Source organism: Corythoichthys intestinalis, unplaced genomic scaffold, assembly GCF_030265065.1.
Source record: "Corythoichthys intestinalis isolate RoL2023-P3 unplaced genomic scaffold, ASM3026506v1 HiC_scaffold_51, whole genome shotgun sequence".
NCBI lineage: Eukaryota > Metazoa > Chordata > Actinopteri > Syngnathiformes > Syngnathidae > Corythoichthys > Corythoichthys intestinalis.
This window is the reverse complement of record NW_026651620.1, coordinates 45001-101391: the sequence shown is the minus strand read 5'-3', so window position 1 is coordinate 101391 and position 56391 is coordinate 45001. Positions and strand designations below refer to the sequence as shown.

Sequence of the window (56391 nt, the reverse complement as noted above, 5' to 3'; positions counted from 1 at the left end):
ATATGAAAATGTCTTGTAAACAGTAAGAATTCAAGTGTGAACATTTATAACAGCTAGTATGACTTGAACAACATTATACAAATCAATACGACGACTGTGCAAACATGTCATTGTAACACAAATGACATACGACTTGAACAGTACACTTCAAACAGACAACTTATTGTTCATGGCTGATGTGACATTATTACTTTTTGCTTTTTACTTCAATGTTTCTGTTTTTTGTTTTTTTTTTCTTCTTTTTTTCAGAGCATTTTTTTAAATACATGCACGCACATATGCACCCCCACCACAGAGACACACACGCTAAAGCTATATTGCTCTTATGCCAATGAAGCGTTTAAGATTTTATGATGGCCGTAATGACAGAGAATAAAGCAAGCACATACAGAAAAATAGCGGTGGCCATTAAATGGTGATATTATAAGCCCCACTGTTGGATTATAATTTATGGTGAATGCTTTACCATCATAAAAGCTGTCAAAGAAATCACACACACACACACAGATACAAAATAACGCGACATACTAATTGCTAGATGCAGTCGGTGCCCAATCCACTCATTAAGTTCAGCCGTTTTGACAAGGTTAGAGCCGCTATCAGACTCCATCACGTTCATTTGTAGCGTTAGCCGCTAGCGTCAGCCAGTAGAAAGCAATAGAAGCACCCTCTCATGAAATCGTGAGGAAAGCGGGTGAAAGCCTGCCTGGAGGCCGCCAAGAGTCTACTTAATGTCGGGTGAAAGTTTGGCTAAGCTCCCTTAAGCCCGACTCCATCACGTTTGCTTGTAGCATTAGCCGCTAGCGTTAGCCTACTGGGCTGCTGTTTGCTTGATTTCCTGATAACCACGTGACTTCACATGTAAACACACTGACTGCTTTCTTAAAGGGGAACGAACGTAGCCGAACAACACAGCGTCAAAGCGGGATGAAAAGACTATATTCACTTGTTTTATTAAATGACCAAATTTACCGACATGGTCAAAATTACGTCGGTCATCGTGAAGAATTTTGGTAACGGTCAATTTTTGGTAAACCGCCTGGCTCTGCGGAAAACTCATTTGGGTACAATGCAACAGGTATCTGGATCTGTCAGGACATCTGGTATTGAATGAAAGAGCTACTATTCGTCTATGTACTGCCCAAAAATTATTTATTTTCTTTATGGTACAACAGACGTTATGGCCAACACATATCAAGGGGACGCCGCGTCCCCGATTTTACTACGCAGAGTGTAAAGAGTTCATTCTTGGATAATTGTGAAAAAGTGATCATCCGGGATGGAGGATCGAGCCGCTACTCCTCCGCATTGTGAGGAGCCAGCTGAGGGGGTTCGGCCATCTGGTTTGGATGCCTCCTGAACGCTTGTCCAAAAAGAATATACAAAGAATATTTTATTTAAGGCCAAAATTGAGTTTTTAAATATTCTATTGTATTTTTCTTGGTCTAAGCTCTTTTTTTTATTATTATTATTATTTTTTTTTTTTATAAGATTGAAATGAAAACTGTTTGTGGTCTTGCGCCTGTCCTTCACCACAAAAACCGGCGTTACTTTGGAAGGGCATAGGTTTGGTCTCAACATTCGTAGGGACGATATAACAGCATAACTTGCATGTAGGTACACTTTTTGCTGGGGACGGGACATCAATTAGACCAAACAGATTGGATGAAGGGGGCAAAGGGCCACATTTCTCATGTATATGAACCTAATTAATTAATAGGCAAAATGATCAATGCAAAATAAATCCTTATCTTCTGATAATAACTTTTACGTGCATTGGTTCAGATGATACACTGTTCGATTCAAACCTTTGTTTTCAAAAAATACTAAAGAAACATTTTGAAAACTTCCTGAATAAATGTCTGGTTTTTATTAGCAAACATAAACATAATGAAAATGATTCACTTAATAATGGTAGGGTCAATTCTATCCTTACAACATATGGAACTATTGAAAGATCTAAATTCTCTATATAACTGAACATTATATCATGCAAAAAAGGTAAGGCTAATTAAAAGTTTGTGGGGACAATTTTAGCATCCTGAAAAGTTGGTAGTGTTATGTACCTACCGTCCCTATGCAAACCTACGCCCTTTTTGTAAAAGTCCTCCTTATTTTCCTTTACTTTAAAAAAAAATCTCTCCGCCTCAATGGAGAGGATTGCTTCAATTAGATCGTTCTGTGTTCTGTTTGACATGCCAGAAAACACAGTGGACGTGTCCAAATGTCTAGCTAACCTTTCATCTTTCTCAGCAAAACCATGTAATCGTTCTACATATATGCCACGTTTAGAAGAGCTTACACGCTTTCACCACGAAATGTTAACTCCTGTTTAGCTAGGATGCAGGTTGCATTAATGAGGTCTTTCAAACTCTTTCGGTTTTCTTTTACCTTAGCCTTGAGGATGCTACCGTTGAGCTTCCGCTGTTCTTCAAAGCCAAATCGATCCTTGAGCTTCCAAAAGTTTTTAAAGCAATCAGGCTTTGAATGTGAGTGGTCGAGCTCTCATGTTTGCTGAGGCTTCGTGGTAGTTTTTTAATGTCACAATATCTCGTGTTAGTCCAGACATTGGCACAAGTTGAGAAGAAAAGGCAGGGAAAGCAGCAAAGGCGATTTTTCGAAGGACAGCCACATAGCCAGTCTTTTCCGGTGTACCAGTCCGTTTGAAAAGCGCGAGTTATCTTCTGTCCCGTAGTTTGAAGCAAACCTTTTAGCTCCGGTGTTGTGTTAACCGCGTCCACTTTTAACGGAAAGTCTAGTTTCACGTACGCCCCTTTGCAGTGCGGCAGAGTACTATCTGCCGCAGCCTGTGCCTTTTCACTGCGGTTTTATTTCCCATCAGCAAAACTAAATATGTCGCTAACAAACATTAAACTTTAAGGGATAAAGACATTAGCCAGACTGTGGAAAATCAGGTCAAATAAACGTATGTGGAAACATTATAATGGCGACATGCAGATGTACGGCAACCAGCACGCTCCAATTCCATGTATCAACCCGGTTTGTTATGGATTGCGCAATCAGAGGTGAGGCTTTACTCGTTGCTGCCGCACCTCTCGTTTCATTTCTTTATTTGAACAGGAAATAGGCAAATTCAGCGATTTTGACTATAAAAATGTTTGAAATGAGTCATACATAAAGAGCAATGGACAAATATGAATAAAAAATCAATGCTATAATTACTTTTTTGTCATGATGACAGGTGAGGCAGAGCCTCCCCTGACCGCACGTCACTGAATTATGCAAAATACGCATAAGACTTTGGTGAAACTGTATTTAAACATTTTAGCAACTCGTTTAGCTCAACAAATACACTGGATGGCAATATTTAGTCACAATATACAAACTATGTCAGGAGTCTTGTATGTTGTGAAGACAACGTACAAATGAACGTAAGGCACAAATGGACCCGCACGAAAAAGGAAACTACGGCGTCCGTCGAGGGACAAATGTAGTCATTGGCTTGATAATTTAATACTCGCCATTGACACCTTGTGGTGTATTTAAATCACTACCTAACATAGTTAAAGAGTGACACTGTGGAAGTACAGCAGTGTACTCATGTGACATCGCCGCCCTGCGACATCAACAACAATGGCGAGCTACTAGTTACTTTTTTGATTTAAAATTTTGCAACTTGTATTAAAACGAAAACATTAAGAGGGGTTTTAAGATCAAATGATTATAACTCGTACTAGAATTTATCGTTTAAGAACTACATGTCTTTCTATTCGTGGTACCCTTTAAAGTGGCAGCAGGGCACTCAGAATAGGAATGTATCTATCTGCCTGCCTGTCTTTTGGCCTGCCTGCCCATCTATCTGCTTGCCTGCAGCCCTGCCCATCCTAATAACTGTTGTTCCAATTATCTGCTCAATTGCTTACCCCCAACAAAACAGTTAAAAAAAAAAAAAAAAAAAAAAAAAACAGCATATATGAATGTATATGTAATATAAATAAAGTTTTTTTTTTCTGTTTTAAAGCCATTTGGGAACTTTCAATACCACAGTATGTAGTTTTGTTATACATACACTACCGTTCAAAAGTTTGGGGTCGCTTTGACCCCAGACTTTTGAACCGAATTGTACATAATGAAAAATCCCATATGATACACTATGATAGACAACTTTGAGTGTAGGCTAAAACATGATGTTCTTAGTTTTTTATCAACTTCAGCTTTGGTGACAAAGCATTACATTTTATTATTATTATTTTAACTTTACTTTCTGCCCAACGGCACTCACAGGGGGAATAAACAATACGCTTAGTCCCGTGTTTGGGTTGTATTTAGAAAAGAAACCAGCAATCTGGTTAAAATACATGAACAAAACCAAAAACTGCGAGCACGACGCAATTCAGACATTGTTATAATTATAAAGTACGTTGTTTCCATCTCGTGGTCAAATATCAAAAGCGCAACCAACGTTTTATTTCAGGTGCGATCGTAACGTTGTTCATCTCCCGTTGTCCTATGGCTCAAAAATTACGCACCCTACGAAATTAAAATGTTAAATCCAAATCTGTTTTTTTAATGATTTGTTTTTTAAATGATGAAACAACATGTTATTTATCAATCGAACCCTTTTTTATTTAACCATGTATCCACACATGACAAAAAGTCATTCACCAATGAAAATGACTCTTTATTTAATATCAACGTTATTATGATTATTATACCACATTAGATATGTGCAAGATAATATAAATTTAACATCACAAACAATAAAATATTGTCGAAATGATAATAACAAAAAAAGTGTAGAACATTCTACTTGTGACGATTTGGCTCAGACGTGCTGATCACTACAGCGGCTCTGGTTAGAGAGCACAGGAAGATGAAAACAAATTATTTTGTGGGGCTCATGTGCAGGTGTGCATACATGTACACACATTTAGTATCTGGTAAATAACGTAGACTACAGAAATATAGTCAACATTCACTGACCTCTTAATGTGTTAGTTTATTAAACATTAAACAACATCATTTTAACTATAAACCAACTTCAGTGAACATTTGCACGCCATCTCCCTTCAAACCACTACATTCACTGTTGACACATTCATTTGTTTTGATATGATGCTAACAGTAGGGAGACCATATATTGATTCCCCCAAAAAGAGAACACTTGGCCCGGCCTTGAGTCACTTGAATTTTACTCGATGTTCACTCAAAGATGCCTATATAACGTTAATATATGGCGGAAAACACAGACAAGACTGAAAAAGCAGTTTCTGCTCTTGCACCCTTCTTTAAAATAAACTGTAGCATTTTGAGCCAAAAGAACCGATGTGTTTGATAGAACAATATGTCTATATGCTGCCATAGCAGATTCATGGTGCATTAAGCCCCCGAACTATTTTTAGTTGGTCCGTTTTACCCTGGAAACCCCCGTTTACAGACGTCGCGCAACCGTTTTTGTTTCTGCCAAGCCATAAAAAGAAAGTAATTACCTGGGTCTTTCCTATGGAAAGTCCAGGTAGTGCTGTTCTGCAACTTTATTCGTCTTATTATTACCTGGGTCTTTCCTATGGAAAGTCCAGGTAGTGCTGTTCTGCAACTTTATTCGTCTTATTACCTTGGTCTTTCCAAGGGAAAGAACAAGGTTATGTTGTTGTACAACTTTATTGTACTTCTTTATTACCTGGGTCTTTCCTTTGGAAAGGCCAAGGTAATGCTGTTCTGCAACTTTATTATGCTTATTTATTACCTTGGTCTTTCCAAGGGAAAGAACAAGGTTATGTTGTTGTACAACTTTATTGTACTTTTTATTATTATTACCTGGGTCTTTCCTATGGAAAGTCCAGGTAGTGCTGTTCTGCAACTTTATTCGTCTTCTTATTATTATTATTATTTATTACCTGGGTCTTTCCTATGGAAAGTCCAGGTAGTGCTGTTCTGCAACTTTATTCGTCTTATTATTATTACCTTGGTCTTTCTGAAAGAAAGAACAAGGTATTGTTATTGTGCAACTTTATTATTATTATTATTCAATAATTCTCCGCGTTTTTTTGAGCCAACGCACAGCCCAAACCGTAGCACCGATCGGCACCGTTGAAGTATCGGCACGACCGGATTTTTCGCGTGACGATGGGAATTTTTCAAACCGCCACGAAAAATTTTCCGTTCGCCCGTAAACGGCAATTTTCCGAAAAATAAAAAAAGTTTCAAAATGTATCTAGTCCTACAATTTTTGACCAAATCACATAATTTGGGCATCAAAAATTCCGGGACGGTGAGGGGCATAAAAGTTGTATACAGAATTTGGCAAAAATTTACGGTTCCCCGGAAATTTGCCAAAAACTTTCCTATTCATTTTGAATGGAAAAAAAACGCGCGCTTCACAGCCCGAACCGTTAGACCGATCGGCACCGTTCAAGTATCGGCACGACCGGAATTTTCGCGTGACACAGGAAACTTTACAAATGGCCCCGAAAATTTTTCCGTTCGTCCGTAAACGGCAATTTTCCGTGAAAAAAAAAAAAGTTTCAAAATGTATCTAGTCCTACAATTTTTGACCAAATCACATAATTTGGGCATCAAAAATTCCGGGACGGTGAGGGGCATAAAAGTTGTATACAGAATTTGGAAAAAAATTACGCTTCCTCGGAAATTTGCCAAAAACTATCCCTTTCATTTCGAATGGGAAAAGTCCCATTCACTTCCAATGGGATTTCCAATGGAATTTACATTGCATTGATGCCATTGACGGCCATGCATGTCGAATCTACTGATGCCAATGTACTTGGATTCAATTGATTATATGGATGTCGATGCCATTGACTGCCATGGACGTCCAAAATTTTTCCCATTCATTTTCAATGGGGAAAAAACAAAATTACCCCAAATCAACAGAAAATGACCAGATATCAATAGGACGTGTCCCCCAAACTTCCCCAATTCCATTGACGCTTATGAAGGGTGCCGCCATTGACGTCCATGGACGTCCAAAATTTTTCCCATTCATTTTCAATGGGAAATTTTTTTTTTTCCCCAAATCAACAGAAAATGACTAGATATCAATAGGACCTGTCCCCCAAATGTCCCCGATTGCATTGCCTCTTATGGAGGGTGATGCCATTGATGTCCAGGGACGTCCAAACTTCCCATTTATTCCAATGGCATTTCTTCATGTTTGTTCATTCTATTGATGCCAATGTACTTAGATTCCATTGACGCTTATGTAAGTTGAAACCATTGACGTCCATAGACGTCCAAAATTTTTCCCATTCATTTTCAATGGGAAATTTTTTTTTTTCCCCAAATCAACAGAAAATGACTAGATATCATTAGGACGTGTCCCCCAAATGTCCCCGATTGCATTGCCGCTTATGGAGGGTGATGCCATTGACGTTCATGGACGTCCAAACTTCCCATTCATTCCAATGGCATTTCTTCATGTTTGTTCATTCTATTGATGCCAATGTACTTGGATTCCATTGACACTTATGTAAGTTGATACCATTGACGTCCATGGACGTCCAAAATTTTTCCCATTCATTTTCAATGGGGAAAAAACTACATTTCTCCAAATCAACAGAAAATGACCAGATATCAATAGGACGTATACCCCAAACGTCCCCAACTCCATTGACGCTTATGGGGGGTGCTGCCATTGACGTCCATGGACGTCCAAAATTTTACCCATTCATTTTCAATGGGAATTTTTTTTTTTTTCCCCAAATCAACAGAAAATGACTAGATATCAATAGGACCTGTCCCCCAAATGTCCCCGATTGCATTGCTGCTTATGGAGGGTGATGCCATTGACGTCCAGGGACGTCCAAACTTCCCATTCATTTCCAATGGCATTTCTTCATGTTTGTTCATTCTTTTGATGCCAATGTACTTGGATTCCATTGACGCTTATGTAAGTTGATACCATTGACGTCCATGGACGTCCAAAATTTTTCCCATTCATTTTCAATGGGAATTTTTTTTTTTTCCCCAAATCAACAGAAAATGACTAGATATCAATAGGACGTTTCCCCCAAATGTGCCCGATTGCATTGCTGCTTATGGAGGGTGATGCCATTGACGTCCACGGACGTCCAAAATTTCCATTCATTTCCAATGGAATTTCTTCATGTTTGTTCATTCTATTGATGCCAATGTACTTGGATTCCATTGACGCTTATGTAAGTTGATACCATTGACGTCCATGGACGTCCAAAATTTTTCCCATTCATTTTCAATGGGAAATTTTTTTTTTCCCCAAATCAACAGAAAAAGACTAGATATCATTAGGACGTGTCCCCCAAATGTCCCCGATTGCATTGCTGCTTATGGAGGGTGATGCCATTGTGTCCAGGGACGTCCAAACTTCCCATTCATTTCCAATGGCATTTCTTCATGTTTGTTCAGTCTTTTGATGCCAATGTACTTGGATTCCATTGACGGTTATGTAAGTTGATACCATTGACGTCCATGGACGTCCAAAATTTTTCCCATTCATTTTCAATGGGAAAATTTTTTTTTTCCACAAATCAACAGAAAATGACTAGATATCATTAGGACATGTCCCCCAAATGTCCCCGATTGCATTGCCCCTTATGGAGGGTGATGCCATTGACGTCCATGGACGTCCAAACTTCCCATTCATTTCCAATGGCATTTCTTCATGTTTGTTCATTTTATTGATGCCAATGTACTTGGATTCCATTGACGCTTATGTAAGTTGATACCATTGACGTCCATGGACGTCCAAAATTTTTCCCATTCATTTTCAATGGGAATTTTTTTTTTTTTCCCAAATCAACAGAAAATGACTAGATATCATTAGGACGTGTCCCCCAAACTTCCCCGATTCCATTAACAATTATGAAAGGTGCCGCCATTGACGTCCATGGACGTCCAATTCTCCCATTCATTTCTAACGGCTTTTACTTTGTTTTTTGCCAATGACTGGCATTATGATCCATTCTATTGATAGACCTGAGTGGGGCTAAGATCTGTATCTCCACAGAGGAAAGACCAAGGTGTGTAATTTCTCCCGAAATTGCAGTTTCTAGTTATTATTATTATTCAATAATTCTCCGCGTTTTTTTGAGCCAACGCACAGCCCAAACCGTAGCACCGATCGGCACCGTTGAAGTATCGGCACGACCGGATTTTTCGCGTGACGATGGGAATTTTTCAAACCGCCACGAAAAATTTTCCGTTCGCCCGTAAACGGCAATTTTCCGAAAAATAAAAAAAGTTTCAAAATGTATCTAGTCCTACAATTTTTGACCAAATCACATAATTTGGGGATCAAAAATTCCGGGACGGTGAGGGGCATAAAAGTTATATACAGAATTTGGCAAAAATTTACGGTTCCCCGGAAATTTGCCAAAAACTTTCCTATTCATTTTGAATGGAAAAAAAACGCGCGCTTCACAGCCCGAACCGTTAGACCGATCGGCACCGTTCAAGTATCGGCACGACCGGAATTTTCGCGTGACACAGGAAACTTTACAAATGGCCCCGAAAATTTTTCCGTTCGTCCGTAAACGGCAATTTTCCGTGAAAAAAAAAAAAGTTTCAAAATGTATCTAGTCCTACAATTTTTGACCAAATCACATAATTTGGGCATCAAAATTTCCGGGACGGCGAGGGGCATAAAAGTTGTATACAGAATTTGGAAAAAAATTACGCTTCCTCGGAAATTTGCCAAAAACTATCCCATTCATTTCGAATGGGAAAAGTTCCCATTCACTTCCAATGGGATTTCCAATGGAATTTACATTGCATTGATGCCATTGTCGGCCATGCATGTCGAATCTACTGATGCCAATGTACTTGGATTCAATTGACTATATGGATGTCGATGCCATTGACGGCCATGGACGTCCAAAATTTTTCCCATTCATTTTCAATGGGGAAAAAACAAAATTTCCCAAATCAACAGAAAATGACCAGATATCAATAGGACGTGTCCCCCAAACTTCCCCAATTCCATTGACGCTTATGAAGGGTGCCGCCATTGACTTCCATGGACGTCCAAAATTTTTCCCATTCATTTTTAATGGGGAAAAAACTAAATTTCTCCAAATCAACAGAAAATGACCAGATATCAATAGGATGTATACCCCAAACGTCCCCAACTCTATTGACGCTTATGAGGGGTGCCGCCATTGACTTACATGGACGTCCAAAATTTTTCCCATTCATTTTCAATGGGGAAAAAACTAAATTTCCCCAAATCAACAGAAAATGACCAGATATCAATAGGACGTGTCCCCCAAACTTCCCCAATTCCATTGACGCTTATGAAGGGTGCCGCCATTGACTTCCATGGACGTCCAAAATTTTTCCCAATCATTTTCAATGGGGAAAAAACTAAATTTCTCCAAATCAACAGAAAATGACCAGATATCAATAGGATGTATACCCCAAACGTCTCCAACTCCATTGACGCTTATGGGGGGTGCTGCCATTGACGTCCATGGACGTCCAAAATTTTTCCCATTCATTTTCAATGGGAAAATTTTTTTTTCCCCCCAAATCAACAGAAAATGACTAGATATCAATAGGACGTGGCCCCCAAATGTCCCCGATTGCATTGCTGCTTATGGAGGGTGATGCCATTGACGTCCAGGGACGTCCAAACTTCCCATTCATTTCCAATGGCATTTCTTCATGTTTGTTCATTCTATTGATGCCAATGTACTTGGATTCCATTGACGCTTATGTAAGTTGATACCATTGACGTCCATAGACGTCCAAAATTTTTCCCATTCATTTTCAATGGGAATTTTTTTTTTGTTCCCAAATCAACAGAAAATGACTAGATATCATTAGGACGTGTCCCCCAAATGTCCCCGATTGCATTGCCGCTTATGGAGGGTGATGCCATTGACGTTCATGGACGTCCAAACTTCCCATTAAATCCCAATGGCATTTCTTCATGTTTGTTCATTCTATTGATGCCAATGTACTTGGATTCCATTGACGCTTATGTAAGTTGATACCATTGACGTCCATGGACGTCCAAAATTTTTCCCATTCATTTTCAATGGGAATTTTTTTTTTTTCCCCAAATCAACAGAAAATGACTAGATATCATTAGGACTTGTCCCCCAAATGTCCCCGATTGCATTGCCGCTTATGGGGGGTGATGCCATTGACGTCCATGGACGTCCAAACTTCCCAATCATTTCCAAAGCCATTTCTTCATGTTTGTTCATTCTATTGATGCCAAAGTACTTGGATTCCATTGACGCTTATGTAAGTTGATACCATTGACGTCCATGGACGTCCAAAATTTTTCCCATTCATTTTCAATGGGATTTTTTTTTTTTTCCCCAAATCAACAGAAAATGACTAGATATCATTAGGACGTGTCCCCCAAATGTCCCCGATTGCATTGCCGCTTATGGAGGGTGATGCCATTGACGTTCATGGACGTCCAAACTTCCCATTCATTTCCAATGGCATTTCTTCATGTTTGTTCATTTTATTGATGCCAATGTACTTGGATTCCATTGACGCTTATGTAAGTTGATACCACTGACGTCCATGGACGTCCAAAATTTTTCCCATTCATTTTCAATGGGAATTTTTTTTTTTTTCCCAAATCAACAGAAAATGACTAGATATCATTAGGACGTGTCCCCCAAACTTCCCCGATTCCATTAACAATTATGAAAGGTGCCGCCATTGACGTCCATCGACGTCCAATTCTCCCATTCATTTCTAACGGCTTTTACTTTGTTTTTTGCCAATGACTGGCATTATGATCCATTCTATTGATAGACCTGAGTGGGGCTAAGATCTGTATCTCCACAGAGGAAAGACCAAGGTGTGTAATTTCTCCCGAAATTGCAGTTTCTAGTTATTATTATTATTATTTATTATATCATCATCTTATTCTCCGCGTTTTTTCGGCGCGCCGCGCAGCCCGAACCATAGCACCGATCGGCACCGTTCAAGTATTGACACGACCGGATTTTTCGCGCGACGATGGGAATTTTTCAAAATCCCCCGAAAAATTTTCCGTTCGCCCGTAAACGGCAATTTTCCGGAAAAAAAAAAAAGTTTAAAAATGTATCTAGTCCTACAGTTTTTGACCAAATCACATAATTTGGGCATCAAAAATTCCGGGACGTTGAGGGGCATAAAAGTTGTATACAGAATTTGGCAAAAAATTACGGTTCCCCGGAAATTGGCCAAAAACTCTCCCATTCATTTGTAATGGGAAAAGTTCCCATTCACTTCCAATGGGATTTCCTATGGACTTTACATTGCATTGATGCCATTGACGGCCATGCATGTCGAATTTACTGATGCCAATGTACTTGGATTCTATTGACTATATGGATGTCGATGCCATTGACGGCCATGGACGTCCAAAATTTTTCCCATTCATTTTCTATGGGGAAAAAACAAAATGTCTCCAAATCAGTAGGAAATCACCAGATATCAATAGGACCTTTAGCCCAAATGTCCCCAACTGCATTGACGCTTATTGAGGGCTCCGCCATTGACGGCCATGGACGTCCAAATTTCCCATTCATTTCTAATGGCATCTAATTATGTTTTTTCATTCTATTGATGCCAATGTACTTGGATTCCATTGACGCCTATGTAAGTTGATACCATTGACGTCCATGGACGTCCAAAATTTTTCCCATTCATTTTCAATGGGAATTTTTTTTTTTTCCCCAAATCAACAAAAAAAGACCAGATATCAATAGGACGTGTCCCCCAAACTTCTCCAATTCCATTGACGCTTATGAAGGGCGCCGCCATTGACGGCCATGGACGTCCAAATTTCCCATTCATTTCTAATGGCATTTAATTATGTTTTTTCATTCTATTGATGCCAATGTACTTGGATTCCATTGACGCCTATGTAAGTTGATACCATTGACGTCCATGGACGTCCAAAATTTTTCCCATTCATTTTCAATGGGAATTTTTTTTTTTTTCCCAAATCTTCAAAAAAATGACCTGATATCAATAGGACGTCTCCCCCAAACGTCCCCAATTCCATTGACGCTTATGAAGGGTGCCGCTATTGACGGCCATGGACGTCCAATTCTCCCAATCATTTCTAATGGCATTAATTTGTTTAATGCAAATGACTGGTATTATTGTCCATTCTATTGCTACACCTGAGTGGGGCTAAGATCTGTATCTCCACTGAGGAAAGACCCAGGTGTAATTTCTCCCGAAATTGCAGTTTCTAGTTATATTTATTATCCAAAATGTCTGCCATTTTGAGTTTAGAATCATTAAACTGTGTCTAATATTTCGTTTAAGAAAAACGACTTAAAAAATATATTTTTAATTTTTTATTATTTTAATATTATTATTGAATATATTTATTTTAATTTTGAATCATTTTTAAACATGACATATTTTAAACTTTTAATTACATTACGTCACAATGAAAACAATTGGCGTCTGTAAATAAGTCACAGATATCTACCTCATAACTATCGCTTAACTGTATTTGTTTGTTACTGTCGCATTTTCCCCGTTATGTTAGATGATTCATAATCGATCCAAACAAAGAAAATTAGGGGGGGGGGGGGGGACGTTTAAAAGGGTAAATATATGAAAAAGAAAATCTCGACTACTCCTTGATGTCCGTGATTTCTGCGTGGCGATTCTTGTTATATTACCATGTTTTACCCATAAAATCCGCCAAAAAAACAGCTGTGGCCATTCACAGCTCTGTCTTGACACTTGGTGATACATGCTACATGGAGTTTTCGGATCGATAAATGAAAGTACACGATAAGATCTCGTTAAAGTCATGGCGTCTGTAATTCTGCTGTCGCGTTCTCTCACCTCCAGATAGGCTTCCGCTGTTTAAAAAAAAAAAAAAATTTTTTTTTTTTTTAAAATGGCCACCTGTTCAAATTTTTTCTTCCCCCAGAAAATTGAGATTTTAAGCTTTCCAATGATGTATCACACATGCATATAGGTCAATTTTGAAATTTGGCCAAATTGGGGGTCTCGGAGCAGAACTTCAAGTCATCTGAGTGTTTTGCGCCATATTTATAATGTGCCTCCTCCGTTTGGATAGAAAAAAAAATAGTTTTATTAAAATATATTTTAAATATATAATATACTGTATATATATCTACTGTACAGTATATGTTATACAACCAAAGAAAATTTCAAATTCTCAGAGGTTACTCGAGAGGCTTCATTCTTCCTAAAGAAAGAAAGAAGAAAAAAAAAAAAAAGCAGACAATAAATATGCAAAAAAGAAAAAAAAAAAGAATGAATAATGATGAAAGAAAAATATATATATATATAATGCAGATCCATGGACCCGGTTTTCTGACGGGCCGCCTCGTCCTGCTCGGCGTAGCTCTTGGGGCAGTAGGAAGCCATGCGTTCCAGGTTGGTGGCAGCTACTGCCATCTGGAATTTGTCGTAGATGTAGATCAGAGGCAGCGAGTCCACGTCCTGCCACTGGTGGTTGTCGGTGTTGTGGCGGGTGGTGACAGTCTTTAGCCTGTCGTCTTTGCCCATCTCCAGGGGCGTTCGCGCTGTCACACAGACGTAGCGGTCCTCAGAGCTTGCCGCGTAGACGTTGCACACGATCTTTGGCGCCGACTCCAGGTTGTGTCACTTGTCTATTTTCATTATTTTGGTAGACCTCTGACTCCATGAGAGTCAAATGCGTTGTCATCTATTGATGGAGCTGGTTTATGGTCATCTGGAGTTCTATCAAACACTGAACATCCAAGAGTATCGGTGCTCGGTTAAGCATGCTCGTTCTCCTTGCTTGCTTGTGATGTTAAACCACGATGTTTCTGCATACCGCTGTAGTCTTCTTTGACGTTGATAGTATTTGGACACTGATGAAGAAGAGATGTGCGTCCGTTTGATAGTATATTTGCCTTGTATACATTTACATCCGAAGGCTTGTGGACTGTTCCTAGGCACACATCTCCAACGATGACCCACCCCAGGTCCAGCCGTTGTGCATAAGGAGCATTATTTGGTCCGTTGATCTGTTCTCTTACTTTGTGCACTCTTAAGATGTCTCTTCCTAAAAGCAGAAGAATGGGAGCGTCGTGATCGACAGGATACAGTTTGTTGGCAATTGGCTGTAAGTGAGCGTGGTGGAGTGCAATATTTGGAGATGGAATTTCAGTCCTGTCGTCTGGTACCATCTCACACTCGATTAAAGTGGGCAAAGGAAGTTGTGATTTCCCATCCATAGCCTCCAGTATGAAATTCGATGCTCGTCGACCTGCTGTCTCTTGTATACCTGAGCATGTTTTCAGTGTGTATGGCATCATCTGAGAGTTTACACTGAAAATTTCAAAGAATTCAGTCTTAGCAAGAGACTTGTTGCTCTGTTCGTCCAACACAGCATACACTTTAACAGCTTTCTCTCGTTGACCAGCTTCACTAAGCAGATCTTGGAACATGAACGTGAGCCATTTTCGCTTCCACAAATCTTCGTACACATGGAGTTGACTGAGGATGATGAGCTTTCACTTTGCTCCCCGCTGTCGTCTTTGTTGGTTGTAGTCTGGTGTGTAGCTTCAGCCGGTGGACCAGGGTGCAGAGCTGATATGTGTCTTTCACTATTACACTCAATATGTTAGGGTGCGCTGGGAAGTGGACCCCAAAGCAGACAAGGGTGGCTGTGGTGATTTTCAAAAGTTTATTTGAGCACAAGTCGCAGCACCGCACGTGCACTTGGCGTGTAGCTGGCAGGTGTTGACAGGAGCTCAATCAGGCGTCGGTACAATTCAGGGAGCAGGCACGGGGAATCCTGGGACGGAACAAGAGGTCTGATTAGCCGGGTAAGAATTAATGTGGTAAATACCTGAATGCTGGACTTCACTGACGGGATTACTGAAAGTTTGGTCTGGCGACGAGCGGCAACGACGAGCTGGCTTATAAAGGCGGCTGATTTCGATGGCTTGCAGCTGTCGGCGTCTTCGCCCGTCTGGTCTCCAGCCTGCAATCAAGGAGCCCTAACAGTCCCCCCCCCCCCCCCCCCACGGGCGACACAAGGCGCCCGAGGCACGCGATCGGGATGGGCGCGATGGAAGTCGCGTATCAGGGACCTGCACAACACCTGCCTGGCTGGGATCCAACTTCGCTCCTCAGGCCCATAGCCCTCCCAGTCGACGAGGTACTGTACCCCACGGCCACGACGGCGGACGTCCAAGAGACGTCTCACTTTGAAGGCTGGGTGCCCGTCAATTAACAATGGAGGAGGGGGAGTCTGCACCGGAGGGGACAACGGGCATGACGAGACCGGCTTTACCTGGGAAACATGGAAGGTGGGATGGACACGCAGAGACCTGGGGAGCTTGAGGCGGACTGAGCAGGGATTCACTACCTTCTCTACTTCAAAGGGGCCGACAAAACGTGGGGCCAGTTTCCTGGAATTAACTCTTAGTGGCAAGTGTTTTGAGGAGAGCCATACCTTCTGCCCCACAGAGTAGACAGGGGCTGGTGTACGGCGACGGTTGGACTGGGCCTGGGAACTTTCGGACGAGCGGATTAGCGCAGCGCGTGCTCTCCTCCAAACCTTGGTGCACCGGTTGATGTGCCTTTGCACCGAGGGAACCGCTATGTCCTGCTCTTGGGATGGGAACAAGGGGGGCTGTTAGCCCAGTGAGCACAGGAAGGGGGACATGCCTGAGGAGGCGTTCGGCAGGGTATTATGGGCATATTCGACCCAGGAGAGGTGGTCGCTCCAGGAATTGGGACAGGACTGTGCGACACAGCAGAGTGCTGCTTCCAGCTGTTGGTTTGTGCGTTCACACTGGCCGTTGGTTTGAGGATGGTAACCTGAGGAGAGACTCACACCAACGTCCAGAGCTGCGCAGAAAGCCCTCCACACCTGCGAGGTGAATTGGGGACCCCTATCAGACACAATATCAGACGGGATGCCATGCAGGCGGAAGACATGCTGGACCAGCAGTTCTCCGGTCTCCTTCGCCGATGGGAGTTTGCGAAGCGGGATGAAATGGGCCCCCTTGGAAAATCTGTCAACCACAGTGAGTATTACGGTGTTACCTCGGGAAGGGGGGAGACCGGAGACAAAGTCCAGGGCGATATGGGACCACGGGCGGCTAGGGATGGGAAGAGGGCGAAGCAGGCCAGAGCTGGGTTTGGTCGAGGTCTTGTTGCGGGCGCAAACGTGGCAAGCAGTGACAAAAGCCCGTGTGTCCTCAGGCATTGTGGCCCACCAGAACCATTGGCGCAACACAGCGAGGCTCCTGCGGATACCCGGGTGGCAGAACAGGCGAGACGACTTGGCCCACTCCAGCACCTGTTGCCGGACTGATGCGGGAACAAACAAATTAGCCTGAGACCCCTGCCGGGGGTCCGGGTGCTCCCCAAGGGCTTCCTTAACCTTGGACTCCACCTCCCATTCCACTGCAGCAAGAAAACAGGTGGAAGGGAGAATGGGGGCCGGGTCCACCCTGGTCTCACTAGGCAGGAACTGGCGGGATAGGGCATCTGGCTTGATATTACGTGCCCCTGGGATATAGGAGAGAGAGAAATTAAAACGTTCCAAAAACATAGATCCTCCGGGCAGCCTTGAGGTACTCCAGGTTTTTGTGATCAGTCAAAACGATGAAAGGCTGGCGAGCTCCCTCCAGCAGGTGCCGCCACTCCTCCAGGGCAAGTTTAACAGCCAGCAACTCGCGGTCCCCAATGCTATAGTTTTGCTCGGCGGGGGTTAGTCTGCGGGAGAAAAATGCACTGGGGTGCACCTTGCCATCGCCAGTCTGTCGTTGGGACAAGACTGCTCCCACGCCCATTTCAGAGGCATCCACCTCCACAATGAACTGTAAGGCAAGGTCAGGATGTGCCAGCACGGGGGCTGAAGTAAAGCGTTGCTTAAGGTACCTGAAGGCAGCGTCAGCAGAGTCAGACCAGCGAAACGGTGAAACGGTCGATGTGAGGGCCGTTAGCGGTGCTGCGACCCTGCTGTAATTCCTGATGAACCCCCGATAAAAGTTTGCGAACCCGAGGAAACGTTGGAGTTGTTTCCGATCGGTGGGCCGTGGCCACTCTACCACTGCGGTTAGCTTACCAGGGTCCATGCGGAGTTCACCCTTGGCAATGACGTAGCCCAGGAATTTGGTCTCTGGGACGTGGAACTCGCACTTTTCTGCCTTCACAAACAGACGGTTTTCCAGGAGTCTTTGGAGCACCTGGCGTACGTGCTGCTCGTGCTCTGTGAGGTTAGGAGAGAAAATCAGGATGTCATCAAGATAAACAAAAACAAACCTGTTGATCATGTCTCTCAGCACGTCATTGACCAGGTTCTGGAAAACCGCCGGGGCATTAGTGAGTCCAAAAGGCATGACGAGATACTCAAAATGGCCCAGGGGAGTGTTAAACGCGGTCTTCCACTCATCTCCCTCTCTGACACGGACCAGATGATAAGCGCTGCGTAGGTCGAGCTTGGTGAATATACGCGCGCCATGGAGGGGTGTGAACGCCGAGTCCATCAGGGGGAGTGGGTACGTGTTCTTAATGGTGATTTTGTTGAGGCCACGGAAATCAATGATGGGCCTCAATGTGCCATCCTTTTTCCCCACAAAGAAGAGGCCGGCGCCGACCGGGGATGAGGACGGACGAATTATACCTGTGGCCAAGGACTCTGATATAGGACTGCAGCACCTCCCTCTCAGCTTCCGAGATCTTATAAATGCGCTCCTTTGGCAGGGCGGCGCCAGGAAGTAGGTCTATGGCACAGTCATAAGGGCGGTGGGGGGGCAGGGCCACTGCTCGGTCTTTACTGAAGACTAGGCTCAGGTCATGGTAGCACTCAGGGACTGATGAGAGGTCTAGCTGGTCTGGGTTCTGGACAGGATAGGCCGGAGCTAGGGCAGATTTTAAACAATTTTTATGGCAAAAGGCACTCCATGCAGTGAGCTTGGGATGGGTCCAATCCTCCGCTGGGCTGTGAGTCTTGAGCCAGGGTAGGCCAAGAACCAGCGGCGTGTGAGGGCAATCGATTACTAATAGACTGAGTACCTCTTGGTGGTTACCCGATAGAAGAAGGTGGACAGGGTCGGTTTGCTCCCCCACACTAAACAGCACCTGTCCATTGAGTGCGATGGTCTTTAACGGGACAGGTAACGAGCGCGTTCCGACGCCCAGCTGTTTCACCAACCTGCGATCAATAAAACTTTGATCAGCACCACAATCAACAAAAGCCTTCACTCTGCAGGACTGGTCTTTCCAAGTAAGTGTGGCGGGGAGCTGGAGCCGAGCTGAGGAATTGTTAAACGCATGACTCACCAGTATTTCCTCACCTACTGGTGAGCCTGCCCGTTTCCCGGACGCACCGGACAATGGCGGAGGAAATGCCCTGCTTGGCCACAGTAGATGCATAGCTGGGCAGCGAGCCTACGTGTGCGTTCCTCCTCAGTGAGCCTGGCTCTCCCTAGCTGCATGGGCTCGGGGCTCTCAGCAGAGGGCAGTGTAGAGGCGACGATGTGTGGGGAATACCCGGAAGTAGGGGCCATACTCTGGGCAGCGGGACAGTGAAACTTGAAAGGCGGCGGCTCGCTGCGTTGACGTCGTCTTTCGCGAAGTCGATTGTCGATTCGAATCGAACGATCGATGAGCTGATCGAGATTCCCTGGCTCGTCCCTGGAAGCCAACTCGTCCTTGAGCGATTCGCTGAGTGCGCCGGTGAAGACCTCTTGAAGCGCGGCGTCGTTGAATTGGCTCTCAGCTGCAAGCGTGCGGAACTCCACGGAGAACTCTGCGACGCTGCGCCCCCCCTGACGGATGGACATTAGGCGTTTGGCGGCTTCCTTACCACGGACCGGGTGGTCGAAAACTTTGCGCATCTCGGCTGTGAAGCAGTCATATGAGGCGCACGCCGCCGAGCCCTTGTCCCACTCAGCTGTGGCCCAGGCTAAAGCTGGACCGCGAAGGCACCCGATCAGGTAAGCGATCTTGGCCCGCTCGCTGCCGTATGTTTGTGGCTGTTGATCGAACACGAGACCGCACTGCACTAAAAAGGCACGACAAGAGCCCAAGTCGCCATCGTAGGGGGCAGGGGGTGGCACGTGCGGCTCGCGAGGCGTTGGGGAGATGAAGTCTCGGCGGGGTGGTGACGTCGGATGCAGGGGAAGCGGCGTGAACTGCGCCTGGAGAGACTGTAGTGCCTCAGAAATTTCTCCTACCTTTTGGTAAAGATATTCGAGGGCTTGAGCGTGTCGATCAACGGCGGGGGGTGACGGGGAAGCATAACTCGGATCCATGTCCGCGGGGTCCGTGATGGCCAGACCAAGCTGTTAGGGTGCGCTGGGAAGTGGACCCCAAAGCAGACAAGGGTGGCTGTGGTGATTTTCAAAAGTTTATTTGAGCACAAGTCGCAGCACCGCACGTGCACTTGGCGTGTAGCTGGCAGGTGTTGACAGGAGCTCAATCAGGCGTCGGTACAATTCAGGGAGCAGGCACGGGGAATCCTGGGACGGAACAAGAGGTCTGATTAGCCGGGTAAGAATTAATGTGGTAAATACCTGAATGCTGGACTTCACTGACGGGATTACTGAAAGTTTGGTCTGGCGACGAGCGGCAACGACGAGCTGGCTTATAAAGGCGGCTGATTTCGATGGCTTGCAGCTGTCGGCGTCTACGCCCGTCTGGTCTCCCAGCCTGCAATCAAGGAGCCCTAACACAATACACTTTACAACCACCTTACAGTCTTTTGGGGCCTCCTCCCACGTGAAGTGCAATCGAACTCTGGCGACACCTGCATGCAACGTTGACGCCCTGGGTCAAACATTAGGGTCAAGGGTCAAAGGTCAGGAGCGATGCGGCCTCTGTCTTCAAATTGCAAAAAGTTGACTGATTTGTAGCATTCTGCCCTACTGTTAAAGACGCTCTCTCTGATTGGTCATCAGTCCAGAGTGTGGGGTGGTACCCCAACCCTGCTCTGATTGGCCAGTTCTTCCGGTCTGCAATCTGTGACCGAACCCACTCGGATTGAACATCCCCTCCAGGGTGGCAGCTATGAGTTTTTTGTAAAACAGTTTATGAATGAGTTGAAAGTGTATTTAAACAATGAGCACTAATTCCAGTTACTTACTGCACTTTAGGCCCACATAGTCTAGTCAAATCATTTTCTCCATCTTGTTTTGCGCGTTAAAGACTAACAGATGAATGTGAGATTATCCCACTTACTTACTTCAGTAAATATTGCCATTTGTTCTTATTAAGCACATACATCTAAACGTTGGTCATTTTTTACCTAAATCAAGAAAAATCTGCTTTCAAATAATGTTTTGAACCATATTTATTCTGGAATTAAGAATATTTATAACATTTCAAAGCTTTTTAAATTTATTTTAAGGAGGTGTGTTTTTGGCCAATGTAAAAGAATCCTAAATGCCTTTGTTAGGTGAATTTTCCCCCGCAGAATATATAAAATACGTATACACAGATGAGCTCATTCATTCATATTTTAGGTCCATTTGTGTGTTGTCTTTTCTGTGGTAGTTGCAGGCGGTTGAATACGGCTGTTTGAATGTTAGAATAGAATAGGCTCTGTCATTCAAATAGTACAATGACATTAAAAATAGCAACACCCTATTAGTGCATCACACAATAAATTAATGTCAATAGTACATAGATAAATAATATACACTAGTACTACCTAAAAATAAATTTAAGTGTACGAAGGAGGTAGTGTTGATGTTAAAATAAATAAAATGATAGCCGACTCCTGAACTAGGCCAATAGCAAACTGCAATATGCAAGTGTTAATCAGATATACAAGTGTTAAGAAACTAGTATTCCATTAGAAGTAAGTTACTAGGTTTTAAATTTTCATTCACGATGTCATTCTGCCCAACAGGTAACAAGTTAACTCTGGGTGGCCTTGGCATCTTTCCATTCTGCAGGGTGGTTGAGCATCTGTTCAGAGGCTGCGGGAGGGCGGGACCAAAGTTCGACGTTGTTTCCTTCAAGTGGCGTCGTGGTCCGAAGCGCAGCATTATAGATTTCTTCATTACTGTTTTAGCTGTTGTGTTGTCTTGGCCTATTTTTTCCCCACTTTCAATTATGGGCATTTGGACTTTTCCCAATTTCTGTATGCCTTTGTATGTATGTATTTGTTATTACACTCAAATTCCAGTTTTTTTTTTCTTGTATTTAAATAAAGGAGATATAGTACACAGTAAAAGTTAAGCAGCCTGTATTGAGTCTTAAATAAGTTTAATGATAAGCAAGTGTTTTGCAGATATTGACGTGTTGAGAAATAAGGACTAGGTTTTTAATTTTCTGTGAGCACTCATTGGGAAAGTGCACAATATACAGGACTATATGCTATGCCGAGCAATATGGTTATTTGTGTGTGTAAAAAGAAGTAGCTGAGACATGAAGTACATCTCAATATGTTTTATTTTACAAGGTCATTGACCGCCTCCTTAAAATTTACAAAGTTTTCAAAAGACCTGCCAGAAAGTCCTTTGGACGTGGACGCCTTGACCATGTAGGTCTTTTTTTTTTTTTTTTTTTATCAATATTTTTTGTGACCCTGTGCAGATTGGGCAAAAAGCGCACAGGCGCGTAGTATTTTACATTGCCAGTCTTCATCATCACCTTGTGGTGGTGGTGCTTGTTGTTGTGCTGCTGCTACTGCTGCTGAAGATGGTGTATTTGCTACAGCAGGTCATGTTGATAATGCTGCTAATGCTGATGCACAAGCTGACGTGAGGGGCGTAGCTGGTGCAACTTTGCCTTTAGCTTGCTACAGAACAAAAAATAAATATCACGGGTAAGCCCTGAAATGCATTAAAACACTGGCAAAGGAAATTATGTTATTTTTTTATCGACCTACTGACCTCCTCCTCCTTTGTGAGGATGTACAGTCGAAATCGCTTAACGTGACATTGATGTCCTACTCTGTCATCAGTAGCCACTGACGCACGAAGCAGAAGGCTTCCTGGACCATCTTCCATTCTTCTGCGCTTTTGGCGAGATCGTTACGGAAGAACTTGGAGAGGTCATAAAACTGCCACATCTCCTCGAACGTGAAGGACCGGAAGCTGCCATGCCCGCAGATGGCCCGGTCGATGTTCTGCTCCAAGTGGCATGACACCGGAGGGAACATATCCACGTAGCGTAGAAGCTGCTCCTTCAGCCACCACTCCCCAGTTTTGGTGTCGCACCTTCCCATCTGTCGTCGCCTCTCCTTCACGTGGCTATCGAGGAGACTTTTTAAGAGAGCATGCAGTAGTTGTTTTAAACTGATTTTTTTATTTTCTTTTGGGTAACAAAGACACACATCAATTTCTTATTTATACTCACTACTTGACATAGCAGACATCTTCCTCCATAAGCCACAGAAGGTCTTGCCTTTGTATTTCCCAAAGGTCACCGTGAGCTGGCCAAGGATCTGCTGGTCTGTTGGAGCTGCGGTGACGGCATGGCAGTTTTTCCTAGCTGTCAGGTGTAAAAAAACATCAGACAAGAAGAAATAATGTAGTTCAATTCATTTTTTAAATGAAGGAGATGTTGTTGTTTTTTTAAAAGGCATCCAGAACAATACCTTGTTTGTACATGTACTTCTCAGGCGCAGTTTAGGCAGCAAAGCATGGTGGCCGGTCATCGCTTCTGATGTACACTGAGAAACACAAAGGCAAGTGTCAACACAAAAAAGCAGGACATGACACGGAGGAAAAATTCTAGATGATAGTAATAATAAAATTGCATTTTTGTTGGTTGTGAAGACGATGCCTCCATTCCTAGCTGGCAATTAGAAAAACAAAAATGACGATGTTCAGAGATGCTAAAATGTTGAGAGGGGTGTCTTGAGTTCATCTAATTCCCAAATTCCAAATAAAAACGAACTTATTGGGGAAAGTGCAAAATTGGCCCACTTACAAAATGATGACGTCTATGTAGTACAGTATGTAGAAAGTGACCTTATCCAACATTGGGGCTTCTTCCCCTTCACATGGAAGAATCATGTTTATGGGTATGGTTCCCTTTTAAGATCTTATACTTCTGACAAACATTTCCGATGACCCTTTCAACATGGATTCTCAAATGTGCTGACAGCGGCCTTTTGTAAATGCTGGGAGTTTGACATCTGAACACTACATGCCCACACATTCTTGTATGTCAAAACCTCTGTCAGCCAAGACATTGTCCCCAGGTAACAAATATTTAAAAAACAAAAAAATCACTGTTCAGGGTTATATGTTTGTCACTTGTACGCCCTCCCCAGCCTTTTGATAAGAAACAAATGGCTCCCTTGGGTGTAATACATATTAAATACTTCATAGTGTGGTGGTGCTTGTAGCTGGAAAACATTTGGGCACGTGCTTTCAGATTTGATGAGTTTTCTGTGAAAATTTCAAAACGGTCAATAATCACAGTCTGTGTCACATCCTGATTGGTGTTGTGCGTCTCATCCTCCGTGATTAGCTGATCACCTTTTTCTCCAGCTTCATGTGTCCCCTCTTCAGTCTGTAGCTGACCACTTTCTTCTCCAGCGTCAGGTGTCCCTTCCTCATTCTGTTGGTGACTGTTTATTTCACCAGGCTCAGATGGTCCCTCCTTGGTCTGCAGCTCTTCAATGTTTGCATCCTGCTGGACCCCCATCTCTGGTGCTTGCAGTGTCTCTTTCCGTAGCTGCTCACGTTCGTCTTGCAGAGCGTGCAGTGTTTGTCGGTGTAACAGATGTGTGTCCCAGATGTAGGGGTGGTGCCCAGTCTGGGTCAGTCTCCCTCATTTCATAAGCTGGTTCACCTGCAATCACAGGTTTTATTTAGAAAGCTAGGCAAGATTGGATATTTCCATGGCATTTCACTTTCGTAAACACTTAATCAGACATGCTACCATCCCATCAGATCATCAGAATTTATAAATCAAGCCGGATGCAACGGACAGGACGTGAAAAGTGGACATGTCCGGGCAAAGAGGACGTTTGGTCATCCAAGCAAACAGTCATGGCCGATAAAAACTAGATCACGATTGTGTACGATCGGGGAAAAAAACGGACCCAAGAAGACATCATCACAACTGTTTCTCCACCAAGCATTGTGAGGAATGTTCACAGTCTATGTGCAGCGACATTAATTCACTTTACAACGCATACTCACATCATCAATGAAGGAGCCGACGTACACTGCTGGCCAAAAGTATTGGCACCCATGCAATTCTGTCAGTTAATGCTCAATTTCTCCCAGAAAATGATTGCAATTACAAATGCTTTGTTAGTACTGCTTTGTCATGTACGTGTACAATCATTTAGTTTATTTTTTTTTTGTCTGTGAATTTCAATCTGTTTGTCACTAGTAAACATACACTCCATTTGAACAAGGAGGGGGACAGCGAATACGTTCGTTCGCTTCCAGCCCTTCCAGTTCAAATGGAGTGGAGGTTTAAGTGCTGTCAATGGCAACACTTGGTCACTTTTCAGTTTTAGTCGATTTCAGCGACGCCGTTGGACAAAAGCGGTGGTGTTTTGCCTTAAGGCAGACACACACCCAAATAGTGCTGTAAAATCACGATGGTCGCCTGCAGATGGATAAAACATTTGTTTCCAGCGGCTGTGTGAAGGATTAAAAGTAACAAGGTAATGAATCCAGTTGTGGCTAAACAATAGGATAGGATCAAGGCCGGCCCAGCCTATACGCAGACTATGCAGCTGCTTAGGGCCCCTGACCACTCGGGGGCGGGGCCCCAATCTGGAAACCTCATTTTATAGGTTGTTAATAGGGCATCGTGAATAATGTGGGGCGCATTGCCGTTGATCTATGCAAACATCCATTTTCTTGTCATTACAATCTGGCAACCTGGGGAGTGACGTTAAACCTGCTTTGCGATGATTGGTGCTCAAACTTGCTTGGAAAATAGATGCACGGATATGTGGAAGAGAATTTATCCCTCTGGAGCAGAGAAAGGAAAGAAGAAAATCGTAGAAGAAAAGAAACAACAGTATAGTGCTGCAACGATTAATCGATGAACTCGAGTATTCGATTAGAAAAAACATTCGAATTAAATGTTGTTGCTTTGAGTATTTGTTTAATGAAAGTGGCATTGTAATGGTTTATTTTGAAATTGTTTGCATTTACTTTTATTGATTAGGGTGGATGCACTGCCCTCTGGTCTGCCTCTTTTTACATGGCTGAATCCAACTGCTCCCTGTTAAGACCAACGTGAGCTAAGTTTTTGTTTGAGCTAATGTTTTTTTAATGTATTCATAATTTAGTTTATAGGTATATTTAGCCGTTTTTTGTGGGAATATGTGTCTGAATCATTTGTTAAGAGCATTGTGAAAAAAACTTCAGCATTTTATAGCATTTAAGCTAGCTGACTTTTTCTATGCAAGTTAGCCAATTGTTCTTTTGTTGTACATAGATCCTCATTAAAAAAAAATAATAATAATTATACTCTTTGAGGCTGAGCTCAGGTATTTTAATTTTTCATGTTTCTAATCCGATTACTCGAATATTCCAACTGACTGGTCCATCAATTAATCGATTACTAAAATATTCTATAGCTGCAGCCCTACAACAGTATCGCGGTAATTGAGCATGTTGTTTATGTTGTTGTTGTTGTTGTTGTTGTTGTGCAAGACACTCCGACTTGAACGCTGTTGTCAGCTGAGCTTGTCAATATGTCGTACTGGTAATTGCCATTAGCTGCAGGGCAAAAGCCTGGAGCGAATCAAGTAAAGCGGAGCAAGCTGTCACCTGTCGGCAACGGCAAATGTACGGCTTCCGCTGATTGTAGTAAAACGAAATATTGGCATAATATGCATTTGGACTGGAGAGCGTAGATATAGTCATTTCATTTATATCGGACATTATTATCAAGTAGTATACCAATCAGAAAAAGGTTTGGCGCCATCTACTGTAAGTACTGACAATCATTTGGGGTGAGAAGTTTGAAGTATGCAGTGCAACAAAATCTGATTAATATACAAAATGTGGACGTATGGGTTGGATTGCATGTATGGGTTTCACAGTACTCTGTGACGAAATGGTGGGCCAAAAATATGGGCCCCTTGGCATTTTGCTTAGGGCCCCCAAGTGGCCTGGGCCGGCCCTGCGTGCAAGTGCATCCAATCCACGGGGGACAGACGAGATGGCAGCCCAGACTCAGCAACCTCACCTGCACCTGGCCGAGCTCACAGCCGCCCAGTTCATCGACATCTGGAAACACTTTGACGTGGATGGTCAGTGACTTTTGCTCTTTTTTTTTTCCCTTCCATCAGAAGTTCATTTCTTAAAAAGAGAAAATGTGTTAACTATTAAACATTCATTTTCTTGACTTGGAGTGAAAGATTTTGCAATTTTAATCCTATATAGGGCACTCATTTTTACACAACGTTTGGTTGCCATTGACGGCACCAGACGTCCATATCCATTTTGGCTAGGAGAGGCTAGCAGCGAATGACTACTGCCAACCCTTCCAGTCAAAATGAATTGGATGTCTAGTGTCGCCACTGACACTGAAAGATGAGCATTCACAACCATTCTTTCCAGTTTAAACGAGTTGGATGTCTACAGCTGTCAATAGCAGGCAATGAGTAAAATACTAAGAAGAACAAAAAGATCGACTTTGGAGTCTTATTGGAGATCATAACACATCCATCCATCCATCCATTATCTTCCGCTTGTTCCAGGGTCGGGTCGCGGGGGCAGCAGCTTTAACAGGGAAGCCCAGACTTCCCTCTCCCCAGCCACTTCAACCAGCTCCTCCGGCGGGATCCCAAGGCGTTCCCAGGCCAGCCGAGAGACATAGTCTCTCCAGCATGTCCTGGGTCGTCCCCGGGGCCTCCCGCCGGTGGGACATACCCGGAACACCTCTCCAGGGAGGCGTCCGGGAGGCATCCGGACCAGATGCCCGAGCCACCTCAGCTGGCTCCTCTCTACGCGGAGGAGTAGCAGCTCGACGCCGAGTCCCTCCCGGATGACCGAGCTTCTCACCCTACCTCTAAGGGAGAGCCCGGACACCCTGCGGAGGAAACTCATTTCGGCCGCTTGTATCCGGGATCTTGTTCTTTCGGTCACGACCCAAAGCTCGTGACCATAGGTGAGGGTAGGAACGTAGATCGACTGGTAAATCGAGAGCTTTGCCTTTCGGCTCAGCTCCTTCTTCACCACTACGGACCGGTGCAGAGTCCGCATTACTGCAGACGCCGCACCGATTCGCCTGTCGATCTCCCGCTCCCTCCTACCGTCACTCGTGAACAAGACCCCAAGATACTTGAACTCCTCCACTTGGGGCAGTATCTCATCCCCGACCCGGAGAGGGCACTCCACCCTTTTCCGACTGAGGACCTTGGTCTCGGATTTGGAGGTGCTGATCTTCATCCCAACTGCTTCACACTCAGCTGCGAACCGCTCCAGTGAGAGTTGGAGGTCACGGCTTGATGAAGCCAACAGCACTAAATCATCTGCAAAAAGCAGAGATTCAATGCTGAGGTCACCAAACCGGACCCCCTCAACGCTTCGGCTGCGCCTAGAAATTCTGTCCATAAAAATTATGAACAAAATCGGTGACAAAGGGCAGCCTTGGCGGAGTCCAACCCTCACTGGGAACGAATTCGACTTACTGCCGACAATGCGGACCAAACTCTGACACCGGTCGTACAGGGACCGAACAGCCCTTACCAAGGGGCTCGGTACCCCGTACTCCCGGAGCACCCCCCACAGGACTCCCCGAGGCACACGGTCGAACGCCTTCTCCAGATCCACAAAACACATGTAGACTGATCGGGCGAACTCCCATGCACCCTCGAGGACCCTGCCGAGGGTGTAGAGCTGGTCCACTGTTCCACGGCCGGGACGAAAACCACACTGCTCCTCCTGAATCCGAGATTCGGCTTCTCGGCAGACTCTCCTCTCCAGCACCCCTGAATAGACTTTACCAGGGAGGCTGAGGAGTGTGATCCCTCTATGATTGGAACACACCCTCCGGTCCCCCTTCTTAAAAAGGGGGACCACCACCCCGGTCTGCCAATCCAAAGGCACTGTCCCCGATGTCCACGCGATGTTGTAGAGACGTGTCAGCCACGACACCCCTACAACATCCAGAGCCTTCAGGAACTCCGGGCGGATCTCATCTACCCCCGGAGCCTTGCCACCGAGGAGCTTTCCAACCGCCTCAGTGACTTCAACCCCAGAGATCGAAGAGCCCACTACGGAGTCCCCAGACTCTGCTTCCTCAAAGGAAGGTGTGTCGGTGGAATTGAGGAGGGCCTCGAAGTATTCTCCCCACCGGCTCACGACGTCCCGAGTGGAGGTCAGCAGTACACCATCTTCACTATACACAGTGTTAATGGTGCACTGCTTTCCCCTCCTCAGGCGCCGGATGGTGGACCAGAATTTCCTCGAAGCCGTCCGGAAGTCGTTTTCCATGGCCTCGCCGAACTCCTCCCATGTCCGGGTTTTTGCCTCGGCGACCGCCGAAGCCGCAGTCCGCTTGGCCAGCCGGTACCTGTCAGCTGCCTCCGGAGTCCCACAGGCCAAAAAGGCCCGATAGGCCTCCTTCTTCAGCTTGACGGCATCCCTTACCGCTGGTGTCCACCAGCGGGTTCGGGGATTGCCGCCACGACAGGCACCAACCACCTTACGGCCACAGCTCTGATCAGCCGCCTCAACAATGGAGGTGCGGAACATGGCCCACTCGGACTCAATGTTCCCCACCTCCCCCGGGACAAGGGAGAAGTTCTGCTGGAGGTGGGTGTTGAAACTCTTTCTGACAGGGGATTCTGCCAGACGTTCCCAGCAGACCCTCACAATACGTTTGGGCCTGCCAGGTCTGGCCAGCATCTTCCCCCGCCATCGGAGCCAACACACCACCAGGTGGTGATCAGTTGACAGCTCCGCCCCTCTCTTCACCCGAGTGTCCAAAACATGCGGCCGCAAGTCCGATGACACGATTACGAAGTCGATCATCGAACTGCGGCCTAGGGTGTCCTGGTGCCAAGTGCACATATGGACACCCCTATGTTTGAACATGGTGTTCGTTATAGACAAACCGTGACGAGCACAGAAGTCCAATATCAGAACACCACTTGGGTTCTGATCGGGGGGGCCGTTCCTCCCAATCACGCCCCTGCAGGTCTCACTGTCATTGCCCACGTGAGCGTTGAAGTCCCCCAGTAGAATGAGGGAGTCCCCAGAGGGGGCGCTCTCTAGCACACCCTCCAAGGACTCCAAAAAGGGTGGGTATTCTGAACTGCTGTTCGGTGCATAAGCGCAAACAACAGTAAGAACCCGTCCCCCCACACGAAGGCGGAGGGAGGCTACCCTCTCGTCTACCGGGGTAAACTCCAACGTACAGGCGCCAAGCCGGGGGGCAATAAGTATGCCCACACCTGCCCTGCGCCTCTCACCATGGGCAACTCCAGAGTGGAAGAGAGTCCAACCCCTCTCGAGAGGATTGGTACCAGAACCCAAGCTGTGTGTGGAGGAGAGTCCGACTATATCTAGTCGGAACTAGTCGGAGAGGTGACATTCCATGTCCCAAGAGTTAGCTTCAGCAGCTGGGGGTCGGACCGCCAAGGCCCCCGCCTTTGGCTGCCGCCCAACTCCCTACGCACCCGACCCCTTTGGCCCCTCCCACAGGTGGTGAGCCCATGGGAAGGGGAACCCACGTTGCCTTTTCGGGCTGAGCACGGCCGGGCCCCATGGGGACAGCCCCGGCCACCAGACGCTTGCCTTCGAGCCCCACCTCCAGGCCTGGCTCCAGAGGGGGGGCCCGGTAACCCGCGTCCGGGCGAGGGAAACTGGGGTTCATTAATGTTGCTCATCATAAGGGGTCTTTTTGAGCCATACTTTGTCTGGCCTCTCACCTAGGACCTGTTTGCCATTGGTGACCCAACCAGGGGCTTAAAGCCCCAGACAACATAGCTACTAGGATCATTGAGACACGCAAACCCCTCCACCACGATAAGGTGATGACTCACGGGGGGGGGGGAGATCATAACCACAGTGTGTAAATAAATGACATTTTTGATCTATAAAATTAGTTGATTTCATGTGCTCGTTAGTAGGTCAGAATAAGGTTGGATATCGGCCAACTGTTGTAGTCGCACCTCCCGTTTTCATGGGATTACCTTCTCATGTCATTCAAACCCCCCTCTGACCTCTGTTAAACCAAACCAGTCTTATTCCGAGCCAGTATTAACTCTCACCACAACAGCTTTCTGCTTGCATATATTGTAGGTGGTAAATGCTGGAGAGGACTGCAAGACGTTCCTAATGTTGTTGTGAATTTGGTGATAAGACTTGGCTCAATTTGCTATCGTCAACGATGAGTTGAATCAAGAGCCAATGGACACGCATTGGACCCACTGGCAATTCCAATTTTGTGTTAAGACAAGATTAACACACAGAGCTGCCTCTGAATGATCGTGTTTTTGTGTCATTGACGGCGACAAATGTCCAGTCCATTTGCTAATGGTGAAGTGATAGTCAAATAGCAAAAATAGTGGCGCTTCGATGTACGAGTGACCAGACTCAAGAGTTTTTCGAGGTCTGACCTGAGGTGGTTAAAAGCAAAAGTAGTTATCCAAAACATTCCTCAAGTACAAGTAAAAAATATTCGTTGAAAAGAATACTCTAGTAAGGAGTAACTTTGTCAGTAACTGCTTACAATGTCTTATGAAAAAAAATAATAATAATAATGTTATATATTTTTTTCTCAGCACAACTTCATCTACTAGTAGATGAACTGTCATTACATTACTGTACTATAACCTATCCGGCCAAAAAGATGACACACAAACCCTCAAATTCAGACCAGAACAACACGATGAAACATCACCCAGAGCATGAGTGCCCTCTAGCGGAGAACAAACATTGTTACCGCTACTTATAACGTATAATGGAGTCAGGTGGTTATTGTTGCGACGTCTCATTGGTACAACTGAGACGGCCACTGTCGGCACCTCTGGCGAGAATAAAGTCAATATGTACAATAAAGACGAAAAATGTAATGACTCTAGTGTAGCCCAAAGTAGTGGCGTAAGAGTTGTGTTTCATCACAAATCTACTCAAGTCAAAGTAAAAAGTATCGCGTGGTAAAACCATAAGGTGGAGTTTGACTTTTCTGGCAAGAGGGGCCAAAAATGTTGATGACCCCGAAACGCAGTGTCAGCAATAAAATCAACTTACACGATATATGCTCCGATAGTAGCTTAGCCCATGCTCGTACATACAGGCACCCCAGCTGTGTGTGTGTCTGCGTGTGTGAGCGTGTGCGTTTTTCTGTCTTACCTCGTGGAGAAGTAGACGCCACATCTGTTTTGGCTATTTCCAGCCAGGAACATAATTTATAATAATACGTTGAAAATGAACTTTTTTTTTTTTTACCTTGTTTCCATTTTTGGGGGTTAACGTCTGAAGTGGAGCCAACTGAAATTCCGCTCACCATTTTGGCGATGCTCTCCGGTGTTTCATGGTCCACATCTTCAGTTCTTGGTTCTCGCTCAGTAGTTGTTGTCGCTTTTGAAAGCTTAGGTTTGAAAAAATGATGTATATCCATCTTGCCTCTTCTGACCTCAAGTGTTTTTTGGGGGGGGCTTAGCAAAGCAAATGACCGTCTCTAAGGTGCTAGTTGTCAGGGAGCGCGGGCGGGCAAGGTGGACCCAAATGCAGGGAAATGTAGGCGAGGCAGATGAATGGTGCAAAAATGATTTAATTAAAGCCAACGAAAAACAAAGTACAAACAAAGGCTGTGATAATCCAAAGAAGGCACTGAGGCAAACAAAAACTGTCACTAACAAAAGACTGCTTTTCAAAAACTCACTTGGAACACAAGGGCTTGGATAGGCGTGAATACTGCTGATGAGAACCTGACATGGACTTTGACGTTGACATAGACACTTACATTGACAATGACGCAACAAGGACTGAAAAGAAACTGGGTGCTTTTATACACACACACATGCAGACAAGGGGTAACGAGACAACGAGGAACAGCTAGGTAATACAGGAGGACTCACTATGTGCAGGCACGACAGGTGAAATCACAGAGACAAGTCACACCCCCGTCTCATCTGGCTAGATGGACCTCTTCTTGTTCCTTTACTCCAATGTATCTTTACGGACTGTAACTTCGCCTGCTAATTCCAGTCCTGGTGCTTCCTGCCTATCTGTCCTGGGAGTGGATCTCTCCTCACTGTGGTACTTCCCAAGGTTTCTCATTTTTTCCCCAAAGACTCTGGAGTTTTTGGAGTTTTTCCTTGCCGACATGGAGGGTCTACGGATGGGGGATGCCCAGGATTCGAAATGTATGTATTCATCTTTATTGCTTCATTTGCTGTTTCTGATTGTGTATCACATTGCCTCTGCAAAGCCCTTTGAGACAACCTTGTTGTGATTTAGGGCTATACGAATAAAATTGAATTGAATAGATATGTCAAGAACACTTGGAATGTTTGACAATAGAGATCTACAATGAAAAAAAGAAAAATATAATTGTCAGTTGAATCTATCAATCACGAGGTTCATGTATTGAGTCCTTCACTGAATGGATGAGCCAATTGTTTTCCACTATTAAGCAAAAAAAAATTCTTCATCTGTGGAGATTTTAATATTGATTCATTATGTATAATGTATAATGTATAGTATGTCTCTTTACCCAACAATAACTAAACCTTTGAATCGAACAGTGTATCATCTGAACCAATGCACGTAAAAGTTATTATCAGAAGATAAGGATTTATTTTGCATTGATCATTTTGCCTATTAATTAATTAGGTTCATATACATGAGAAATGTGGCCCTTTGCCCCCTTCATCCAATCTGTTTGGTCTAATTAATGTCCCGTCCCCAGCAAAAAGTGTACCTACATGCAGGTTATGCTGTTATATCGTCCCTACGAATGTTGAGACCAAACCTATGCCCTTCCAAAGTAACGCCGGTTTTTGTGGTGAAGGACAGGCGCAAGACCACAAACAGTTTTCATTTCAATCTTATAAAAAAAAAAAAAAAATTAAAAAAAAAAAAAAAAAGAGCTTAGACCAAGAAAAATACAATAGAATATTTAAAAACTAAATTTTGGCCTTAAATAAAATATTCTTTGTTTTTTTTTCACACTTTTTGTTTAGCAATCTGTAATAAATTGATTAAAGTATCAGAATTAAAAGTTTTAAAAACAACTGAATATTTCACTAAAGGTCAGAATTGAATTCTGTGGTTTTGTACACCACTCTTTACTCTCATTTATGTTGCATGAATTATAGAATTGCGACGACCAACACATTGAGGGTGTAGAGCAAATGCATGCTATTTTCTTACTTTTACGTATCGATAATATGTACCGTGTGTGCGTGTTTTGTGAAGAATGCTGATGAGATATGAAATAACCAGTAGCCAATTGAATAAGCTACCGTTTTTGGTTTATATATTTGGAAATCGGACACTAAAGGAGTCAGTGCCTCACCAACCATGAACCTCACCGCACGTCACTGATTTTGATCGTGACTTTGTGAATGCCAGTGGCCTGTACTGTACTGTACTGTACTGAAGTAATCCTGCTTACCAGCGGCTAACCGGAGTTGACGAAACCTGGTTATCTAGTTTGTGGTCAATCAGTGCTACGACGCTAGTTATGAGGTTGATTAGTCGAACCTATGTCAACCCAATCAGAGTTACTGCGCGTTCACATAAAAGGGGGCGGAGACCAGAGTCAAAAACTACTTGTGACGATGGCACGGGCACCTTACTTCACGGAGGAGGAATGCGCGATAGTAATGCGGAGTTATGAAGAATTAAAAGCCACCCTCACCGCGAAATCCAACACCGCTCCAGCGAGTAGAGCGCGACTGGTCTGTTGGCAGCGAATTACAGATCGTGTGATTTGTGAATGCGTCAATATGCCAGTTTACTTATGTACATGAAAAGAAATAAAGTCTGCTGTCAGGACAATAAAATAAGATTTGGTACGTTAAGTGTAAGAAATAATTTATCGTGCATTACCACATAAAGCAGGGTGATATATGTTTAGTCCCATTGACTGTATGAATATGTATGTCCTTTGAACATCGTCAGAGTAGAGGTTAGATTGGGCCTAAAAAAATCCAGCCCAACCCCGCCCGAGCCTGATCAATTCACTTGATTTGCAGGCCCAGAGCCTGACCCCCCCGCCGTCAATTTTATGTTATATTTGGGAGGACTCAGGAGAAGAAGGAAATGCGGGGATGAGATGCATGGTTGCGTTCTGTGTGATCACATTTGTGACAATGAATAATAAAAAAAATTAAAGCCTCTCTTTTGCAATGAATTTTCAGTTAAACAATACCGTTAGATGCATATTCAATAAACATTTATATCTTTTATATTTGTGTGTCTGTTCTATCGGTGGATTTGACATTTATTTTAATCTCTTCGAGCTGGCAGAAAAAAAAATCCGCATCTTTCTAAATGTTTAAATAGTCTACATATTTTTGTGATTATTATAAATGCATTTACACAACGAAATAACGCTGGAAAAGTTCCTTAAATATATTTCTTGTATGAGAGCAAAGCTCCACATTGGCTTACATTCAGCGAAGCCTCCTGGACGCATCCAAACCAGATGGCCGAACCCCCTCAGCTGGCTCCTCACAATGCGGAGGAGTAGCGGCTCGATCCTCCATCCCGGATGATCACTTTTTCACAATTATCCAAGAATGAACTCTTTACACTCTGCGTAGTAAAATTGGGGACGCGGCGTCCCCTTGATATGTGTTGGCCATAACGTCTGTTGTACCATAAAGACGTAATTTTTGGGCAGTACATAGACGAACAGTAGCTCTTTCATTCAATACCAGATGTCCTGACAGATCCAAATACCTGTTGCATTGTACCCAAATGAGTTTTCCGCAGAGCCAGGCGGTTTACCAAAAATTGACCGTTAACAAAATTCTTCACGATGACCGACGTAATTTTGACCATGTCGGTAAATTTGGTCATTTAATAAAACAAGTAAATATAGTCTTTTCATCCCGCTTTGACGCCGTGTTGTTCGGCTACGTTCGTTCCCCTTTAAGAAAGCAGTCAGTGTGTTTACATGTGAAGTCACGTGGTTATCAGGAAATCAAGCAAACAGCAGCCCAGTAGACTAACGCTAGCGGCTAATGCTACAAGCAAACGTGATGGAGTCGGGCTTAAGGGAGCTTAGCCAAACTTTCACCCGACATTAAGTAGACTCTTGGCGGCCTCCAGGCGGGCTTTCACCCGCTTTCTTCACGATTTCATGAGAGAGTGCTTCTATTGCTTTCTACTGGCTGACGCTAGCGGCTAACGCTACAAATGAACGTGATGGGAGTCTGATAGCGGCTCTAACCTTGTCAAAACGGCTGAACTTAATGAGTGGATTGGGCACCGACTGCATCTAGCAATTAGTATGTCGCGTTATTTTGTATCTGTGTGTGTGTGTGTGATTTCTTTGACAGCTTTTATGATGGTAAAGCATTCACCATAAATTATAATCCAACAGTGGGGCTTATAATATCACCATTTAATGGCCACCGCTATTTTTCTGTATGTGCTTGCTTTATTCTGTGTCATTACTGCCATCATAAAATCTTAAACGCTTCATTGGCATAAGAGCAATATAGCTTTAGCGTGTGTGTCTCTGTGGTGGGGGTGCATGTGTGCGTGCATGTATTTAAAAAAATGCTCTGAAAAAAAGAAGAAGAAAAAAACACAGAAACATTGAAGTAAAAAGCAAAAAGTAATAATGTCACATCAGCCATGAACAATAAGTTGTCTGTTTGAAGTGTACTGTTCAAGTCGTATGTCATTTGTGTTACAATGACATGTTTGCACAGTCGTCGTATTGATTTGTATAATGTTGTTCAAGTCATACTAGCTGTTATAAATGTTCAAACTTGAATTCTTATTGTTTACAAGACATTTTCATATACTTAATGTTTAGACTGCATGTACAATTGTTAAACATGTTAAATTGAAAGCTGGTAAATAAAAAAGAGAAACAGTACAGAAAAGCAGTTTCTTTTCAGGTCAGTCACGTCAGCCTCTCGCCATAGTACACGCACACACACACCCACGCATCCCCCCCCACACACACACACAATTTAGTTTTTGTGTTTGTTTTTGTGTCTGTCTGTTTGTCAGTTTTTGTGTTTGTTTGTCTATCTGTCAGTTTGTATATTTGTTCGTGCCATGTGAGAGAATATTCTCAAAAGCTGGAGAGGTCATTAGCAAAAAGAGGAACCGGCTGAAACCAAATGCTGCTGAGATGATTCTGTTTTTAAATAAAAATGTGTGAATCACCCAAATCCCCATCCCAGTGTCACTAGCATTCTATACACCTACCATCAAGAGTTCCCTATTGCACAAGCATTTGCGTATTTCATTTAAAAGTAACACAACAGCTTTTTTTTGTTTGTTTGTTTTCATTATTATTATTATTATTATTTTTTTTTTTTTATTAATCTGGGGGAAGAATAAAGAATACATTTCAGGCTAGTGGTCAAACCCACTACTGCTCGCACATCAGACATAGTATATAACCACCATACCACCCACAGGTTTCATTGTTCAGATGACACTTGGTCATTTGGTTAGATGAAAATTCAATATATTTTTGTCCAGAAGATGTCACCACACTGAATTGTGTCAAATGCCTCGTAGCACGGAACCATCTCAACACATTTGCTTCAGCGGTACAGAAAGCAGCGGTGAAGCAGTGTCGTCTGTCGTGACTCACCACACTGATTCGTGGCAAATGCTTCATAACACTGAATGAACCATTTCGACACGTTGCTTGATATATATTTACTGCTTCAGAAAGCTAAGGTTTCTCCATCACTAGTACGACCCTAATTTCCAAATGTTCCACGTGACGTTGAGACGTGTTTGATGCACGAATTCTTCTTTGTTTGTATGTTTGTTTTCTTTTGATGCACGAGTTCTTTAGAGCGTCATCCTCCAGCCTTTGTGTCGTTGGACGTGCGTGCGTGCGTGCGTGCGTGACGTAGTCAAGCTTGTGTGTCTGTCACAGAGCGAAAGAGGCTTGCGTCGTATTAAATTCTCCTCTGAAGTTTATCTGGCTGATCTTCTATCTGGACCTGAGAGATGAAGAAGGCACAATCGCTCCTTTTCCAAGCGTTGACCGTGCTTGGCATTTGGGCTTCGCTTGGTGAGTTCACGTTTTTATTTGACTTCAAGGTTCACTGCAAACGTTGTTGGGACTGGATTTGTTTCTTCAGATCATTAGGGGATCAATATAAAAGGGCATTTTATTGGCCCCACCTCGGGGAAATGTATACTTGTCAGATTACTAGACATATTAAGCAAACTGTCAGTCTCATTTGAAACAATGGAAACAATACATAATACATCCGCGGTTTTGAGACACTTTCTGATCCGACTGTGAACTTTTGAAAAAAGGGTGTAGTAAAGCCTATTTAAAACTAACGACTGACTTTAAGCATTGATATACCACTCATTTAACTCACTGACCGCCACTGACTGAAAACCTGAAACATTCACTTCGGTTTGCCTTGGAAATTCACTTCGTTTTGCCTTGGAAGGCTGCAAATGGATTGGACGTCTAGCACCGTCATTGGCACAGAAACGTGAGAATCCATAGCCAGTCCTCCCAGTTAAGAATAAGCGCACTTCTGTTGTTGTCAGTAGTAAGCTAAACGAACCAAAATTATACATTAATACAAATGTATATATATAACTATTTTAAAACTATTAAAATTATTATGAATTAAAAAAATAACACTAAATATTACTATTAAATTTTATTATAATAATTTTAATAACTTAATAATAATAAATTTAATAAATTCATAATAATTTATTTTTTAATTTAATTTTATAGTATTATATAATACTATATTATTAGTAGTATTATTATTACTAAATATAATAACACTAAATATATAATACTAAATATTGACTAATGGCAGTTAAATACTCTTGTAGTTTAGTTTTGGTTAGTTTTAGTTTTATACTAAAGGGTCATAGTATTTACCTATGATATAAATAAATATCTACTTTTTTTTAATTCCATTATAATCTTAATGATTTTTTTAATCAATAAATTATCAATAAACCCAATAGATTTGTATTAATGTATAATTGTATTTTTTCATATATAAATAAAATTAACATTAAAAAATAAAAAATAAATACATATATGTTACAGTTCTACATGGACTGAGGTTTTCAATGCAACTTTTCACATTCCAGGTGTTTTGTTTCACATTGCGAGATGGATAATTTTGTATGTGGTGCCTGTGTGTGTGTTTTGTCATAATGTATCAAACGTAGGAAGAGAATGTCCAAAAGACATGTGCTTCAACACAACAGAAACTTAGCTCCAAAACCATTGTCTGTGATCTCAATTGATCTGGATCATGAATACATATAGGTTGAGGTGCTGGAAGGGGAGGGATAATTGAACTTTTAATGACCGAAGGGAAAACAAACAACAACAAAAAACCTGCAGTTGAACACAATCTTGATGACTTTTACAATTGTTGTTACAATATGATTAACACCCCCCACCAACACAAACCTATATAAAGACAAACCGAACACTTTAAAATGCAACTTTTTTTCACCTCGACCTATAACCTTACTCACCTTGTCTTCACTGATGCAAAAGCATCTATTGCACTTTCATATGACAGTTGTTTTGGAAGGGCACTTCTTTCCTGGACTTGGTGGGCTTGGACTTGGTGCTGATGTGGATAAGTTCGCTGTAAAAGATGGCCCAGAATGTACAGAGGCAGAAGGAAAATATTTCAGAAGAGCATCTAGAGAAGAAAGTGGAATCTTACATTATATTTGTCAAATAGCTGCTCATTGTCAAACCAGCATGATAGCGCCTAAAGTCTTGCAGCCTACTGTACCTGTCTATTGGACCCGGTCACTATCTTTGATGGGCGTAGTTGAAAGAAAATACATTCTTGAAGCACTGCAACTACACAGGACTATTCAATAATAATGAATTAAATAAAATAAGACAGCAAATAAATACCTATTGAATTTTTTTTTTTTTTTTACATGAACGTGATCGCCATTTTAATGAATTAATGACACATTTAAAAACAAATGTTTGCATTTAAATCCATGGCACTTTTAGTCCCCCATACCACAGAACTTTGAAATTATTAATGCATATTTTATGGTGTATTTGTATAATTAACCTTGCCACTTTTTTAGGCAAGGCAAATTTATTTGAAAGGCAAAATTTCACACAAGGTAAAAGTGGTTCACATCACATGAAAGTAAGCAAGACAATTTGGGTCCCCCATAGACTTTGTCCAAATTTCTCAAAAATTGGAGGGGGAGTAAATTTAACTGAAACTAATCAACAGCTGGCTGAATACTGAAAATATTTCTAAAACAACAGCCTGGCTAATGATACAGTATAATCTTTCTTTAGCACTAAGTCATATAAACTCTATGTGAATAACCGCTAGCTTGCAGTTGCGCTAAGTCTACGTGCTTATGCTGTTGAAAAAAAATCATCACAACAAACCTCTGTTTTTCTTCACGTTTATGGTCTCTTCTTTCTTTTTCTTCTGACCCGGAGGGCTTTTGTCTTTTCATGAAGTTGACGTCACCGTAACGTCGCTCAATTGCGGAGGCTAAAAATAGCACCTTCAGGTAGCTCACTCGTCTGCTGGGTGGTGAGACTGGGGTCTGTGGTGAAATTATCACATCACAGGAAAAAGTGAAACGGGCAGAGGGTCCACTAGAAAAATGATTTCATTATTATTTAAAGACTTATTATGAACGGTTTTGCTCTTCTTTTCTTTGAATTTTTTGAATACTGCTATCATCAAATATTATTTGAATATTTTTCTTGACGCCCTTAGGACGCTGCTGCGGGCCTACGAGCCCTCCTGCTACGCGCCCTCCTGCTACGCGCCCTCCTGTTACGCGCCCTCCTGTTACGCGCCCTCCTGTTACGGTCGCTCCTGCTACGGTCGCTCCTCCTACGGGCCCTCCTGTTACGGGCCCTCCTGTTACGGGCCCTCCTGTTACGGTCGCTCCTGTTACGGTCGCTCCTGCTACGGGCCCTCCTCTTACGGTCGCTCCTGCTACGGGCCATCCTGCTACGGGCGTTCCTGTTACGGGCCCTCCTGTTACGGTCGCTCCTGCTACGGTCGCTCCTGCTACGGTCGCTCCTGCTACGGGCCCTCCTGTTACGGTCGCTCCTGCTACGGTCGCTCCTGCTACGGTCGCTCCTCCTACGGGCCCTCCTGTTACGGGCCCTCCTGTTACGGTCGCTCCTGCTACGGGCCCTCCTCTTACGGTCGCTCCTGCTACGGGCCATCCTGCTACGGGCGTTCCTGTTACGGGCCCTCCTGTTACGGTCGCTCCTGCTACGGTCGCTCCTGCTACGGGCCGTCCTCCTACGGGCCCTCCTGTTACGGTAGCTCCTGTTACGGTCGCTCCTACTACGGGCCCTCGTGCTACGGGCCCTCCTCTTACGGGCCCTGATAAGAAGGTTGTATCGCCTACTCGACGGCCCAAGTCTGCTGAGGGCTGTCAGGCACCCTGGCGGCTCAACAACCAACATAGTTACTGCTTTGCCAATGACTCTAAATCTTGGGATGATGCCAAACGCTACTGTTCATCCAATGGGGGGCACCTGCTGATAATCCGGAGCAGCGCGGAGAGGGTGAGCGGCCTTTCACTAAGTGTCTCTCGTGCCCTTTAGTACTGATGCAATTTGTTTCAGGACTGGTTGAAAGAACAACTCGATGGCTTTGACTACTGGATCGGCCTGAAGAGCCCATACCCGTGGAAGTGGATTGACGGAACTCCTTTGAAATCAGAACTAGCGTAAGCAGTATAAGGAAAGCGTAATGTAGACACGTAAAATTTGGGTACTTCCTACTCACTCATCACTATAACACCCAAAATGACAGCTGCACCCAAGGAAAAGTGCTTCTTCTTTGCTTTATAGGGAACTGAACAGCCTTATGTGGCGACTGCTATTATCAATAAGATGATTGGTAAAGCACAACCGAATCAGAATCGATCAAAATAACATCCCTCAGCGTATCTGCTTTTTAACAGGCCGTTTAGTTAAAAAGAATTTCTGAAATGTTTTTTGACAGGCCGTTTTGTTAAGAAGAATGGTTCTAGTCAAGGCTGATTTATGCTTCTGCGTTCCGGTGACAGCGGAGCGACGCCGTAGGCCCTACGCCAGGGTTCACTAAATCCGGACCCTAGTGACGGGATCTGTCGTTCACTTGAGTAAACGAATCCATTCCGGATCGTTCAGTAAAAAGATTCGTTCAAACGAATCGTTCAACGAATCGTTCGCCCCCCTCATCTCCCTCCCCGTCCAAATGAATCGTTCGGTTACTGAACGGGAAGTGACGTTGCCGAACGAATCACCAAAGACCGCTTCGCAGTATAACTGAACGGGAAGTGACATTCTTGGTCCCTCCCTCTCTTGCACATTGACCACTCGTCGTAGTTTCAGTAATGAGTGACAGGCAATATCATTCTGCTTTCACAGACAGCCTCGTCTCCCTCCCACCCGCTGCTGCAAAAGCGAGGGAGAACTTCCGCGTCGTCTGTCCTAGTTCTATGGGCTCAAAATCATGGCTCGTGCTTGCATTTCGATTTAGGACACGGTTAAACATTTTCCTTTTGTGGGAGGAGTGGGGGTTTGGGGTCGGGGGCGCACGGACTTTCTTTAGCATGTTCTCGATCACATATACAATGCTGCTGCTAGCCTGCTACCAGCCAACGCAGCATGCTTGCTGTCACGAAAATAAAAATAAATCGAAAGTTTAATTTCTAAATGGATCGACCAACACATATTTACCTCTCACTCTGTTGTATTTTTGTTTTCATGCTCATCACTATTATTTTTAGTCACTATTGTTAAAACTATAAGTGTAAATAGCTAGTTTTCGAATGTGCTGCTCTGAAATAAAGACAATACTGCATTTTGATATTTGACAGTTTAATTGCAAATCAGTATTAAGATGATCGTACTGAATTTTTGCACTGGTATTAATAAATAAAATAATCCGGTCAGCTCCCCTGTCGTCCCCGCATCTCAGATCGTCAAATGCTGACGAGAAATGGTTGTTTGCCCTTTACGATGTCGCCTTTCTACCCTTATTAGTCTGTTAAGAAAAATGTAGACATATTGCGACATCTCCCGTGTCCGCGTGCGTTGTTTTGGGGCGCTTGAGTAGTGCATGATGGACGGATTGACATAATTTGTCAAACCAACCAACACCTGACACGGGGGAAAAAAATAAAACACTCGGAAAAAAATGACATGTATATACAGTTTCATTGCAAATCAGTATTATGGTGATCGTATTGACGTTTTGCACTGGTATTAATAAATAAAATAATCCGGTCAGCTCCCCTGTCGTCCCCGCATCTCAGATTGTCAAATGCTGACGAGAAATAATTGTTTGCTCTTTACGATATCGCCTTTCTACTCTCATTAGTCTGTTAAGAAAAATGTAGACATATTGCGACATCTCCCGTGTCCATGTGCGTTGTTGTGGGGCGCTTGAGTAGCACATGATGGACGGATTGACATAATTTGTCAAACCAACCAACACCTGACATGGGAAAAAAAAAATAAAACACTTGGAAAAAATGGACATGTGTATACCGTTTCATTGCAAATCAGTATTATGGTGATCATACTATTCTTTTTTTCTGTGCACATATGAGGTAAATATCGCTGCCATGAAGCCTCCATATAGTGACAGTTCTTTGCCCCCTTCATTGCCGTCACGCGACCGCAGCTCAGCTTTTGCTTGCCTCGTAGCTACCCGTGTTTTAAATTACTGTAAATTTGATAGTATGTCGTAATAGGTAGTCCCGAGTCTGTTGAGAAAAGTAGTACACTGAACCATGCTCGCTAGATTTGTGTGGTGTTTTTGTCTTTTTGAGCTGCATTTGATAGGCTCCACGTTAACAAATATGTGACAAAGTCCTTTCCTTTCATTTTTTGATTCGTTCACCGCATAGTCATTACTGGAAAGTCACGTTAGCAGCAAGCTAGGTCAGGAACCGGAGGACCGAGTCACTGAACGGGAAGTGACAAAACTCAGTCTTGCCCCCTTGCCTGCACGCTGGCTGCTTATTGGCCACACGTGGAAGTGAGTGACATACGCCCTGATTCTGTTTCCGGTCCCTCCCCTGCCCGCGATGAGGCTGGCGTCTGATTGGTCGTGTGCGATGTCAGAAGACGCTGCCGCTTGCTCAACGCCCTCCCACGCAGTGAACAAATACCAACTTCATAGAACGAATCAGTGCAGATGGTGATTAGTTCGGTCTCGTTCACCCAAACAATTCGTTCAAAAAGAACGAATCATTCGCGACCGATACAACACTACCGGACCCCGGTGCCACTTTTCCTGTCGTGTTTTCCACGTCTCTCTCCCCTAACACACCTGAATCAAATGATTATGTCATCAGCAACCTCTCCAGAAGCCTGATAATGATCCTGATTATATTGATTCAGGTGTGTTGGAGGAGGGAGACATGGAAAACACGACAGGAAAAGTGGCACCGAGGTCCGGATTTAGTGAAGCCTGCCCTACGCCGTCATTGCGCACTTGAACTTCTGCGTCACGGGAACACTTTGCTCTGTAACTCACCACCATGCCACTAGAGGAGGTGTGGGCTTGAACAATTTTGCGCAACCGAAAAGAGTGTATTTGCAGCTGCAGCTAATCAATACTGAACAACAAATGTTGACGCGTGGGCAACACAGAAGACGTGTGCGAATGTTTGAAAATGGCGGCGGTGTTGTGCTGAACCGGAAAAAGAGCGGACCAATCACAGTCCTTCAACGTTTACGTTACGCGCGTGTGTGTTAACGGCGTAGAATATCTTGCCGGAACTCCCTGACATAAGGGTAGGCACGGAGCCCTTTTTTTTTGGGGGGGGGGGGGGGGGGGGGGTTGTGCTTTTCGCACAGTTTTAAATAGAGCACACAATAAAACACAACAGGTTTCACACACACACAGTGGTTAGCACGTCGGCCTCACAGTCCTGGGATCAAGGGTTTTTTGAAAAACGCTCTGGCCTTCCTGTGTGGAGTTTGCATGTTCTGCCCATGCCTGCTTGGGTTTTCTTCGGGTACTCCAGTTTCCCCACATCCCAAAAACATGCATGGTAGGCTAATCGACCACACTAAATTGTCCCTAGGTACGAGTGTGTGCGCGCGAATGGTTGTTCGTCTCCTTGTGCCCTGCAATTGGCTGGTAACCGATTCAGCGCGTACCCCGCCTAATGGTTGTTCGTCTCCTTATGCCTTGCAATTGGCTGGTAACCGATTCAGCGCGTACCCCGTCTACCGCCCACAGTTATCTGGGATTGGCTCCAGCCGTGACCCTCTTGAGGATAAGCGGCTCAGAAATGGAATGAATGAAAGGTTTCACACATGCATTACAGCATTACAGTGAAACGAGGCATAAATGAGAAACTGATTCCCATATATCCATTATTTTTTCACTGGTTTACAAAATTCCATCTAAAAGTCCATCTAAGAAACACACGTGATCATTACAAAAAAAATCTTCTTACTGAGCAAAATCATATATATATATTTTTTAACTATATATTTTTAAGGATAATTTCATGTATTGATTTTGTTTTTTGTTTTTTTTTTTTGCACTTGATTTGTAAATGCGACTGATGCTCAACTAGGGATGAGCTTCAGAGCAGCTGCCGAAAGGTTGTTTTATAGCAGGATCTCGGTATGAAAGGTACTTCTGTGCAGGCTCTGGGATGCAGGTGAGCCTAACCTCCAAAATGAAGACTGTGTTGAGATGGGGGGACGTCGAGGTCGCTTGAACGACCTCTCCTGCACCTCCCTTAGACGTTACATCTGCAAGCGATGCCAAGGTGAGTTGGCGCCTTCTGTTGGTGTGCACCAACTATACTACACTGTGCTTTCGATTAGAGCAGGGGATTCTCAAACTTTTTCCTGTGAGAGCCACATAACTTTTCCCTTCTCTGATGAGGGGCCGGGTCAGTTTGTAACAGAAAAAGTGTGACGATTGCAGGAGTGCCTAAATGCAAAAATGAATTGTTTTTCAGAAAGCCACAATCAAATAACCCTTTCTGGATTCTTCACGGAACAAAAGTAAATAAAATTAATAATATAAAATAAAGATAATATGTCAAGTTCAAAAATAGATCTTTAGGTAGACATAAGGAGAGAAGACACTCAGTTTTCTTGGCCAAGGAGAGCAACATGTGACTCGTGAGTCACCAAAATTGATCTCGAGGAAAAATATCCTCCTTGGTATTTTATTTAGGGGTTTGTCCTAAACAAAGATGGATGTCGCCCTAAGGGAGGGGAGAGCAAGCTGGAGACACCCATGTGGTTTTCGATTGGATATGTGTGTGCATGTAGGTGGAACTAAGTGAATACACATGTGGAAGCAAGATCTTATGTAATCCAGACACTTCAGTTATGCAACGCTGCGGCCATGGATGGAAAATTGTCCTCGAAGGTCTAGACGGAAGTCCAGACGCCAGGTGCTGAAGATGCCTCGGAAGGTCTAGTTACGCAATGATGCGGCCATGAAGCAAAATAGTTGTCATCCCGACCCCCTTTTACCCTTTGTAACACTTAAGCATTATACTACAACCTGGTATAGCAAGCAATAATCATTTACTGGTTATATAAGTAAGAAAAATATGGCATTATGTATTTATGGTATGTATGAGCACAAGCAAATATTCAATCAACCAAGCAAATATTTAATCAATCAAACCTCGATAATTACCTCAACATAATATAATATTATCACTATTAATTAAATAGATAATAACCAAATAGCCCTCTGGGTTCTTCACAGAAAAAAGCCAGGAAATAAATAACACTATTGGAAAAAAAAGAAATTGATTGTTCAGGGGGCCGGACCGAATGTGGAGGCGGGCCGTAGTTTGGAGAGTGAATAATATATGAATGTGAGAGGAGAATATATGTGTGTGAGGGTGAATATGTATGTGAATGGAGAATGTATGTGTGTGTGAGGGCCAGAATGAAAAATGTCTTGTACGGCCCCTCATATAGTTCAGTTAGTCTTTCGTCTACTTTAAGAATGAGCTTGCATACGATTGATAATAGAGGCCTACTTGTACCACTAATACTTTTTCCATTCTGAGAGATTCAGGCATCATTATTAGCTGCCTATCAATCAAATACATTTGCTTAGTTGGCAAATTGTGCACTATCATACTTCTGACTCCGAGGCTGCAAGTGTTCTGCGCTCATATACATCTGTGAAACGTGACCGTGTTGCGGACGCAGCTTGAATGTGGTCTACCGATGGAGCACAGGATCACATGGTGTGCTGATTATTTAGCTGGGAAGATTCATGGCTTCCTAATATGCAATGTGCTCACTCACACTTAAAATCTTAATGTCAAATCTCATGTGTCCTACCTTGGTTGATGTTTGTTTCAATACCAGATAGCGATGAGATTATGTACAACGGCATTAAAGGCACTTGCAACCTCCAAGTGGATGTGTACCAGGTGAGTTGACGATTGTATGAGTTGTAGTTGGCATGTTCTGGAGGTTGCCCATAGCGATTAGCGCTTGACTGATATATCAATTTCACGCTGCCTTTATGTGTGCGTGCAGGAAGTTTCCGAAGTGCTGTTCAAAGAGCGTCTATACGCTGGCTGCATCATCGTCATCCAAGGAAAAGTGAAGCCGAACCCAACCAAGTAATTGTCACCATTCCCCCACGTTGTGTTAGGTTCGCTGTTACAAGAACTACCTGTCTGTATTGCAGGTTTATCGTCCACCTATCTTTGGGCCACGGTGAAGACACCCCGATGCGCATCGAAGTTGATTTCAAAGATGGGGACCTTGAGCTATTGACCCGCATCGGGAGTCATGTTGATGGAAAGTATGTCAACAAGATCGTCAAAAAGGACTCCTTCCCCTTCGCAGCCGGAAGCGACTTTGAGGTCATTATGTCATTTTAGGCACACCATCAAATTACAAAAAATTGAGGTGGTTGGAGCTTCTTCTCACGTCGGCTGGACTAATCATGCATTCTTTTACAGATGACCATCGAGTGCGGCGACGACATTTTCCGCTTGGCCGTCGGCAACGACTTTGAGGTGGAATACGAGAATGATGGTTATGATCTGCAAGATATCCACAGGCTGTTGGTGGAGGATGATGTGACAGTCACCAACGTCAGGCTGATTTGAGGCTGCCAGCGCAGTAAAATGGGAGGTGCTGCTTCTTCTCAGGATGTTGACGCCATGACGGCTCTTAACTAGGGTGACCGCCAGAGGGGAAAGTGGCTAGAATTCATTGCTGGAACTCCCCGACATGAACGGAGCCAGAATTTTTTTTTTACACACATAAAAATAAAACGGTATTACACATGCATTAGGCTACTGCATTACACATCCTATCACAAGGTAAACATGAGAAGTTGATTTTCATTCAAAATTGTATTTTTCAATGTAACAGTTAATAAAATAGCAGAAACCCCAACCTCTCCCAACCTCTATCTCTTTATTTTCCCTCATTTCCTCACGTCTAAATGCAAAAATTGAACTCCGAAAGAACATAGAATTACAATTGTGAAAATTTTTTGTCAAATAATCATGTCACAAAAAATACAAATGACTTACAGTGAAATGGAATGTATTTTGAAGATCGCACATTGACATGGAAGATGTTCTGAACCTCCCCATCTAACAAATGTAACAAAATTTAATGAAATAAGCCTCTTCAATTCTTTCCTCTCTCTGAAAGAGCTGAGCAATTTTCTGTTGAATTGCCCTTTTTTTATCGCCTTAATTTTGAACGGAAAAATGAGTCCATGCGCACATTGACCCGACTCCTCGTACTTTATAACTGCTGCAGCAAAGGAGAGCTCTGTGCTGTCCATGGAATAAATAAATGTACTGAATTATCGCCTTTCAAACAACACGAGTGTCCCATTTATCAAAGACAATGATGAAAGCAAAGACGATTCTCACTGCTCAGTTGTTTACAATAAGTGTACACTCAAAATAACGATTCAACCCACAATGCACTGTGGCCTTCCGATTGGCTGGCCTCTACAAGACACCACAACTTAAGAAGTTTTGTACATGTGACCCTTCACCACTTAGGTATACATACACTGCCCATCCATATGTTATTATACACATAAAATACTTAGACATTTGTTTCCGAGGCAGAAACGTAACCGAAAGCATTCACGAGTGTCAATGCTACCGCTAGACAACCGCACTGTGAAAGTGAATGAGCTTATGGGCAAAACCGTGACAAAAAAAAACAGATGCCGCGAATTATTCTGACCAGCAGGTGGCAGCAACGCACCGCAAAGGGTCAACTGATGGCCCATATTATTGCATAAAGTCAGCACATCGACACACAATACAACAGCATAAACGTCTCTCAGAACTACTACTTCTCACACTACTAGTAGGAGCCACGTCAACGCAGGCAGGCGATTCTCCTCAAATTGTTCCCGTGAAAAATCATGAAAATCCGACATTTTCACAAATTTATAAATCAGGCCGGATGCAACGGACAGGACGTGAAAAGTGGACATGTCCGGGCAAAGAGGACGTTTGGTCATCCAAGCAAACAGTCATGGCCGATAAAAACTAGATCACGATTGTGTACGATCGGAAAAAAAAAACGGACCCAAAAAGACATCAACACAACTGTTTCTCCACCAAGCATTGTGAGGAATGTTCACAGTCTATGTGCAGCGACTTTAATTCACTTTACAACGCATACTCACATCATCAATGAAGGAGCCGACGTACACTGCTGGCCAAAAGTATTGGCACCCATGCAATTCTGTCAGTTAATGCTCAATTTCTCCCAGAAAATGATTGCAATTACAAATGCATTGTTAGTACTGCTTTGTCATGTACGTGTACAATCATTTAGTTTATTTTTTTTGTCTGTGAATTTCAATCTGTTTGTCACTAGTAAACATCCACTCCATTTGAACAAGGAGGGGGACAGCGAATACGTTCGTTCGCTTCCAGCCCTTCCAGTTCAAATGGAGTGGAGGTTTAAGTGCTGTCAATGGCAACACTTGGAAACTGTTCAGTTTTAGTCAATTTCAGCGACGCCGTTGGACAAAAGCGGTAGTGTTTTGCCTTAAGGCAGACACACACCCAAATAGTGCTGTAAAATCACGATGGTCGCCTGCAGATGGATAAAACATTTGTTTCCAGCGGCTGTGTGAAGGATTAAAAGTAACAAGGTAATGAATCCAGTTGTGGCTAAACAATAGGATAGGATCAAGGCCGGCCCAGCATATACGCAGACTATGCAGCTGCTTAGGGCCCCTGACCACTCGGGGGCGGGGCCCCAATCTGGAAACCTCATTTTATACGTTGTTAATAGAGCATCGTGAATAATGTGGCGCGCATTGCCGTTGATCTATGCAAACATCCATTTTCTTGTCATTACAATCTGGCAACCTGGGGAGTGACGTTAAACCTGCTTTGCGATGATTGGTGCTCAAACTTGCTTGGAAAATAGATGCACGGATATGTGGAAGAGAATTTATCCCTCTGGAGCAGAGAAAGGAAAGAAGAAAATCGGAGAAGAAAAGAAACAACAGTATAGTGCTGCAACGATTAATCGATGAACTCGAGTATTCGATTAGAAAAAACATTCGAATTAAATGTTGTTGCTTCGAGTATTCGTTTAATGAAAGTGGCGTTGTCATGGTTTATTTTGAAAGTGTTTGCATTTACTTTTATTGATTAGGGTGGATACACTGCCCTCTGGTCTGCCTCTTTTTACATGGCTGAATCCAACTGCTCCCTGTTAACACCAACGTAAGCTAAGTTTTTGTTTGAGCTAATGTTTTTTAATGCATTCATAATTTAGTTTATAGGTATATTTAGCCGTTTTTTGTGGGAATATGTGTCTGAACCATTTGTTAAGAGCATTGTGAAAAAAACTTTAGCATTTTATAGCATTTATATGCTAGCTGACTTTCTCTATGCAAGTTAGCCAATTGTTCTTTTGTTGTACATAGATCCTCATTTAAAAAAATATTTATATATGTATCTATATATTACATATATATATATATATATATTACATATATATATATATATATATATATATATGTATATTACATATATATATATATATATATATTTATATATACTCTTTGAGGCTGAGCTCAGGTATTTTAATTTTTCATGTTCCTTATCTGATTACTCGATTATTCCAACTGACTAGTCCATCAATTAATCGACTACTAAAATATTCTGTAGCTTCAGCCCTACAACAGTTTCGCGGTAATTGAGCATGTTGTTGATGTTGTTGTTGTTGTTGTGCAAGACACTCCAACTTGAACGCTGTTGTCAGCAGAGCTGGTCAATATGTCGTACTGGTAATTGCCATTAGCTGCAGGGCAAAAGCCTGGAGCGAATCAAGTAAAGCGGAGCAAGCTGTCACCTGTCGGCAACGGCAAATGTACGGCTTCCGCTGATTGTAGTAAAACGAAATATTGGCATAATATGCATTTGGACTGGAGAGCGTAGATATAGTCATTTCATTATTATCAAGTAGTATGCCAATCAGAAAAAGGTTTGGCGCCATCTACTGTAAGTACTGGCAATCGTTTGGGGTGAGAAGTTTGAGTATGCAGTGCAACAAAATCTGATTAATATACAAAATGTGGACGTATGGGTTGGATTGCATGTATGGGTTTCACAGTGCTCTGTGACGAAATGGTGGGCCAAAAATATGGGCCCCTTGGCATTATTTTGCTTAGGGCCCCTAAGTGGCCTGGGCCGGCCCTGCGTGCAAGTGCATCCAATCCACGGGGGAGAGACGAGATGGCAGCCCAGACTCGGCAACCTCACCTGCACCTGGCCGAGCTCACAACCGCCCAGTTCATCGACATCTGGAAACACTTTGACATGGATGGTCAGTGACTTTTGCTTTTTTTTTTTTCCCCCTTCCATCAGAAGTTCATTTCTTAAAAAGAGAAAATGTGTTAACTATTAAACATTCATTTTCTTGACCCTGAATAAAAGATTTGCAATTTTAATCCTATATAGGGCACTCATTTTTACACAACGTATGGTTGCCATTGACGGCACCAGACCTCCATATCCATTTTGGCTAGGAGAGGCTAGCAGCGACTGACCACTGCCAACCCTTCCAGTCAAAATGAATTGGATATCTAGTGTCGCCAATGACACTGAAAGATGAGCATTCACAACCATTCTTTCCAGTTTAAATGAGTTGGATGTCTACAGCTGTCAATAGCAGGCAATGAGTAAAATACTAAGAACAAAAAGATAGACTTTGGAGTGTTATTGGAGATCATAACCACAGTGTGTAAATAAATGACATTTTTGATCTGTAAAATTAGTTGATTTCATGTGCTCGTTAGTAGGTCAGAATAAGGTTGGATATCGGCCAACTGTTGTAGTCGCACTTCCCGTTTTCATGGGATTACCTTCTCATGTCATTCAAACCCCCCCTCTGACCTCTGTTAAACCAAACCAGTCTTATTCCGAGCCAGTATTAACTCTCACCACAACAGCTTTCTGCTTGCATATATTGTAGGTGGTAAATGCTGGAGAGGACTGCAAGACATTCCAAATGTTGTTGTGAATTTGGTGATAAGACTTGGCTCAATTTGCTATGGTCAACGATGAGTTGAATCAAGAGCCAATGGACACGCATTGGACCCACTGGCAATTCCAATTTTGTGTTCAGACAAGATTAACACACAGAGCTGCCTCTGAATGATCGTGTTTTTGTGTCATTGACGGCGACAAACGTCCAGTCCATTTGCTAATGGTGAAGTGATAGTCAAATAGCAAAAATAGTGGCGCTTCGATGTACGAGTGACCAGACTCAAGAGTTTTTCGAGGTCTGACCTGAGGTGGTTAAAAGCAAAAGTAGTTATCCAAAACATTCCTCAAGTACAAGTAAAAAATATTCGTTGAAAAGAATACTCTAGTAAGGAGTAACTTTGTCAGTAACTGCTTACAATGTCTGATGAAAAAAAATAAAATAATAATGTTATATATTTTTTTCAAAGCACAACTTCATCTACTAGTAGATGGACTGTCATTATCATACTGTACTATAACCTATCCGGCCAAAAAGATGACACACAAACCCTCAAATTCAGACCAGAACAACACGATGAATCACCACCCAGAGCATGAGTGCCCTCTAGCGGAGAACAAACATTGTTACCGCTACTTATAACGTATAATGGAGTCATGTGGTTATTGTTGCGACGTCTCATTGGTACAACTGAGACGGCCACTGTCGGCACCTCTTGCGAGAATAAAGTCAATATGTACAATAAAGACGAAAAATGTAATGACTAGTGTAGCCCAAAGTAGTGGAGTAAGAGTTGTGTTTCATCACAAATCTACTCAAGTCAAAGTAAAAAGTATCGCGTGGTAAAACCATAAGGTGGAGTTTGACTTTTCTGGCAAGAGGGGCCAAAAATGTTGATGACCCCGAAACGCAGTGTCAGCAATAAAATCAACTTACACGATATATGCTCCGATAGTAGCTTAGCCCATGCTCGTACATACAGGCATCCCAGCTGTGTGTGCGTCTGCGTGTGTGCGTTTTTCTGTCTTACCTCGTGGAGAAGTAGACGCCGCATCTGTTTTGGCTGAATATTTCAGCCAGGAACATCATTTATAATAATACGTTGAAAATGAACTTTTTATTTTTATTTTACCTTGTTTCCATTTTTGGGGGTTAACGTCTGAAGTGGAGCCAACTGAAATTCCGCTCACCATTTTGGCGATGCTCTCCGGTGTTTCATGGTCCACATCTTCAGTTCTTGGTTCTCGCTCAGTAGTTGTTGTCGCTTTTGAAAGCTTAGGTTTGAAAAAAATGATGTATATCCATCTTGCCTCTTCTGACCTCCAGTGTTTTTTGGGGGTGGCTTAGCAAAGCAAATGACCGTCTCTAAGGTGCTAGTTGTCAGGGAGCGCGGGCGGGCAAGGTGGACCCAAATGCAGGGAAATGTAGGCAAGGCAGATGAATGGTGCAAAAATGATTTAATTAAAGCCAACGAAAAACAAAGTACAAACAAAGGCTGTGATAATCCAAAGAAGGCACTGAGGCAAACAAAAACTGTCACTAACAAAAGACTGCTTTTCAAAAACTCACTTGGAACACAAGGGCTTGGATAGGCGTGAATACTGCTGATGAGAACCTGACATGGACTTTGACGTTGACATAGACACTTACATTGACAATGACGCAACAAGGACTGAAAAGAAACTGGGTGCTTTTATACACACACACATGCAGACAAGGGGTAACGAGACAACGAGGAACAGCTGGGTAATACAGGAGGACTCACTATGTGCAGGCACGACAGGTGAAATCAATGGGTAATCACAGAGACAAGTCACACTAAGGAAAAAAACAACACAAAACCCAACACTAGTCACATGATCTTTTTGAAAAATATTTTTTTTACCCATTACAAAAAATGTTTTTTGTTCATTTCATTCATTTTTGTTGTTTGTTTTATTGCTTTACAACTTTTACAGACAACATTTTACCGGCAACGTCTTAATTTTAAATCCATATATTGGAAAGTCATTTATAAGATCCGACCGCGCACTTATGCGCGTGCGGTGGCCACGGACGACGGGGAACCCAGCCAGCAGGAGGAAAACTCGGTGGAGCAACAAGTGGCATCTTACCTTCGGAGCAAGGGAATAACGTTGGACTTGGAGCACATCGAGGCGTGCCACTCAATGCCGATGAGGAATGACAGACCGCCAGCCATCATCGTGAGATTTATCAGTCGAAAAAACAAGACAATGCTGCTGAAACAAGGTCGCAAGTTGAAGGGTACCGACGTATATATGAACGATCACTTAACACGGAAGAATGCTGATATCGCCAAAAAGGCAAGGTATCTTAAAAAGCAACGCAAGATTCAACACACGTGGGTAGTCAATTGTAAAATATACATTAAATGGAACGGAACGCCTGAGGAAGCAAAAGTGCTGATGGTGCGAGATATTGAAGAGCTTGAAAAGTACTGATACCTATCAAGACCAGGTACCATCTCTGCATACAATGACTATGAACGATACATCAAACACACGAACTGTACTCAGGAATAAGAGCGACATTGATCCACTTCTGCGAACCCTTCAGAACAAACAAATAGAACTTGAGGCCTTTAAATCCAACGAGTCCAACAAAAGAGTCCCTAATATAGAAAGTGATCCTGACAATCATTTCTTTTCTTCTACTGTTACCAATTGCGATTATTTTTACACAAGATCTGTATGAAAATCATATCAACTCAATGGGCAAAACTGTCAATTATACATTTCAACAGCAGAAGCATGTACAAAAATGTCAGCTCTACCAAAGACTATCTGCACCAATTTACACACCCCTTCAGCATAATTGCGATCACAGAAACGTGGTTTAATATTGATAAAGGTATTGATTTTCTTATGGATGATTACGAATTAAAATACATAGAGAAAAGAAAACTGGTGGTGGAGTTGCCCTATATATTCATAAATCAATTAAATGTATGGTATTAACAGATACAGCTGCACTAGAAGCTATAATGCTGGGGGAAGTACAGCCACTGAGTTCTATCTCCTTTTTCTCACTCTACCTACAGTACCACTTGTCTTACTTAATTTCTATTTTCCAATGGTAATATCTAGTAATATGGTAATATCTGTCTAGTCTCTTCATCACTCGTCACCCGGTCTCCCCTTTCCCCCCACCCCTTTTTCAGCTGCAGCCTCCTGACTGTCCGGACCCCTGGCTGGATGGATGTCCTCGTTGCTACCCCCGTCTCATCTGGCTAGATGGACCTCTTCTTGTTCCTTTACTCCAATGTATCTTTACGGACTGTAACTTCGCCTGCTAATTCCCATTAGCAGTACTGGTGCTCCCTGCCTATCTGTCCCGGGAGTGGATCTCTCCTCAGTGTGGTACTTCCCAAGGTTTCTCATTTTCTCCCAAAGACTCTGGAGTTTTTGGAGTTTTTCCTTGCCGACATGGAGGGTCTAAGGATGGGGGATGCCCAGGACTTGAAATGTATGTATTCATCTTCATTGCTTCATTTGCTGTTTCTGATTTTGTATCATATTGCCTCTGCAAAGCCCTTTGAGACAACCTTGTTGTGATTTAGGGCTATACAAATAAAATTGAATTGAATAGATATGTCAAGAACACTTGGAATGTTTGACAATAGAGATCTCCAATGAAAAAAAGAAAAATATAATTGTCAGTTGAATCTATCGATCACCGGGTTCATGTATTGATTCCTTCACTGAATGGATGAGCCAATTGTTTTCCACTATTAAGCAGAAAACATTCTTCATCTGTGGAGATTTTAATATTGATTTATTAAATCCAAGCAAACTGGCAGCAATGGACAATTTTTTGGATACAATGTATAGTATGTCTCTTTACCCAACAATAACTAAACCA

At 43.2% G+C, this 56391-nt stretch overlaps 1 protein-coding gene and 2 long non-coding RNA genes across 9 annotated transcripts in view; 1 reads left to right on the top strand and 2 right to left on the bottom strand.

The window, feature by feature from the left end:
• Window positions 1–22393: 22393 nt before the first annotated feature.
• On the bottom strand, window positions 22394–27637 carry LOC130911493 (uncharacterized). Its single transcript, XR_009062203.1, has 6 exons — window positions 27073–27637; window positions 24387–24702; window positions 23498–23572; window positions 23257–23391; window positions 22791–23162; window positions 22394–22696 (listed from the first exon to the last, which is right to left on the bottom strand). It is a non-coding gene; the product is annotated as an uncharacterized LOC130911493 (long non-coding RNA).
• Window positions 27638–37896: 10259 nt separating this feature from the next.
• Window positions 37897–48420, top strand: LOC130911490 (collectin-12-like). Its single transcript, XM_057829254.1, has 8 exons — window positions 37897–38064; window positions 40766–41574; window positions 41635–41738; window positions 45670–45794; window positions 47374–47438; window positions 47548–47633; window positions 47702–47879; window positions 47979–48420. The coding sequence occupies exons 1-8, from the start codon at window positions 38001–38003 to the stop codon at window positions 48126–48128; spliced, it is 1581 nt and encodes a 526-aa protein (XP_057685237.1). The 5' UTR covers window positions 37897–38000; the 3' UTR covers window positions 48129–48420.
• A 6596-nt stretch (window positions 48421–55016) lies between these two features.
• Window positions 55017–56391, bottom strand: part of LOC130911491 (uncharacterized) — a 9999-nt gene continuing 8624 nt past the window's right edge. For all 7 annotated transcript variants that reach the window (XR_009062201.1, XR_009062199.1, XR_009062198.1 and 4 more), the window contains one exon: window positions 55017–56391. This exon is cut by the window's right edge and continues 2350 nt beyond it. This is a non-coding gene — a long non-coding RNA (uncharacterized LOC130911491).

What these genes read in the sequence shown, in the direction of transcription:
- LOC130911490 (XM_057829254.1), top strand. Translation starts at nt 38,001, where the DNA reads ATGAAGAAGGCACAATCGCTCCTTTTCCAAGCGTTGACCGTGCTTGGC. An exon ending in CATCTGCAAGCGATGCCAAG is followed by an intron (nt 45,795 to 47,373) that starts GTGAGTTGGCGC and finishes TTTCAATACCAG; the next exon opens with ATAGCGATGAGATTATGTAC. An exon ending in TCCAAGTGGATGTGTACCAG is followed by an intron (nt 47,439 to 47,547) that starts GTGAGTTGACGA and finishes GTGTGCGTGCAG; the next exon opens with GAAGTTTCCGAAGTGCTGTT.